At 39.0% G+C, this 67,500-nt stretch overlaps 2 protein-coding genes across 2 annotated transcripts; one reads left to right on the top strand and one right to left on the bottom strand.

Moving 5' to 3' along the window:
* Window positions 1-18,791: 18,791 nt before the first annotated feature.
* On the bottom strand, window positions 18,792-22,630 carry LOC311080804 (GTPase IMAP family member 8-like). Its single transcript, XM_084110941.1, has 2 exons — window positions 22,000-22,630; window positions 18,792-21,114 (listed from the first exon to the last, which is right to left on the bottom strand). The coding sequence occupies exons 1-2, from the start codon at window positions 22,589-22,591 to the stop codon at window positions 20,180-20,182; spliced, it is 1,527 nt and encodes a 508-aa protein (XP_083967067.1). The 5' UTR covers window positions 22,592-22,630; the 3' UTR covers window positions 18,792-20,179.
* Window positions 22,631-37,690: 15,060 nt separating this feature from the next.
* On the top strand, window positions 37,691-47,932 carry LOC311085026 (uncharacterized protein). The gene is made up of 2 exons (XM_084117410.1): window positions 37,691-37,751; window positions 46,049-47,932. The coding sequence occupies exons 1-2, from the start codon at window positions 37,746-37,748 to the stop codon at window positions 47,621-47,623; spliced, it is 1,581 nt and encodes a 526-aa protein (XP_083973536.1). The 5' UTR covers window positions 37,691-37,745; the 3' UTR covers window positions 47,624-47,932.
* The last annotated feature ends 19,568 nt before the right edge of the window (window positions 47,933-67,500 follow it).

The raw sequence follows: 67,500 nt of genomic DNA, 5'->3' as shown, positions 1-67,500 counted from the left end.
TAACAATTGGGGGCTCGTCCGGGAGTCTTGGCGCCCTGCTGCTCAGACCATCCTGTGCTCGGTGATTGGGGTGTGGTGTTGGGGTGTGAGTAAGGCCTAGTAGTGTTTGCACAGTAGTTGTTGTTCTGTCCTGTAGTTTGTTAGTATTTGTAGTTTGTGGTGTTCGTTGAGTACTGAATAGTGCAGGATTGTACTGGATGAGGTGTGAGCATGGCGGCTACTTCAGATGTGGCAGGCTTTATTGTGGAGCCCTCATTGGGTTCATTGGTTAACCTGCGTAAGGTTGATTTGTTAGCGCTAGCGGACTACTACAATATTACAGTTGAGAGGCAGGCTCGTAAAGCACATTTAGTAATGGTGATCAAAAGCCATTTATTGAGTCTGTCAAGGGCAGGAGTTATGGCTGTGGAGGACGTGGAAACCGAGGATGAGAGGGAGGACGAGGGCGCCGTAGAGAATCTCTCGCCTGCACGGTCGAAGGGCGGTGTGGGAGGTGGGGAAGCTCCGGTGCTTCGTACTCTGCCAAAGTACGACCCGTTGTCTCCTGTGTCCCCCGAGTCTGTAGAGGTCGCTCGGTTGAAGCTGAAAACGGCCCGTCTGGAAGCAGACCTAAAAGATAGGGAAGACAAAAGGAGGTATGAGATAGAAATTAGAAAAATAGAGGCAGACAAGGAAGCTCGAATTCACATTCGGCGAATGGAGCTTGAGGCTGGGGTGTCTTCTCATCCAGTTGGCAAGCCAGGTCATTTTGACGTGGGGAGGAACATTGCAGTGGTTCCCCCATTCCGTGAGTCTGAGGTAGATTCATACTTCTCTGCCTTTGAGCGGGTAGCTACTGCCCTACAGTGGCCAAAAGAGGTCTGGCCTCTACTCCTCCAATGTAAGCTAACTGGGAAGGCCCATGAGGTTGTGGCCTCTCTCTCTATAGAGGACAGTTTACATTATGATGTGGTTAAAGCTACCGTGCTGCGTGCCTATGAGCTAGTGCCAGAAGCTTATAGACAACGATTTAGAAATTATAAGAAAAGCGGTAGTAGAACATTTGTTGAGTTTGCCAGGGACAAAGAGTCCTTGTTTGACCGCTGGTGTGCAGCCAATAAAACATCTACTTATGAGGCTTTGAGAAATCAGATATTGTTGGAGGATTTTAAGAACAACCTACCTGAAAGAATCGTGTTGCATCTTAGTGAAAAGAAGGTGGCGACGTTGGGTCAGGCAGCGGTCCTGGCAGATGAATATGCCTTAACACATAAAACGGTGTTTACAGCATCCAGTCAGGGCAGGACATCTACTTCACCAGTGGCCGGTGCACGCTCTTCAGACCCTTCTACTGTTCCTAGGAAAGAGGAGAGGGAATGTTTTTATTGCCACCGAAAAGGCCATTTAATCTCAGATTGTTTCTTACTTAAGAACAAGCCTAAGTCACCTCCACCTGTCCGTAAGAGTGTTGGTTTAACTCAGTCTGTTTCTTACCAGGAAGCTAGAAGTGCTAGCGAGGTACTCACAAGGAAACCAGACCTGGTGTATGCTCCGTTTGTGTCTGTAGGGTGTGTTTCATGCACAGGGAAAACTGAAGACCAGAAGGCAATTAAAATCTTACGTGACACTGGAGCGGCTCAGTCAGTTATCCTTACAGATGTGTTGCCATGGTCTGATCAGACATACTGTGGTTCACATATACTTTTGTGTGGTATTGAAGCTAGCCCAATTTCTGTGCCTTTACACTGGGTTCACTTGCATTCTGATTTGGTTTCAGGTCGGTTCCGTGTTGGGGTGGTGCCTACGCTAGCAGTGGAAGGGGTAGCACTATTGCTAGGAAACGACATTGCTGGGGGTAAGGTGTCTCCAGTACTAGAAGTAACAGACAGACCACAATGTAATATCTCTGACATTGTCCTGGTTCAGAAGTATCCTCAAGTGTTCCCTGCATGTGTTTTAACAAGGGCACAGGCTCACATGCAGGGGGATACAGTGAATTTGTCTGATACTATTTTTGAACGGGTTGAAACTATAGATGTAGAGTCTAAACCAGAGGGGTTATCTTATGTGCAGGCTGAGAAAGGGGGATGCGGAGTCGCTCCCCAGTTAGGTGATGTGTTGTCATCCATCACATCAGAGAGGCTGATTGAGTGGCAAAAAGAGGATGTCAGCCTTAATAAATGCTTTGATTCTGTGGTCTCTCTTGAAAACGCAAAAGTAAAGGAGACTGCTTACCTTGTGGACGCTGGTGTTCTAATGCGTAAATGGACTGCGCATAAAACGGGTGAGGACTGGGATACAGTTTGGCAGGTAGTTGTTCCATCACCACTACGACAGCAAGTATTGTCACTGGCTCATAACCCTGCATGGTCCGGACATTTAGGGGTAACTAAAACGTACAACAGAGTCCTCCGACATTTCTTCTGGCCAGGAATAAAATCGGACATTGTGCAATACTGTAAAACCTGTCATGTATGCCAACTTGCAGGAAAAGTGAACCAACCTGTTCCTCGTGTGCCTCTTCACCCGATTCCTGTGATTGGAGAACCGTTTGAGCGGGTGATTATTGACTGTGTGGGTCCATTACCAAAAACCCGAACAGGTAACCAGTTTCTGCTTACCATTATGTGCAGCGCCACTCGGTACCCGGAGGCTATTCCTCTCCGGACAATTACAGCTAAGACAATTATTAAGAGTCTGATTAAGTTCTTTTCCACCTTTGGTCTTCCCAGAGTGATCCAGACGGATCAAGGAACTAATTTCATGTCCAAACTGTTTTCTTCTGCATTAAAAACATTGTCCATATCGCACCAGGTCTCCAGCCCTTACCACCCAGAGAGTCAAGGGGCTCTTGAACGCTGGCACCAGACGCTCAAGGCCATGCTGAGGAAGTATTGTATGGAAACAGGTGCTGATTGGGATGAGGGGGTGCCCTTTGTTTTGTTTGCTGTAAGGGAAACAGTGCAGGAATCGTTGGGGTTCAGCCCTGCTGACCTTGTGTTCGGACACACACCTAGGGGTCCGTTAAAAGTGTTAAAGGATCATGTTCTATCTGATGCTCCTAGTAGCACCCCTAAGAATGTGTTACACTTTGTAAGTCAGATGCGGGAGAGGCTGCATGCTGCCTGCATGCTAGCTCAGGAGTCTCTCTCTTCCTCTCAGTCACGTATGAAAAAACAGTATGATAAACAAGCAAAAGACCGTGCGTTTTTGCCCGGGGATCAAGTACTGGTTTTGTTACCAATCCCAGGTTCATCACTGTCTGCCAGTTTTTCTGGACCGTATGTTGTGGAGCGCAAAGTCAGTGATACTAATTACATTATCAAAACACCAGATCGCAGGCGCTCTTCTCGTTTGTGTCATGTCAACATGCTTAAAGCCTATCATGTGCGTAACACTTCCGACAACCCCTCTAGTGTTCCGGTTCAGTCTGCGGGATCCAGCATGGCGTTGGTGGTTCCTGTGCCTACTGTGGACCTAGAGGAGAACAATAATGATGGTTTGGAATTGCGTCACTCATTACAACAGTGTAAACGTCTTAGTAATTCAGAGATGTTACAAAACTTACCTTCATTAATGGAACATTTGGATGACCGTCAAAAAGATGATCTTGTGTCTCTAATACATTCTTTTCTTACTGTGTTCCAAGATGTACCTAAGAGCACGTCTGTTTTGGCGCACGACGTGGATGTAGGCAATACATCTCCTATTCGCCAACATCCCTATCGGGTAAACACAAAAAAACGTGAGTTAATGAAAGGTGAGGTTGACTACCTGTTAAAACATGACATGGCAAAACGTAGTCACAGTGCTTGGAGCTCCCCGTGTATTTTGGTTCCGAAACCAGACGGCACGTCCCGTTTATGTACAGACTACCGTCGAGTAAATGCAGTAACTGTGCCAGATTCCTATCCGCTGCCTAGGATAGAAGACTGTATTGACCGGATTGGTTCGGCTGTTTTTGTAAGTAAACTCGACTTGCTTAAAGGTTATTGGCAGGTGCCCCTAACCCCACGGGCTTCTGACATTTCGGCTTTTGTGACCCCCGATAACTTTGTACAGTATACAGTTATGCCATTTGGAATGTGCAATGCACCTGCTACATTTCAGCGTTTAGTTAACATTGTGTTTGATGACGTTCCCAACTGTACAGCTTACCTTGATGATGTAGTAATATACTCACCCACATGGGATGAACATCTTTCCACGTTGAGGTTGGTGTTCCAGCGTTTGGAAAACGCTTCGTTAACCCTCAACTTGGCTAAATGTGAATTTGGTAAAGCTACTGTAACATATCTGGGGAAACAGGTGGGTCGTGGGCAAGTGCGTCCCATTGCTAGCAAAGTGGATGCTATTGTTAACTATCCTGCCCCTAAAACACGCCGTCAGTTACGTCGATTTCTTGGAATGGTGGGTTACTACCGGACTTTTTGTAAAAACTTTTCAACTGTAGTAGCACCCCTAACCACCTTGCTCAGTCCTAAAGTACCTTTTAAATGGTCCGCAGAGTGCAGCTCTGCTTTCGAGTCAGCAAAAGCACTGCTTTGTAGCGCTCCTGTGTTAACAGCTCCTAACTTTGATAAACCTTTCAAGCTGGAGGTAGACGCCAGTATGGTGGGGGCTGGGGCGGTCCTTTTACAGGAAGATGAGGAAGGAATAGATCGGCCAATTAGTTTTTTTTCCAGGAAGTTCAATCCGTGCCAGTCACGGTACTCTACCATTGAACAAGAAACGCTTGCTTTATTGTTGGCCTTACAGTTCTTTGAGGTATATGTCGGTTCTAGTGTTGTGCCTGTAAGAGTATTCACAGATCATAATCCTCTTACATTCCTCAAAAGACACAAGCCTCATGCGGTGGGCTCTGATCCTACAGGGATACAATGTTTGTATCACTCATGTTAAAGGAACTTCCAATGTAGTTGCAGACGCGTTGTCCCGTGTTTACCAGGACTAATTGTGTGCAAAAGGTGGTTTGCACACCTTTTGGTGGGGGCGTGTTACATCCCCAGAGTTCTGGGTTCGTTTTATAGTCATTTTTTCTGGTATTGCTTGTGGTTTGTGTGTTTGTGTTTTTCTACCAGGTAAGATGGCTTCTGTGACTGTTCCTGCAGCTGATTGGTGGCTCAACGGCTGATTGGGACTTGGAACTCCGCCCACTCATCAGTGGCTGCAGCTGGCTGGGCTCTTTAAAAAGCTCAGTTTGGGATCAGTTCTTTCTCTCTGTTCCTGCTTTTGGTTTGGTTTGTACCCTGTGTATGTTTGGTTTTTCTGACATTTTTGTTTGAAACATTTGAGAATAGTTAAATTGTTTTTGTGTGTTAGTAAATCTAACTTGTGTTTCATTTTTTTTTTGGAACTTGTAGTAGCAGGACGGAGCACTTGTTGTTTGTGAATTTTTATAATTTGTATTAATTACCTTTTTTTTTCTCTATTGTTTATAGGGAGTTGGGGAGTAGATTTAGAGCTACCCCGGGGTATACATACATCACCCATAGGTATACTTCTCTGTCTAGAAACACCAGCTAGACCTGGGCGGACCACCAGCTGTAATTTTGGTTAGGGCGCCTTGATCGTGTGCCAGATAGAGATTGTATTTTTTTTTTTTTTATTTATTTTATTTTATTTTGGGGATTAGTATAGGTTAGGGGTGGGGTCCCTTTTGTTTATTTCTTTTTTTTGGTTCGTCCAGCCCTCCCCTTTTCCCAGGGAATTATTATTGTTTATTATTGTTTATTATTTACAATATTACCGTGGTTAAATAAAAGCTTTGTTTTTATACGGTATTTGGTGTTTGTGTCCTTTTCTCGTGCCGCGACTCCATACCTCCTTTGCTGGCATCGGTGGGCCTGAGCAGTGGGTTGTCCGGCTCTCCTCCCTTTGGGGGAGCTAGAATGTAACAGCTGCTTCTACGTTGTCACTCGTTGATCGCAACAACGTTTAGATATTTATCATGCCATGCCAAAGCTTCTCAGAACTTATAACACCTCCCATGATTCAATGAGAACTTCTAATTAAGAGATACGGCCACTTCCGGTTAAGAATTAGAGTGTCAATATCTCATGACCCACACATAACAGAGACATCAGAGTAGACTCGTTGGAAAGGTGAGAACCAAGGAGGTTTCCAAGGAGTCTACTCTGATGTCTCTGTTATGTGTTGGTCATGAGATATTGACACTCTAACTCTATATTCTATAATTCTAATTCGGCCAGATATCAATATCTTCAAACCACCTAAACCACTCAAAGCCAGGACCAGACCCCTCCAAAACCACTAAAACCTAACCCAAACCACCCAAAACCACTCAAAACCAGGACCAGACCCCTCCGAAACCACTAAAACCTAACCCAAACCACCCAAAACCACTCAAAACCTGGACCAGACCCCTCCAAAACCACTAAAACCTAACCCAAACCACCCAAAACCACTAAAACCTAACCCAAAACCACTCAGAACCTGGACCAGACCCCTCCAAAACCACTAAAACCTAACCCAAACCACCCAAAACCACTCAAAACCAGGACCAGACCCCTCCAAAACCACTAAAACCTAACCCAAACCACTCAAAACCAGGACCAGACCCCTCCAAAACCACTAAAACCTAACCCAAACCACCCAAAACCACTCAAAACCAGGACCAGACCCCTCCGAAACCACTAAAACCTAACCCAAACCACTCAAAACCAGGACCAGACCCCTCCAAAACCACTCAAACCTAGAATTTCAGGGTCCTACAACATTCCGTCTCCTTACGGGCGTTGCATTTGGATGGCTATAACAGGGTCATTTAGAAAATGAACTCGAAAGCCTTTAAATCCTAAATGAAAACTCAGAACTTCACAAAAATTGGTGAGCATATGTGAAATAACATTGTAAACAAGCATGCACAATTTTATGGAGATCAGACCATAGGTGGCGCTATAACTGTTAAAAAGCTTTGAAAACCATATATTTCCTATGTTAAATTGGCTGGAAATGGTCTTTTCCATGTATGATGTCAGTGGTTAAATGGTTGCCAAATAAAACTTAATGTCTTTTTATGCATTTGTGCTTAAAGGCCTTAAATGCTTGAACCCCGATAAATGCTGCTTGCAGCTTTAATTTAAAATTGGAATTTCTCTGAAATTAAAAAACTTTGGGAACTTTTGGGATACTGGAAGTACACAACTGCAGGAAATATATCACACTTTGCAAGTGATTTTTGGTTATTTTAAAAAAAAATTCAATCTTACATAATGTAGCTTTAAACACCTTACATTTTGATTCCCTGTTAACTGTAGTAACAAACTGTCAGAATAATATACCCATTTATTGACATTTAGCGAGAAACCTTATAATTTAGAAAATAAAATCGTATGTCAGAGGTTATGTCAACCTTCAACAATAAGGGTGTCCTCCCTTGAGATGTAGCCACATCCTCCAGTGTCTCATTGCATCAACCAAAACCATTGTATCATTTAAAGAAATAGTGCATCTTTAATTAACACAAAATATATACAATTAACACAAATTTAAAATGCTTGAACTTCTTTTACACACAAGCTCAAACAAGACCAAAACAATGGATTTGTACTGCCAAATTTACCAATGCTTTAACACTGTATGTCAGAACAGATAACACCATGTTCTAAACCTAACCTTACAGGCTAAAGTCAAGGTAAACAGCTGTTTATATTGTGAATTGAAACACAAATATATCCCCTGTATTTTATCCTATTGTTACTGAGAAACAGCTGATTGAATTATGCAATAATATAAATCACAGCTGATTCCCATCTAGGAAACACACTCAGGTGTTGAGGTTCTTTCAATCGCATGACCATATGGTATACTGTAACCGTACATTCTATAAAGCACTCTGAGATGGGTCTTTTTTTATTGAATTTCTGCAGCAAAAGACCTACAGTAAACCCAACAAAACAAAAATGTAGAGAGGCTTCAAAAGAAACTGCAGTGCAAAACACAATCTATGATCAATACAATATACTGTCTGTTGTATAAGGGCATACCTGACACGTATACAATAATGCAGTTTCTGTAATTCCATCTGATGTTAGTGTTTTTATGACATTGTGCTATGATTGACTAAATCTTCCTGTTGGACGGCTATGTTATTTGATTTTGAGACATGTTTGCAGTGTTTTGGTAGGCATAGTGTATTATTGTATTTAGAAAATTAGTGTTGGAGCTTAGTTTACAGTGTGTGAGTTTGAGCATGAAATGAACTGTTTTGCCAATTGTGTGTTGTAGGTGTGTTGGTGCGTTAAGAGTTTAGGAAATTTGTTAAAAGTATTGAAAAAAATTGTCATAGCGATTGTAAAAAACTGTACTTGTCTTTGAAGGCAGAAGTAAAAATTTCTGAGGGAATGATTCTTCTATGGCATCGATGTTAAAATCCCCTTTTAGTAGATTGAATGCAGGTAAGATGGGACACTTGTCATTTAGATACAGTACCTAGATGTTTCTTTCTTTTTATTACTTTTGTTAACTTTATGGTCCGACTTTAATATTTCATTTTGAATACAGTTGATATGTGTTATTTGCAAGGTATATACCAATAAACATTTTGCGATCTCATTCTCATTCTACTCTCAGTATCCTGGGCTTGACTGAGACCTGGATTCGTCCAGAAGACTCAGCAACCCCCGCTGCTCTCACTAGCAATTTCTCCTTCTCTCACTCCCCTCGCCAGTCTGGCAGGGGTGGGGGCACAGGGCTTCTCGTTTCTAATAATTGGAAATACTCAGCGCTCTCTTCTCTATGCAACAACAACTCATTTGAATATCATGCCATCACACTTACAACTCCCAATAAGATCCATATTGTAGTCATTTATCGCCCCCCAGGTCAGCTGGGTAACTTCGTAGAGGAGCTGGATGTGCTGCTGTCCTCTTTCCCTGAGGACGGCACCCCACTTCTAGTCTTCGGTGACTTCAACATTCATCTCGGAAAGCCACATGCAACAGACTTCATCTCTCTCCTAGCCTCTTTCGATCTCAAACGACTCATCACCACAGGTACTCACAAATCAGGCAACCAACTGGACCTGGTTTACACACGCAACTGCACCACAGACAACATTTTGGTGAGACCTCTCCATGTTTCAGATCATTTCCTCATTACTTTAAGTCTACAACTCTCTACCCCTGCACCACCAACCCCACCACCAGTCACCTTCAGGCGAAACCTGCGCTCACTTTCCCCCTCTCATCTTTCCTCTGCCGTGTCATCTTCTCTTCCCCCACCCTCACAATTCTCATCTCTGGATGTGAATACCGCAACGGATACCTTATGCTCTACTCTAACCTCTTCTCTAGACAATATCTGCCCTCTCTCCTCCAGGCCAGCACGCGCTACTCCCTCTAACCCCTGGTTATCTGAGGTTCTTTGTGAACACCGGACCGAACTCAGGGCAGCAGAGAGGAAATGGCGCAAATCAAAAGACGCATCTGACCTGAGTATGTATAAATCTCTCCTCTCTTCATTTTCTGTTGATGTTCATGCTGCAAAATCTTCATACTTCCACAACAAGATCAACAGCTCCTCCAACACACGATTACTATTCAAGACATTCAACTCTCTCCTCTGTCCACCTCCACCACCACCCGCCTCCTCTTTAACTGCTGACGATTTTGCGAACTTCTTCACCAACAAAACAACAACTATCAGCAGTCAGTTCTCAGCTCCACACACACAGAAACCCAGACTGACCCCTTCCACAGCCAATAACCCTCTGTCTCACCGCCTCTGAGTTTCAAGTGCACAAGTTAGTTTTGCACCTGATATATCGCGAAAAGAGTAGCAAAAGTCAAGGCGCGAAATTTGAAATTGCAGTGACAGATTTGAGAAGTTGCAAGTGCCTAATTGAGGTAGTACCGCGAATTTGAATGTAAGATTAAACGCAAAATATATATTACAAGTTTGTGTCTGTCGTTGTATTTCTGTGAATGGCATTTTACACATTTGTGTCAACTTGTCTGCAGCTTCAGAATACAGGTTTGTGACTATTGTTTGCCAGTGCAAATTTCAACATTCAACTTCAGATTTTTATTTTACAGGTTTTCACATTGGAGCTGTGAGTGTAAATGTTCATGTACAAGTACAAATATTTATTGTACAAGTTCTCAAATTCACATCTACGTGCTCTCGAGTTTTGCTACTATTTTACCTTCATAGCCTCCAGCGTAGACAACTACGCTTCAAGCACAAGACTGTCACGCGCTTCACATGTGTTCAGTCGACGTGCAGCGAGTGGGTCTGTTTACAAGAAGATTGCGATGTCACGCAGATGTGCTGTTCCTGGCTGTGGGCAAACAACATGTTTGAATAATATACGCTGCTGAAAGATCCAGACGTCAGGGGAAGATGGATGCAGTTTATTTTTCGCGGACGTCCCAGTCACGGCAGTGTTAATTTAAGCGTGTGTTCTCCACATTTCAAGGATGAGTGACAGTTGAGAACAATCGCAGTTTTATGCTGGCTTTGCCAGAAAACTTTTGTACAAGATAAGGCCGTGTGGACTATTCTGGGCTCAACAACGACGACGCAAACTGTAAGTAATGTAGGCTATTTAAAACTTACAACTTTTTTAAAACGTTAATTGCAGTTTAATTCATTATGAATAATCACCATGTTTTTACTTATTGTTTTCATGACCGTCATGTTCATGCCCCGTATGCTATTAAAAGATGTAGCAGCTAGGCTGTCAAACTGACAAAATAGTTTCACACTTTCTATGTGGACGGGCTGATGCATTCTTAGTTGTGTTGATGGTTCATTTCCTCTGATTCAGACTCAAACATCATTGCAATCGCCTCGCACGCATCACCCGTTACTATGGTAACGGTAAACAGCTCCGCAAAATCTGCATGTTTTGACAAGGGGGCATTAACAATTGATGCATAGACACTGACGTTAGCCAATCATAACAGTGGGCGTTAACACTGAACTCTTAAAGGGGAAACAGCCCCAAAACAGACTGTTTGAATCAGAGCATGAGAAACAGGGTGGGAAAAGGTCATAAATCACTCAATTTTAAACGTTTTTTGTCCAAAAAACTATAATAATACTATAATTGCACCTAAGGGAACATAATAAAAGAAAAGAAAAAACCACGTCATGACCCCTTTAAAATATACCCTCAACTGTTGTCAAGGCAACACTCCACCTGTGTTGTTGTGTCAAAACCCCCACAGAACAGAGGGGCGGGGTGAGCAAAGCTCATTATCATTTAAAGACACATGCACTTAAACTGCGTGCTGAAAACAGAGCTGTTTTTGACCAGGTAAAATTAGTGTTTTTTTTACAATACTAATGAGAATTTTGAATTAAAGGAGAACCCCAGTCAATTTTAACATTGAGCTAATTTTTTTGTAAATTTGGAGTGCCGTCAGTACAGAGGACAACGACAAAAATCGGTGTTGCCTACACCGTGTTATCCTCTTTTTAAAATTTGCACCCTGTTGACTTCAATGGGGCAAGTTTCGAGAGTCTCCACTGTAGCTTAGTTACCTATGATCACGCGCGTGAACTCGACAATTGATTACTGTGGACTTCGACCGAAAACAGGAAGTAAAGACAGGTATGAGCACTGGCTGAATTAACTTTTTAACATTTTTATTCATATCTTTCACATCTACTGCAGTCAGATTCACCGTGTTCACTCTGAAGGAATCACTCACATGGCTGTGCACTTGTAATGACACATCAAGGATGTTAAGAGGCTAAAAGCAGGTTTAAATATTGCCCCATTGAAGTCAACAGGGTGCAAATTTTAAAAAGAGGATAACACGGTGTGGGCAACACCGATTTTTGTCGTTGTTCTCTGTACTGACAGCACTCCAAATTTACAAAAAAATGAGCTTAATTGTAAAATTGACCGGAGTTCTCCTTTAATGTATATTACAAACTTTTAATTTAGACCCTAAATAATCATATTAACAACAAAAATGCCATTATATGACCACTTTAATATAAAAAAGGAATATTTTATTAGTATATGAAAATAAAACAATGACAGGTGTATTAATTGTTTTGGCATGTTATCAAGCTGCTGATGTTTATATTTAGCCTGACTTCGTCATACTCATATTCTAGGCAGAATGCGAGTCTGATACTGCTCCATAGGGCTTTGATTATGAGGAGTGTTTTAACCGAACCAGGAAAAAAAAAACTCTGCACTCAATTGGATAGACCTACAACCAATCAGAGCAACGCAGTAAGTGACAAATGCCTTGATTGCAGGTCTCTGTTCGTCTTTTAAAATGAATGCGCTATCGATTTCTTTTATAACAGACGCGATAGCGGAATCTAAACATCTCAATTCTCCAGCTGCAGTCATCTTTGTTGAAAACCAATTCAACCCAAGCAGATCATCTGTCCATCATCGATTAAAGCCCGCCCTGGCAATTTGATTGGCTCGGCCTTCTGGGAGCCGAGCATAATTACTCCTCAATGGGCCGAGTTCAGACCGAACTTCCCGACCAAAAAATGTTGTGGGCGGGGTTCGGGCTGGCACCCAGGCTAGTTTATATTCAGTTTGTAAGAGACTCATTTAACTTTTCAAAGTATTTAGAACTTTCTTTTTGTTTGAGTTTAAAGTTTAAAAGTCCAGTTTAAAAAAATATTTTCATCTAGGCAAACTTTTTTAACTGAAACTTGGCTGGGATTTCTATTTCTATTCTATAGCAAGCCAAGCGGTTGTTGAAAAAAATATTTCCCAGCATACTTTGCCATGACACTTGAAAGGGAGAGTAAATGTTAAGTCAAGTCACGTTTTTTTTTACAATACAGATAGTTTTAAAGCAGCTACATTGATTACAGGAAAATAATGCTTGTTTATTGAATAATTGATTGTTTCTGATGTACAGCAGATCTAAAAGAAAATGGTGTTTTAAATCTTATATAATTGCTATGCTTTGTTAATGTGATCAAAGCATTGTGTTATCAATTAACAAGTTAGCATATATTGAATTAGCTAGTTAAAGATAGCCAAGTTTTTCACTATTAAAAAGTTTTAAGTCAAGATTAATTTTAAGTGAAAATTATTTTAAGCTAGCATAATCAAATATTTCAAGCTAAAAGCAATTAAAATGTACAACATAAAAATCTGCCAGTTCTGCTTACTTAAACTGAATTTCTTAACTTTCTTTATTCTTTATTTTTCAAGGATAACCCCTTGAGATGCACCATCTCATTTTCGAGGGGGTCCTTTACATTACAAAGAAACCAGCAACAAAATGGAAAATCATAATTAAAGTAAATACTACACAAGACTATAGCAAACATTTAAATACAGTAACATTCATATACACGCACACACTAACAATGCTCCCACAAACCTAATCCCTTCACTTTTAGCCCATACCATAATCGAAGAAATCAATGAGCCATCTGCGAACATGCAAATACAAAAACAAGGTATAAATATGCTTACACACTTCACTATACGCATACAGGTACATAAATACAAACATGTACAATATAAACAAAAATAAAATTAAAATTAAAATGAAAAGAAAGAGAGATCAGAAACAGGAACACGGTGTTTGAAAATAAGTAAGAAGAGATGATTTGAAAACATATAAGGTAGTTATAGATCTGAGCGAGCAGGGAAGATTGTTCCAGTCTGATGGAGCTTTAAATTTGAACGCACGACGACCTACTTCTTTGCAAATTCTGGGTACATAAAAGAAGAGCTGATCCGTATGCCTTAAATTGTACTGTGTATTAAAAGAAATTAGGTAACATTTCAAATATGGAGGGAAATACAAATGAATACACTTAAAAATAAGTAGTAACCAGTGAAATTGCCTTCTTGACTTGGGAGCCAGCCAGCACAAAGACTCATACATTTGGCAGTGGTGAGTTCTATAAGGACATCTGAGCACAAATCTACAAAGACTATTATAAAGTACAGAGATAGGACGAAGATTTGAATCAGTAGTATTCCCGTATATAGTATCAGCATAATCAATTATTGGAAGTATCAATTGCGTAATTATTCTTTTTCGAACCTGTTGTGAAAAGCAATCAACAGAGCGATAAAGTGACTTCAATTGACCATATATTTTCTTGCAGATTGAATTAATATGAGGTTTGAAGGAAAGCTGAGTATCAAGCCAGAGACCAAGATATTTAAACTCTTCAACTTTTGTTAAAGCTGTTCCATCGAGAAAACTAATAGACAAGCTTTTAGATATAGGCAAGGAATTAGGTCGAGAGCAAAACAACATAGTGTAAGATTTGTTTTTGTTCAAGAGAAGTTTATTAGAAGAAAACCATTTTTGAACTAAGTTAAAATCAGATTGAAGAGAGTATTGAATTTGTGAGACTTCAGCACTGGATGAATATATTACAGTGTCATCTGCATATAAGTGAATTAAACTATCTGGACAGATTTGCGGTAGATCATTAATAAAGATGGAAAATAAGAGAGGACATAAGGATGAACCTTGTGGAACTCCTTTATCAATAATTTTGAAACCAGACTGGCTGCCTTGAAAAGTAACGCATTGACTTCTGTGATGAAGAAAATAATTAAAAAATAATAAAGAATCAGAAGAAAGACCAATAGCATATAATTTGTCTAAGAGAAGATAATGATCAACCATATCAAATGCTTTGGTAAGATCAATAAATATAGCACCTGTCAGCATATTACTGTCTGATGCTGACAGTATGTCATTTGTGAATTTTAAAAGAGCAGTGGTGGTTGAAAAATTTGATCGAAAACCAGATTGATGTGGAGATAATATGTTTTGGTCATTAAGATATTTAGAAAGTTGATTAAAGATTAATTTTTCAAAGATTTTTGTTACACTATTGATAATTGAAATAGGTCTGTAATTATTAATATCTGTGATATCACCTCCTTTATGAAGAGGAATTACTCTGGCACAATTCCATGATCGAGGTGTTTCGCAAGTTGCCAATGATAAATTAAATATATCAGCCAATGGAAATGATATAACATGAGAGGCAAGTTTAAAAAACTTGATCTCAAGACCATCTGGACCAGCACTGCATCCGGGGTTTATGCCATCAATAACCTGCTGAACATCATCTGGAGTAATAATATTAAAGCAAAATGATCTTTTGAACCTATTTTGAGTCAGAGAAACATCAGAGTGAGGAGGAAATGAAAGAGAACTGCCAACTGTAGAGAAGTGCTGGCTGAAGGCCTCTGCAATTAATAAAGGTTCACTAATAGTTTCATTATTTACTCTAATATGGGAAATAAGGTTTTTTATGGGTTTGTTGGTTATAGAATTAATTCTCTTCCAGAATTGCTTTGGGTTCTTAAAGTCAGTTGATAAACAATCCTTATAGTAATTTGCTTTAGCATTTCTAGTAATAGTTTTACATTTATTCCTTAGTTCTTTATAAGCATCCCAATCAGCAGAATCATTTGATATACAATATTTTTTCCATGCCTTGTCTCTTTGTTTAAATAAGTGTATGAGATCTCCTTTGATCCAAGGTAAGTGTCGACCCTTAACCTTGATTGATCTCCAAGGAGCATGTTTATCTATTATCTCAACAAATTCAGTATAAAAATAATTCCATGCATCTTCAACAGATGGAATTAACTGAAATCTCTCCCAATTTATATCTAGTATGTCTTGAATAAAGTGTTCAGGCTTAACGTTATTCCATTTCCTTACTCTAATTAATTTTGGAGGAAGATGAGGCAATTTGATTTTCCAAATGCAATAAACAATAGAGTGGTCACTGAGAGAATCCGGTAATACCCCAGATTTTAAGATTCTACCAGGATGAGAGACCAAAATCCAGTCAAGCAAAGAAGAGGAACTAGGACCAACTCTAGTGGGTTCAGTTATGAGTTGAGTTAAATTTATGCTGTTAAAAAGATTGCGATCTTTATGAGAGGAATTAGCTAGCCAATTCGAATTAAAATCACCTAATATGATTTTTTTCACTAGCACAATCTAAAGAATTAATAGTAGACAAGATACATTCAGTGGTTTCAGCAGGAGCATTAGGAGGTTTATATATATTTCCTATTATAAGTCATTTGTTTTCATGGAAAATAATTTTAACAAAGAGGCCTTCAAAATGCAGGGGATTCTCACTTGGCAATACAAGTTCTGCAGTCAATTTTGAGGATACATATATTAAGAGGCCCCCACCTCTTGAGCCCCTATCTTTCCTGAATAAAACATAATTGTCAAGTCTGACTTCATCATCAGAGATCTCACTGTTTAACCAGGTTTCGGAAAGAGTAATGATATGTGGATTATTATAAGCGAGCCAAGCTCTCAATAAATCCATTTTAGGAGGCAAACTCCTAATATTCAAGTGAATAACAAATAAACCCTTAGTGAAGTTCATTACTCATAAATATTAAAATTAATATACACATAATATGAAAGCAAAAAATGATCATAAAGCATCATTGCAGGTTATTGTATAGAGCAGTAGGGGGCATGTGAAGAGAAAGGCAGTAGGAGAGCAAACACACACACACACACACACACACAGACAGAGTATGCACATAAACCTGTAAGTGCACCGCTCAGTCTGCATAACCCATTAGCAAACATAATAATAATAATAATAATAATAATAATAAAAAAAATAAATAAATAAAATATATATATATATATATATATATATATATATATATATATATATATACATACATATACACATATATACACACATATATACATATACATATACACACATATATACACACACATACACATACACACAAACATATATATATATATATACATATACATATATATATATATATATATATATATATATACATATATATATATATATATATATATATATATATATATATATATATATATATATATATCGTCGCTGTCGGGCGGAAACCTCGTATGTCCAAATTTGGTCAATTTCATATTTTTCCACAAATCGATGCTATTGGTCAGTCCCCACGTGGTTCTGTTATTTTTACAAATTATTAACCAATCTAAAGTGTTGAAAATAGCTTGAGAGCAAATCTCGTAACTCCATTGGACACTTAAACTGTCTAAGAATCCTCATAACTCCACCTCTTCTTCACTCCGCTGCAGGAGTTTACGCGGCATAATCAGGCATTTTGTCTCCTCAGGATTGAAAGTGGCAACGATAAGAAATCCTCGTCTAGTAACACGTAAAGCAAGCCTTAACTTTGATTTTTATCTGTGTTAAACTATGAGTTATTGATATATTTTAAATGTCTACGTATATAGGCTTATTATTACTAGGCTTATTATACGTGTGCATTGTTTTAAAATGTATCTAATATAATACTTGAATTGAAATAAATGTTTTGGATACCAGCATTAAATTATTGTTTTTATTATTATTTTACTGACTCGAAGTTGGCACTGTGCATGTAAAATACCCCAAGTAGCAGGTTTTATTTATGGGAGAAAAAGGGTCTGTCTAACGTTAACGTTTCTGGTGCCAGTAGCAGCTAAGCCTATCATTGCATAACTCTGTCTGTTTTTTTAGACAATAACGAGTGAAAATAGTTAGGTTAGGTTAGATACATTTGAGTAAGCTTGTTTTGTTAAAAATCGATTGCTGTAATGCTTTGGTGCAGAAGGAAGCCCGTGAGCCACGGTAAGTTTGCGTGCAGATTAGGCAAATTTCCGCCTATTAGACAGCCTAGTTACCTCATCGTTTTTTGTTCTGCTTCATGTAGCTCTTAAACCTTTAAAATAGAGTTTAGGAAGATGTATGTAACCACAGTCGTTAGCTTTGGTTAACTATTGAAGCCTTTTCTCTTGTCAAAAGGCTCAACGCGACCGCCGACTTTGTTTGCGTGCAGATTAATTTCCGCCTATTTTAGACAGCCTAGTATTTTGGTATTGCGCACTCATATCTCTTAAACGTTTAAAATAGTTTAGGAAGATGTATGTAACCACAATCATTAGATTTGAATAGCTCTTAAAGCCTTATATCTTGTCAAAAGGCTCAATGCGACCGCAGACTCTGATGAACACTGCTGGCAGCAGCGACATCTGTGTCCATACCATTCTAATCAATGACAGCGTAACCTCGTATCTCCCTGCTCCCAAGTCATAAAGCTCGTATCTCCGATTAAACATGATTTTGGGGAAATGTTGTGTTAATGTTGGTATACAACAGTATATGATAGCAATATAAGTTATAATACCAACTTTAACGATACAATGTTTAATAACTCAAAAAATATGCAGTTTTTTTAATTTCCTGAAAAATAATGGTTTTGGAGATACGAGGATTCCGCCCGACAGCGACGATATATATACACACACACATATACATACATACACACACATACATATACACATATACATATATATGCATATATATACACATACACATACTTGCATAAATAAACGAGGTCACTTTCTGCAGGAATAGTTATATAGTATAACCATAACTGTATAAAAATCATCAAATGACATAACGTCAAACAATAATAATAATAATGATAAAAATAAAATAGTAGACTATAAATGCTACTTTATTTAATTTATTTAATAAATCAAAGTATCAATTGCATATATCAGACTTATAAATATCTATCCTTTCCCATTTAGGAGACGAAGACTAACCCATCTTTTAGTATTACGCCATTTGATTCATATTATATGGCAAACAATAGTAAAACAACACCAACCCCTTCTACTCCCAGCATTGATTTGTAAATAAGAAACAAAAAGACAGCGGTCACTCAAATAGCACTTATGCCAATAACAATACAAATAATAAATAATAAGTTCAATGCCAGTCCGACGAGGAAAGTACCCACTGGAAGAAGAAAGAGAAAAAAAAAAGAAATTTTTTTTTTTTTTTTTGAAAGAATTCATCAGCAAGCTGAGTATTGTGCTGCCATTAGCACTAGCCTTCATTTACTAACTTTAGGCTGTCATGTCAGAGTCAATGGAGGAGTTCATAAGAAAGAGTTCACCAAGGGATTCCTCAGCTTCCTCAGGAGTACGAAAGAAATGTGTCTTACCAGCAAAGGCAACTCTCAGTGTGCAAGGATAGATCAGTGCATACTTAATGTACCGATCACGAAGCTTTTTCTTAACCGCATCAAACCCTCGGCATCTCTGGACCAGAGCAGTGGAGAAGTCCGGATAAATGAAAACACGAGCTCCTTTGAACTGTAGGGACTCTTTCTTCTCCCTGGCTAGTTTCATTACTTTTAGCTTATCCTAGAAATAGTGAAACTTTACCAGGATCGGCCTGGGACCCTTGGCTCTGGAGATGTCCTGCATACCTGTACGATGACAGCGCTCAATCACCGGAGGAGAGGAGAAATTCGCTTCACCTAGAAGCTGTAGAATCAAGTGTCTCACGAAGCCAAGGATATCTCTGGCCTCTGCCCTCTCTGGAATGCCGATGAATCGTAGATTGGAGCGTCTGCTTCGGTTCTCTGCGTCCTCTGCCCATGATTTCAGCTCAGTGTTTTCCTTTTCAAGCACTTTTACCCGTTTGACCAGCTCTGTTATATCATCCTCATTTGAGCTGACTCTCTGCTCCAGCTCGATAACCTGCTCTCCAAACATTTGAAGCGATCCATCTATTTTGGCCAGGTTGGCTCCAAGTGAATCAATTTTGGCATCCAAGTGTGAAATCATCTCTAGCTTCATTTGCTGCATCATGTCCAAAATACTTTGGAGAGTAATTGTTTCATCACCCATTGAGAGGCCGGTTTCTTCCCACTCGCACAAAGAGAAGAATATGTTCCAATAACTTATTGGTTTGAAGCTGGAGATTGGTTTAGTTTGCTTATCTTGATATAACTCTAGTAGATCCTTGAAGAAAATCGTTTTGTAGTGGAAAAATTATGTCACAATGACCTCAATTAAGCAAAAACATTGGGCCAGCAGACTGAGCTTGCAGCACACACTCACACCACGGCGGCCATCTTGTTTAGGAAGCCATCTTGTTTAGGAAACCATTAAAAATGGATGAAACTGATTGTGCAGTGCAATTTTATATTGCAATATCACAACATATGGACTGTGACACATACGCTTCTATACACAACATATGCCAATAAAGAAGCATTAACTTTTGACTTTCACAGATGGTTTCAATATATCAACAAGAAAAAAAAATCAATGGTAAGGAATAAAAGTTTTGAGTTCAATTGAAGGAGTTTGTCAGTACTCTAGATGTCAAGTGCTCATTTATCTGGCCATTACTGAACCTCTCACTGAACTCCACACATCTTCTGTTTTGCTAGTTTACATGAAGCTCTGAATGCAAGTCTTGCTGCCTCTTTCTCTACAGGAGTCAATGAATATGTTAATGCATTAATAACAGCTATTATCATTGAATCAGTTAAAGACAGCTTAGCTTCATGCCGTGACTCCTCTACTAAACTCCAGTATATTTTCTGCCATTCTGTTTGAGTAACCTCTTCATGCTCCTGTTTGTATAGCTTCACTTTCTCATCTAACTTCTGCTTCTGAATCTCCTGAATGTGTTTCTCTGTTTCCCCAAACACATCACTGGTGAAGTGTGTTCCTCCATTCTTTTCTACCATCTTCTCTACTTTACTGATCAGATCTCTGAACTGTGGGAAACTGGCAGACTTATTATCTAAACAGAAGAACTGGTTTCCACAACTCTCTACAAGTTCTTTAAGACCTGGATTACCGTTCTGTAGAAACTGCTCAATGGTTTTCTTTTCCTCCTCTAACTCATCTTTGTGAGTAAAGAGGATTAAAGCGTATTTTTCCATCTGTTCTCCAAACACTTCTTTGAGCTGCTGTATTGTGTTTTTCTCCTCTTCAGTGAATCGATCCACTTTAATCACGATAATAAAAGCATGTGGTCCTGGAGAGGCATATGTAATGCATTTCACTATTTCAGTAATAACCTCCTCATTAGTGAGTTCAGTATCATAAAGTCCAGGAGTGTCGATCACTGAGATCTCTTTACCCATCCTCACTTTAGTTTCTGCCTGACACTGTTTCGTCTGAGAGTCCGAGCTGACGGAGGAGTCAAACACTTTTTTGCCGATGATGGTGTTTCCAGTGGCACTTTTCCCAGATCCAGTTTTTCCCAGCAGAACCAGTCTGATCTGGTCTTTCCTCTCAGGAATCTGATGCTCATCTTCAGCTGTTGAACTTTCTCCTGAAACTACAACACATCAATCACATCAATGTGCAATTTAATTAAATACAACCTTCTCTATCAGCTCTTCTCTTTTAAGATCAGTGATATTTACATATCAGGCATTAGCAGATGTTCTTCATAGGGTCATGAAATGCATTTTAAGTTGTTTTAAAATGTTTCCTGAGGTGCACTTTTCAAATTGTCATAATTTAGAAATAAAAGGCATTTTTCCTACCCTGATTTTAGCCTCTGATTTGAACGCTCTGTTTGAAGGGGCGTGTCTGTGTGAGACTGTAAACGCCCACTGCTGTGATTGGCTAACAGCTTTGCATATGAAATAATTATTACACCTGAAACCCTCCCAAAACATTTTAATCCTCCATTTCATGACCCCTTTAACTAACAGGAGCCCAACAAATATTGTTACATTTAATAAACAGGTTGACATAACCCAGGGGTGTCAAACTCATTTTCTACCTGGGCCACACCAGTGTTACTGAATATCTAAAACCAATTTTGTTACTCAGTATATTTAGAAATACCACAAATTCAAACTATTATTGTTTTTATTAAGAATGTGCAGCTCTGAAAGCAATACTTGTAATTATTACTGTTATTACAAGATGACAACACGTGAGGTTCTACTTTAGGCTGTTCACATTCTCAGAGTCGGATTTTGTGATTATATAATCTGTAGACAAACCACATTTCTTAAAGTACTTTTTATTCTCGCAGTGGATGCATCAGATTTCCTGACAGAAGTTAAGAAATTACTGTTGTGGCCTGTGCTACAAAACTGTCAACCTCTGCAGCACCAGTGCTATGTGCAAAAACAAAGATCATGTACAGCCCTGTGTGGCCCAAATTATAATGTATTATATAATCATTTACACCAACAGAACAACTTACAATTGATTTCAGTGTCCTTGCTGTTGCTCCTCTTCATCTGTTCCATGATATATTTCTCATCATTCTTCATCATCATTCCTTCAATCTTCTGCAGTAGTTCATGTGTCTGATCACCTGATTTACTCCTGTTATTGAAACAGTGAAAGTTTCCTCCACATTCAGTCTTCAGTCGCTGGAGATCCTCATGATCTTGTAGATATTTATCAATGGTCTGATCCAGATCCTCCAGTTCATCTCCACATGTGAACAGAATCATGATGTACTTCTGAACTGCAGGACCTAATAAACGCTTAATAAAATCCAGGATCTCTTCCTCGTTTCCCACAGGTTTCTCTAGAGGAACGGTGAGCAGAACTGCACTGAGTCCTGATGAACATCGAGAGACCAGCTGATCCTTCATCTTCTCCAGCTTCTCTTCATTCAGATCTGGATCCAGCAGATCTGGACAATCAATCACACACACCTGCTTCCCTCCGATCTGAGTTACTTCATCACACACTTCAGCTTCTTGCTGCTGCTGCTTAACTTTAAACTTTCTTTCTCCCAGTATAGTGTTTCCAGATGAGCTTTTCCCAGAACCCTTCCTGCCCATCAGAAGAACCCGGATCACTGGATCATATGGACCACAGGACATCTCTGAAAAAGACAGATAATATGGAGTATGAATATAAATATAATGTCAAGTGTATTGTCAATGTGTGATTTTTATGGCCCAAACTGACAGAATTTGCTGCGGCTTTTGTCAAAAAACGTTGTTTTGTTGTTGTTTTGCAGTGAAAACCCACCAATAATCATGATTTACTTGTGTAATTAGTATGACTGTGTGTTAAGCGTGTCTCGCAAACGCCCCGTCCCAGAGTCCTCTAATGATTATTAGTAGTAATGTTGTAATTTCTGTCTTCCTTAGTTTCCTATTGGTAGAGCTGGGGAAGTCAGGCTATAAAGCGGAAGGAGACGGGCTCTTGTCAGCCAGCTTGTTCAACGCCATTTCATCATGTTTAATTTTTATTCTTAGTTTGTAACTTTAGTTAGGAGCGAGGAGTCCCAGCTTGACTTTATTATTTGGGGTGTCTTTCTTTTTCCTCTGTTGCTGAGTTCCCCGTCTCTCATTTTTGGCTACTTTTGTGAGTCGTTTGTGTTGTAATAAATACTTTATTTTGAACACGCTAGTCGTTGTCCATCTCTTATGTTATGTGTCCCTTGACTCCTAGACATTTATATTAGGGACCGTAACAAGTGTCACAGAGTCAGTCACATCCTCAGCAGCAGACATCTCCGCTACACCCACTCGTTTCCAATCACCAGAATTCTGATCAGCAACACCAGCACCAGCTCATCAAGGACTCACCATATAAACAGTCACTTCTCAGTTCAGCTTTGTCTGGTCTTGTTGTTCCTACTACCCAAACTATTCACCCAACTACCTACCTGTCACAATCCCATCTTTAATCCTCTTCAGTCTTCACCCATCCAGTAGCAAACACTGATCATGTGAACAACAGTTCTTATATTTGTAGGTGCAGACAAATGTAAACATATCATTTAACTCAGTCACTCACCTGCTTACATCACTTGTTTCCTGCTCTTACCTGGAATAAACAACCTTTGTGGAAGTTACCTTTGTGTTGCACTCTTCTTTTTGGATTCAAGCGATGTCAGTAATCCACCACTGGGTTCCATTTGCTGAACTGGTTCAAGCTCTCCATCAATCATTTCAACCACCCGTCACTACTTTTTCACCCTCTGCATCTGCCAGTCCCATGGCCCAACCGGCGACTTACTCAGGCGAGGCGGAGGAATGCAGTGGGTTTCTGTTGCAATGCTCGCTGTTCTTTGAGATGCAGCCCCAACTCTTCCACAATGATCGAGCGAAAATTGCGTATATCCGTTGTCCATCCTGGAACAGAAGGCCTTAGAGGAGTACATCAAGGAGGCTCATGAGCAAGAAATCATCCGTCCATCAACTTCCCCTGTAGCTTCGAGCTTCTTCTTCAAGGGAAAGAAGGACGGAGGCTTGTGGCCCTGCATTTATTACCACACCTCAACTCACAGACCATTAAGTACCGTTACCCTCTTCCTCTGGTCCCAGCGGCCCTGTAGCAGTTACATGGAGCTCGCATCTTCACCAAGTTGGACCTGCAGAGCGCATATAACCTGGGAATTATATGGGAATTATAATCTGAAGAATGGGAAAACCGCCTTTGACACACCATCTGGCCAATATGAATACGTTGTGATGCCATACGGGCTTGTCCAACTCACCCTCCGTATTCCAGGGATTCATGAACGAGGTGTTCTGGGAGTTCCTCCACCACTTCTCCACGTCTACACATTGACAACATACTAATCCACTCCTGGAACCTGGCTGAACATCGCCATCACGTGACACAGGTACTTCAGAAACCTCCTGAGTACCATCTATACCTGCAGCTCGAGAAGTGCGAGTTACACCATGACACCATTCACTTCCTCGACTTTGTCATCAGCAAGTGTGGTATACAAATGGACCAGAGGAAGGTACAAGCAGTTAAGAACTGGCCACAACCATCATCTGTCAAAGACCTTCAGTGCTTCCTGGGATTTTCAAACTTCTATAAGAGATTTATAACCAACTTTTTGCAAGATCAGAACATCACTGTTTCGCATCGGGCCAAAGTCTTTGTCCTGGAATCTCGATACCAACAATGCCTTCAATCAGTTGAAAGAAGCCTTTTGCACAGCTCCTACCTGCACACATCGCAATCCTGAAGTCCCCTTCGTCGTAGAGGTTGATGCTTCCATCACAGGGGTAGGAGCTGTTTTGTCTCAGTGGCAGCGTGAGGCTCCTATCCTCCATCCATGTGCCTTTTATTCTAAGAAACTGTCACCCGGCAGAGCACAACTACGATATTGACAATTAATCTGGCTTTGGAGGGATGGAGACACTGGCTGAAGGGAGCGAAACATCAGTTTGAGGTAATCACAGACCACAGGAATCTAAAGAAGAGCTGTGACACCCCAATACCATCCGGGACAGAAGGTCTGGCTCTCCACCAGGGGCATCAAGCTTCGACTGCCCCGTTGCAAGCTGAGTCCCCACTGTGTCGGTCCTTTCACCTTCCAGAGGCAGATCAATGAAGTCACCTACAGGTTATCTCGCCTTCATTACATGTATCACTAATCAAACCATTCACTAACCCTCTGGTTCCTTCTTCCACAGGGTTTGGTGCTGATGACGTACCTCCTCCTCCTCCAGTGGATGCAGATGAAGAGCACATCTATGAAGGGGCGGCCGCATGGAATACCTCGTTGATTGGAAGGGTTACGGCTCAGAGGAAAGGTATTGGGTCACCTGTGATAACATTCTGGACCCATCACTGTTAATCGAGTTCCACACCAACCATCTCAACCATCCAGCACCAAGAGGAAGAGGCTGTCTCCGTCGTTATCCACCGCGGTAATTTGGGAGCTGCCCATGGAGAGGGAATATTGTCACAGAGTCAGTCACATCTTCAGCACCAGACATCTCTGCTCCACCCACTCGTTCCCAATCACCAGAATTCTGATCAGCAACACATGCAACAGGTGTCTGGTCTTCTTGTTCCTACCGAATCAAATCAAAATTTATTTATAAAGCACATTAAAAACACAGAGTGTACAAAAGTGATGTACAATTTCAAAGGAATTAAATAAACACAATAAAATACAAAGAATGAAATGATAAAATAAAACAAGAGAAAGAGATAAAATAATATAAATGCATCTAAACCCAACCAATAGTCCTTACAAAGTAGCAAAGACCGCAGCTGAGAAAGCGCAATCTCCTTTGCCTTTTAAGTGTGACCGAGGAATTTCCAGGAGCAGTTGGTCTTGGGATCTCAGAGATCTAAGTTTATAAGCTCAGAAATATATTTTGGTGCCAGTCCATGAAGGGCTTTAAAAGTATGCAGAAGCACCTTGTACTTTATCCTAAATTAAACTGGTAGCCAGTGTAAAGTGGCCAGAATAGGGGATATATGATCCCTCTTTCTTGTGTTTGTCAGCAACCTTGATGCCGCATTTTGTACCCGCTGAAGACGTGACACTGAAGACTGGTTTACACCCAGGTACAAAGTATTGCAGTTATCAAGATGTGAAGAAATAAAAGCATGGATTACTTCCTCCAGATCACTGTAAAATAAGACAGATTTGAGTTTAGCAATATTTCAGTTGGAAGAAACTATTCTTCAAAACTGAATTGATTTGTCTGTTAAACTCTGTGTCAAACATAAAACCCAAGTTTTTAACATAAGGGTGCTCATTGGATGACAAAGGGCCTATACTTATTGCTATATTTTTTGCACCGCTACTAGGGCCAAATACTGTATAAAAATTTCTGTCTTTTTCTCATTTAACTGAAGAAAGTTATTATTCATCCAGCATTTTACATCTTTTAGACCAGGGTCCCTCAAACTTGGTCCTGGAGGGCCACTGTCCTGCACAGTTTAGAACCAACCCTGATCAAACACACCTAGCTATGAGTTTCTGGTGATCCTGAAGACATTAATTAGCTTGCTCAGGTGTGTTTGATCAGTGATTAGCTTGCTCAGGTGTGTTTGATCAGTGTTGGAGCTAAACCCTGCAGGACAGCGGCCCTCCCGGACCGAGTTTGAGGAACCATGTTTTAGACATTCAAAGAATGATTTAACGCACATATAATTTCCAGAATTTACAGGTAAATACATCTGTGTGTCATCAGCATAAAAGTGATGTGAAATACTATGTTTTTAAAAAATAAAACCAAGAGGAAGTATATATAACGAAATTAACACTGGTCCCAGAATGTAACTTTGAGGGACCCCACAGGTGATAGAAGCTATTGATGACGCAAAGTTTCCCATTTTAACAGAAAAGGTTCTAGAGGCAAACCATCTCAGGGCAGTTCCTTGGATGCCCATGTGCTGCCTTAAATGTTCAGTTAGGGTGGTGTGGTCAGTCGTATCAAATGCTGGGCTAAGATCCAGCAGGACTAAGGCTATATTGCTACCAGAGTTATTTTTTAATAAAAAGGTCATTAGATACCCTGAGAAGAGCTAATTCTGTTCTATGATCTGATCTAAAACCAGATTAAAATGTATCAAAACCCTGTTACACAAAAGGCAAGCATATTATAAGCATATCATATATAATCGCTTATTATACGAGAATAGTCAATAAAATGAATAAAATAAACACATAATGATAAAAAAAATAAATAAATAAGAGCTATAAAGCAACCAGAGTGACCACATCCCGACAGGTAACCAGGCGCCATCTTAATCCATCTTGTTCCTCTCTGAACTTCTCACCCGACTACCTACCTGTTCCCTTACCTGTTACGATCCCATCTTTAATACTCTTCAGCCATCCTGTTTATGTCACGGTGTGGGTGTTGTGTCTTGTGTGGACTTTAGTTATTTCCTGTTCTGTGTCATGTTTTGTAGTCCTTTGTAGTTTTTCTAGTTTATTAGTATCCCCAGGTGTCTCTGATTTACCACGCCCCCTTGTTATCTTGTCTAGCTCGTTTGTCCCTGATTATTTAAACCCTGTGTTTCAGCCTTGTCTTTGTGAGTTTTTGTATGTCTTACAGTTTGCTGTAGCACTTTGATGTTGTATGTTGGCTGTTCCTGTTACCGTTCCCGAGTCTCTGTCTGAGTTTGTTTATCTTTTTAGTTACTTTAATAAATTCTGCTGCACTTGGATTCTGCTTCTGCATCTGCTTCAGCCGCATCGTCACAGTTTACATTTGTCTGCACCTACAAATATTAGAACTGTTGTTCACATGATTAGTGTTTGCTACTTAGCATTTAACTCAGTCACTCACCTGCTTACATCACTTGTTTCCTGCTCTTACTTGGAATAAACAACCTTTGTGGACGTTACCGTGTGAGTATCATAACCTGTGTTTATAATTACTGGAACCGCACACATTGAAAACTATGTGCTTATATAAATATTCTGGTGAAATCATTGTGAGGACTAGCAAATATTTGCCCTTTTATTTATTACATTAAGTATTATATATAGAGTACAACGGGGTAAACGGCGCCTTTGATTTTATTTTCCTCTAAACCACTAGATGCACATCTATCACATTTCATAAACATCTGCTTTTCAAGATGCATGTGCAAATTCAGCTGATCCTTGAAGCGAACGCGGGCAGCAGCACAAATTTGATTCTGAACTACTTTAATCAAATATTTTATGTTTTTTTCAAATGTTGAAGAATCAATGAAATTATTGACTGTATTTTGAGACATGCAGTATCAACCTCACATTTGGAACAGCTTGTTTACATTTATGGCTTTGATTTTGTTACAGGTTTAGAGTAAAACGTGTTTTTGAAAATATATATTTAATACAAAACTTTTGGCAATACAGTGTAGGTCTTGTTAATGATTTTCAGTTTTGTTCAAGGTAATTAAAGCAACAGTTATCAAATAAAGGAAGAATATGGAAAAGTATGGTATTTGGGGTAAAAGGCACAATAATTAACATAATAATAATAATAATAATTCATTACATTTATATAGCGCTTTTTTTGAGACCTCAAAGCGATTCACATAGATGGGGGAATATCCTCAACCACCACCAATGTGCAGCATCCACTTGGATGATGCGACGGCAGCCATATTGCGCCAGAACGCCCACCACACACAAATGAACATGATAATAAACAGCTGCTGACTTTACCATTTGTTGACATGACATAGATTCAGATGTGATGTCATATTTAAATATATGATATTAATCATATAATATAATGAAATATACTTTATTGTTACTACTGTAATTCTACATTAAATAATTATGGGAACTCATTCAATGCTTTTAGAATGCTTACTTTTTTAAATAATTTTGTTTCTGTTTTTTTTTTTAATTAACATATTTTAAATACAGTATATTTATTTAAATAAATCAAAATAAACAGAAAATAGTGCAAACTTTGCTTAAATTGTTATTGTTTTGAACAAGTATTAACTTAGACATTATTAAAAACATTATTTTAGCAAAAGTATTTGTATCAATACTGTCTTTTGCACAAAGTAAAAGGCCCCCCTCATACATTATAAGTATGACACTTTTATGATTTATTTTCACACAAAATCTGTTGCGCCATCAATGTTCAATAAAAATCATGCACTTTGGGGGGAGCGAAAAGCTATTTCTTTCTTAAGGTGTGCTTTGCCCTTTGGACCTATATAAATTTAACACTTGTCATCAAACAAGTCTAAAGGCCAAAGCCTATATAAAAAATAAAATATATAAAAACTTTCTGGCGCATTTTGGATTGCTCTTGCTCGAAAAAAATGGATGATTTTGAGAAATCAGTAGGAAATATTAAATTAGGAGTAATTTGCGTTAATAAATCCTGGATTGAGTCTCTTACCATGAGGAGTTTCAGGCCCCGTCGCCATCTTTCCAACGCAGAAAGATCACAGCGCAGAAATATACTTCCTAAAACAACAACAAATACATTCAAAACATAAAAACAACCTCGATATATGTTTGTTTATAATCTCAATATAATGTTTAATGACTTATCAATGAATCAACACGTCAGTATAACACTCGTTGCAGGACATGTAAACTCACCAGGAGTCGAGCTGCTGTCCAAGTTTGTCTTGATTTTCTTTGACTTTCGTTTGGTCGTTATCTTCCCCAGCTCGCAGTTATGGGCGTGCTCAGGGGCGTTGCTGGACATAAAGCTCTACTGGGGCACAGGTCCTCCATTGTTTGTCTGAGATAGCAGCAGTATAAGGAGGCCGTAGCTTACAGATAGGTCAACTAAATATAAATTTCATATCTGAAAGAATGATTCATTGTTATCACAAACGATCACAGACAGTAGTACAGAACACAACAATGTGTGTATTTTCTGTGCTGTACAGTGCTGCAGGCAGGGGCGTTTGTTTCAGAAACACCAGGCTGGGTAGTCGGGTAACTGAGGGGGGTTCGAGGACATGCTCCCCCAAGAAAATGTGGATCTCTCAGACCTACATATGTGTATTTTAAGGTGTTTGAAGGCCAAAAAATAGAATAACACAATAGCTTTAAAAGCATGTTATGGGCAGCAGTAGCATAAATGATTTATCAAGCAGAGAACAGATTCTTAAACATTAAATGTTGCAATGAATGATCCACACTACAAAATGTTAATGTGTATTGTCAACATTCAAAACTATTTTAACTCTACACACTCTACACACAAACATAAAATGATAAGCCCACATACATACCAAACTACACACAGATATGAATTATGTAAAACACTACTATCTTGTGTCTTTTGCTTGTTCAGTGGAGTGTATAGGAGTTTGTCACACGTACATGTATGTGTACACATACACTGTATATATTATACAGTATGTTTGATGAATGTTACAGTTATTGAACTGAACTGATTATTAACTGAATATTGACACTATTGGCTTGTTGGCCAAGCTGCTTCTTAGGCGAGTTTTTAATTTGTTACTATTGTAAAGCTGCTGTGAAACGATATATTGTAGCTCATATATGCATGTATACGGATCTGTACTGTATGTGTAGTATGCACACATAAATATATATAATGGTATATGAAAAGAATTAAAAATAATTGCACACTTTAGAACGTTCGTCAACCAATCAGATACAAGCATTCAACGGCCCTGTAGTATATATATATAGATATACGATCATTGGGTGTAGGTCATCAGTAAATGAGTGTGGCATGTAAAGAACTGTGTTTCATATATAGGCTAATGCGAGACTAGTGCACTGTTTTTCTGTATTGAAGTCTTTGCCTATAGTAAAGTGCAATTCCATTTCTTGGCAGAGGTTTTTCATATGGGTTTTTCTGAGGCTTGATGCTTTTGTATCTGATGTCTGATGATGTAAAAATTCAAACTCATCATCTCTCCTTTCTGCTTCCCTATCCCTGCTTCTTCGTGCAAAAAAATCTGATGTACATCTACAGAAGCCAATAATGAATAAAAATAAGATTATGTGTATTATTTACAAACATTTGTTTCGTCATGTTTTCATAGCCTACCTCAATAGCGTGCCAACACCTGACCGGACTTTGGTGTGCTCAAATGTGCGCGCGCTGCGGTTGCTAGGAAACAGACACGCGCGGACATGGATTTCGTTTGCGGTTGAACTGCGTTGCTTTTACAAGCGTTGATTGTTTTATTACTGCTTTGCAAATAGATAATTTCTATTACCCTATCCCTATGATATAATTTCTATTAAATACTGACAAATAAAATAAATAGTTAAACTCAAACTTCCAGTAAAAGGGGTCTAGCAACGCCCCTGCCGCGTGCTGATAGATTAATAATGCTGGGACTTCCAGTGCGTGTAGCCTATTACTCTTAAATCACACAAAAGATATTCTGAGGAATGTCTCAGTGATTTTTGTCCACACAGGGAAAGTTCAGTGTTGTGTGCACAGAAGAAACTCACAGAACGGCATGAGGACGAGGACATGATTCCGGCTATATTTTATTCAATATAGTGAATTGAACGTAATGAAATTTAGTGCAGACTTTATTTCTGTCATACATCTACACATGTTCTTAATTAAACTTAACAGAAGTTTAGATGGTAATGTTTTATGGAATGGTTTGTTTCCGGACACCATTATGGTGATCCGTGTTTGCTTTAGTTGGGCTCTTGACCCTTTCCTTATTAACATTTGTTTTTCTCTGTCTGCTCCAACTCTGTGTTTATAAAGCACATTTGTTGCTGCAAGAGAAACTATGACCTGGGCTGTGTTTCCCGAAAGTATCGTAAGCCTAATTTGATCGTACAGACCATTTGTTGCAGTTGATCTACGATCAAGTTAGGCTTAAGATGCTTTTTGGAAATGCAGCCCTGGTTATGTTTCGATGATGAAATTACTAGTGACCTGATTCACTGATCTCACCAAGCATTATTAACTGATTATTCTAATACTTTGTTAATTTTTCACTACAGTAGTTAATTTCAACAATGCTTTAATAATCTGAAGGTTTTAAAATCACACACAGCCATCAAGAATCTACATATGAATCTCAACAATGGTAACAATCAAACAAATGCTTCATGTTGCAGTGCATGATGGGAGCCACCAATCAAAATGCATCAATGGCTGACATCATGCACTGCAGCATGAATAAATTATGCAGCTGAATTGTCCTGTAATTTTCATTGTTTTTTCCTGTTTGCTTTTATTTTGTTATAGTTTTACTATGACTTTAGTTTTGTGATGTTCAGAGTTGATCTGTTTGTCACTAGTTTGTTTATTGTCACCATTGTTGAGATTCATATGCTGATTCTTGATGTCTGTGTGTTTAAAAACAATAACCTCTGTGCACAAAGTACTTTCAAAATTGTTCATATTGCTATTGGATCTCAAACTGTAAAATCTCAGGACTATAAAATGAGATTCAAGCATATAGTAAAAGATTTAGACTCTGAATGACATCAGTGAATCAGGTCACTACACGCTAATAATGTCATCATCAAAACATATTGTGAGCAGATCATGTTTTCTCTTGCAGTAACAAATGTGCTTTATAAACACAACGTTGGAACAGTCAGAGAAAAACGATCGTCCAAAAATTAAAAGGGTCAAGAGCCCAACTAAAGCAAACACTGACCACCATAATGGCGACTCGACACGAAAAGATCCATAAAACATTACCATCTAAACTTCTGTTGAATCTCAAGCAGATGTATGACAGAAATAAAGTCAAACTGGTGAAATTAAGTGCAATAATGTGTAATGGCTCGAAGTCAGTTGTAGTTCTTGTGTTTCTCTTTTTCAGTTTTTTTTTCTTTTTCCTTCAATGATTCTGCTTATTAACATTAGGTGTCACCACTAATGGCCAACCATCACTTAATTAATCACTTAATTATCTAATTAACCTCAACACTACTTCAGTGTTAATTTTAACACCCTGTAGTGTGGACACATATGTACACTGAGGAGTGTTAATTTAACACTGGGGATTTTGCTGTGTATGAACAGTATAATAGAAACACTAAAAATATGTCTTCTAGATCAGGGATGGGCAACATCTGTCCTGGAGGGCCGTTGTCCTGCAGAGTTTCACTCATAGGACGGTTTTGCATGTTAAAATATTTAATGGTTTGATTTGAGAATGTGAGACAATTTGATTTAATCTTCCCTGTTTCTGAGAAGATCTCAGTGACCGGCAGCCGTCGACTGATCAGCCCTGCAAACCTGCTGGTGGACCGTGGAAACATGCACTCATCCCAGATAAACGCAGCTTATACTGTAAATAGTTGTAAAAAGTACTGTAAGTAAAAATGTATGGCCTAGAACAATTTATTTTGTAGTAAATGTACAAATTAATTGACGTGACAAAAATAAATGTACAGAATAATTTCTTTATTACATTTACAAGTTAGCCTATAATTTGCGTTACAGAAATAAACAATGCACAGAAATAATTTTTGTTTCATTTACAAATTATAACTTACATAAAAATAATGTATACAATTTTTTATTGTACAGAAATGCCCCACACAGCACTTGTGTCCTCTCAGACAGGACCAGAGGTGGGAAATTCACAACTCTGGAAAAGACGTACGGATCAGATGCTGGACTGTCCTCCTGAAATGTCCTCAATCAGTGGACTTTCCATCGCAGACTCCAGATAAAGCTGGACAGGGATGGTCTTCGCCGGTCAGTGAAACAGTGTGTGTGCTTCAGACCACGGTGAAACAAGCTCTCGGACGACACCTTCCCAAAGTGTTAGGAGTTTTCCTGTCCGGGTCCACAGACCACATAACAGGCTACATTTATACAACGCTTAAAGTTTGGGTAGTTCAAAAAGAAAGAAAAAATATGGCAAATGTCATGATTTGTGTTAAATACCTCATAACTGAGTTTACATTCATCTGGAGTGACACCGACTAATAGTGTTCAGTTACATTAGAAAGTGACCCCGTTATTGCCATGCTTTAAGTTGAGCTCCTTGTGTTTCTATAAGTTTGGATACCGGTATATGAAAATGTCAGTAAGAGGGGAGAAACTGAGATGTTTTTGGGTAATTCAGTCTGGCCTGTCACCACTGGAGGGCGCTCCAGGTCACGTGTTGTTTGGCTGATGCTGACAAAGTAATAAAACGAAGAACAAGTTGTTTTCCCTATACTATACTCACTGTGTTGTGTCTGTTCCTACAATAAAATATAAATAATCAGTATTATATGATGCAGACATAATGATAGCCTATATATTTTAGCCGTTTTCTTGACTATTATAAAGCATTTGATTGTTTAGAATATGATGTTATGATGTTAGACGAGGCAGAAACACAGTCCTGATCCTCGGACTCTCGTTCCCAAAACCAGCAATCATATTTTACTGATGGTCTTTATAGAGTTCATTTAGAGAAACTTTTCATTCTTCTCTAAAACTTTTTGTGAATGCCGCTGCATTTTGCCTAGACCTTATTTCACATGTAGTTTTAATAGGCTATTTATAACCCAAATGCAGCCTGTTGGGTCATTTTTTTTTTATTTTTTTTTTATATTCTTATTGGTAAATGTGACATTTATTATAACGGGTTTATGTGAAGATTGTTTTAAGTTCACGTAATTATAAGTTGCTATATTTTTAAAAGCCTAATAAATGATAAAATGTAGCTTTTAATTATACTTTAATCTAGATCAATAATCATTTAAACATGCTATTCTGAGAGTTATTATTTTATGGCCTAGCCTATAGTGTTCACTTTTTTTGGTCACTTCCCTTTGTTTCTTTCATATACTGTATTAATCAGTTCTGTGATTCCTCTTTAAACTGTCGTGTTACAGGCCAACATGAACATCAACTTACAGTGAGTTTCGCAAGATCAGCGACTTCGTTTCCTCGGACTTCCGCATTTGCTCTCGTTCATTTAAAAAATTGCCGCACCAGCAGCTGATTGGCTGATGTTGGCTGATGTTGGCCGATGTCGCTGCTCATTGGCTCTCGCGTGCTTCCTCATATGACTTCCTCATCTCCTTCCTTTCGTTTGAAATGACAGGCGCGCGTTCACGAGTGACTCAAGATTTACGTTTTCCACGAACAACTTGAATTCTACACTCAACTTCACACGGCTAAAGTTGAGGAACATATGAAGCTGGAGTTTGTGAGGGTGAACACAGATGGAGGAGCAGGTCAGTGTGTGTGTGTTCAGGAAGTGTTCAAGAACGAGACAGGGGTAGCTGCAGCTTGGAGTAATGGGCGTGTCAAGAGGTAGGGGCGTGGCAAGAGGTTTCTCATTGGTCAAAGGAGTTTCGTCCTGGATAGAGTCAGAGCCATAGAGAGAAAGTTGCGACACAGCAATGGTGGTTCGTGGAGCCTCTCAATATTTCCCGAAAGCAGCAGCAGCGCGGTAGAACAGACAGTTTGTGATGCACTTTTAAAAGGTAAGACATTTAAAGAATAACATTGTATATTATCAGTACATCTGAATCAAATTAACTTGTGTATTAAAGCATGCTAGTTTACTATTGCTCTCTAAATTAGTAGTTTTAGGGGACGTTATCAGATAAAAGAAAGGTCACTGGATCAAGTTAGTAGTGCATAACAAACCACGAACAGCCTATTAATGGTTAAAACTGTTCTATTAATGCATTTTTATCCTTTGTTGTGTAATAAGAGGTAAAGGCTTCTAAACAGGTGTTAAATATAAAATTGGGGAGTGTGATAGGGAAGTGATAAAATGAGTATCCATTTCATTTCTCATTAAATGTGCAATAACAAAAAAAAAATCATTATTTTAGATTGCATATTTGAGTAACAAAAACGTATGGGTGGAGTTTTTTAGGCACTGTGTTCCTGTAAGCTACCTGTCTATATTATGTTTCAGCTCAGCTGATTTTTGGATTGATGGGAAAGGGAAATGGAAGTTTATTCGTGAGATTAAAAACAATGCTTAAAAGCAGCAAGCCATTTACAAAAACAAATCACACTATACTAAATGGGAAATAATACTAAATAAATACCACAACATGTAATATATGCTACTATAATTTGTCCCGTTTTTGTCTCCTTTCTCTTTCAACACAAGAAGCACAAAGGGGATCTAGTGGATCCTGAAGACTCCCTGCACTGATGCTGTACCTTCACCTTCAGTTTAAGCTCCTTGGATTTTACAAGACTTTCCTTGCTCCTTATTTTTAATAAACATTAAACTTCCCAGTGTTGGTCTTTGTGAAAAAGTTCAGATGCACCCAAGTATGATTAGTGCACAATATAGCATAAAATCTTTAGTTCTTCTATTTAGACTGCTCCTGCTGACTCGAGCATATTTACTCCTCTGTGTCGGACACTACAAGAACAACATAGAGGAAATGACAGACAACATGCTTGACGTGCAGTTTATTAGACATTTATAGACATTATTAGACATTTATAAAATCCCATTGTGCTAAATCAATGCTATATATATATATATATATATATAATGTGAATATGTGTGTGTGTGTAATTGACAAATACACCTTCAAAAGTTGTTTTTTAAAAATCTCAAAATCTTTTCAAAACTGATGTTTTATTAGTTTTTATTTATTTTATTTGTTTTATTTATTTATATTTTTGAGTCATGAACTTTGACTTTTTGAAATTTAAACAATTTTCAGTTGTAAACATTTCTAAGTGTTTTAATTCAACTGATATGGAAAGTGTACCAACCTACCCATACTTGAAAGCAGTTTTTACCAGTATTAGAGAGATCTACAACTCTTTTCACTCATCATTAAGGCTCCTCTGAACGATGAATTATATCATGTATACTGTAATTACCATAATAAAATAACCATGTTTGCAGTTGTGCCAACCTGACATGCAAATTTCTGGACAAAAGTTTTTCAATTATCTCAACAGCTTTAAAACTACTGAAATGTATTAACTTTGTTTATATGAAAGGTTCAAATGACGCCATAGAATTTAATTTTTAATTTTTTATGCTTAAGACACCATTTGAGTTTTTAGACTGTTCATTTGTGCGGACAGTTGCTACTATAGTATGAATCAGTGAAGGAATGAGTTTTGACTTAGAACACAAGCCTTTGATGACAAATTCAATTGACGTTTCAAAACAAATTAATTGTAAAGACAACTGAATAAATGTTTTTTGGATAAAATGGTGTTTGTTTTGCTTAATTGATTAATGTCACTTAAAAGAAGTTTATTAAACCGTTTTTACTTCATTTTATAATTATATGGTGAGTGTTTGATCAAACACGTATATATGTATGCCTTACAGCAAAAACATTTGCTGTACCATTATTATAAAAAATAACATTACTATTAGTTTGTATGTACTTTAAATGAAAGTACAAAACTAGTATGACTTTAATAGTGTCAGGAGACATTTTTATCTTTAAAATAATAATTTAATTTGTTTTTTAATGATTTTTAAAAAGTCGCGGTGGTGATGACGTCATGTAACCCGCGCCATAAATTTGAGAATGTATTCTCAATATCATTATTGCTATTTTCACAGTGAAAGAAATGTATTTGGTCTTGTATAATTGTTTGTTGGCCAAAAGTGATTAAGTATATGGCTCGCTTTTATGCGGATCAGGAAGCTTTCGCGTCCAATTGTAAAGACCTCACGGCACGCCCCGTTCCTCCTGGCACGCCCCATTCCTTTCCGACCTCGTGGAACGCCCATTGCTCCAGCCTGCAGTTACCTCTAGCCTACTTACTAACCGTGGGAATGTGTCGTGCATCATGAGAAGGAATAACAGCAGAGACTCTCTTGATGATTGTAAGTTGTTTTGTTGTTGTAAAACTCCGTGTGTTCGCAGTTACCGCTTGGATAGTGTTGTTAACTAAATAATTCAGGCAAACGACCTAGAGATATGAATGAAACTAAATCATACAGCAAAAATCTCTAAACTGGCATTCAGATTCGACAAATGGTCAGTTTTCTTGTCCTTAATGAACATTAAGAAAACGTGCATGCGTTATTTTATTATTATTATTTTTTTAAGAAAGCGTTTTATTTATTATCTTTGCGGTGTAGTTGTTCGCCATCCATCCAATGGCTGAAAAGAAAGGAGTAAACACGGTCACTATGGTTGTTTTAATTCACAGCCCTTCTAAAAATATGAAAGTTGAATATATTTTATTAATGTATTACTGATTGGCAGATCTTATTTCATGCTGTTTTATATTTTATTTGTTCATTATTTATTTTGTTGGATTTTAGTTGGACTTGGTCAGAGCTGTTTCAAAACTAGTTATCGACATGATGCCGCTGCCTTTGGGCTCAGTGATGTTGAGTTTAAATTACATATAAAATAAAGGCATGTTATGTATTGTGATGCAATTGTGTAATAAAGGGACTTAAGAACAAAGTATTTTTATCAGCTGAAAGGCATTTCTAGCATTTCGAGATTAAAGTCGAAACATTACGAGAATACAGTCTTCCGTAGAAGTTGCGTGTGTGCGCGTTCATAACGGTGCGCGTGTTTCCGCGGGCACGGTGCGCGTCCACTGGCGCAGAGCGCGTGTTTCCGCGGGCGCGCTGCGTGCGTGTTTGTGTGTATGCAATGCGCTTGTGAAGTCGACCTGCCTCGGACATGGATCTACACAAAATAGTAGTAGTAATATCTGGGCCTTTCAACAAAAGGAAATTCTACACTAATCTTGCATTTCCATGGCGTTGCCTATAGACGAGCACACAGACTCCGCCGGAGTTCACAATCTGGTCCAAACTGTGTCAGTGTTTCTGACGTGTTTTCGTGCTCGTCTATAGGCAACACCATCTGGGTCATCTTAACAGTAACCGCACCGTCTCCCTCTTCACCGTAAATACGTTATGGACACATTTTAAGTGCATCATTCTGTATCCAGTCATTTGGCCGGATCCCGTGATTTCCTCAGATATAAAAACCACTGGCACTGGTGGTTGTGGAGACATTCCTGATATGAATGTGAAGCGCTTTGAGTGTAGGCCTACAGTATGAAAGCGGTGTATTTTATAACGGCCTATAATGATAGCCTAATGCCATGTTGGTAGATTGGCACCTGTAGAGTTTCCTTTTGTTGAAAGCCCAGATAACAGTGAAACGCGCGCGCCGTCATGATGCTGTGCGGCAATGTGAAACCACGGCAAGCGCGCACGCGGAAGTCCTCGACGGAAGACTGTATTCTCGAAATGTTTCGACCTATTCTTGAAATGTTTCGACTTTAACCTCGAAATGCTTTTTTTTTTTTTTTGCTTTGCGGTTCAGGGCTTCCGTACACACCTGTCTATTACAATTATGTGGTTTTGTTTTGTTGTGTAGATTTTAACACATGTTAAATAAAAAAATAAAAAAAAATGCAGGATTCGCATGTTAATAGTCTTACTCTCGCGCACAGATCGTTCTCAGGCACAGACTGGTTCAATGTGAATCGGTACCGACGTAATTCAGTCGGTGCCATAAAAAAAAGTAAAGGAGTAAGTAAGAGTAAGGAGTTTGTAAAAGTAAGGTGTTTGGTACCCAACCCAGATCAGCATTAAAGAAAGTTACCTCAACCTTTAAATAACAGATATAAGACTAAAATAATAATAATTGTATGATGTATTATATATGTCGTAAGAAATTTAGTTTAGCTATGGTTAAATAAATGTTCAGTGATATCTTCCCAATTTTGCCGCATTTATTTCTCTATATAGTGTTGATATGGTAAAATAACTATAAGTTTTGTCATGCTGGAATGTGTGGAAGTATTTAAAACAAGTGTGTTAAAACTTTCACAATTAGCAGGAACAATAAATGAATCAACTCGCTAACAGTCGCATCATTTTATCATCTCATCCATGTTGTTGTTAAATCATATAAATCTGAAATCGCCTGAGATGTGTCGAGCCAGCTTTAACTGTAGTCAAGTCATCTTCATTTATACAGCGCTTTAACAATCTATAGAGTGTTTCACAGCAGCTTTACAGTGATAACAGGAGATTACAGTAACAGAGATTGTTTAGGCTTTACAGCAGATCTATCGTTGGTGAATTTAGAGTATTTCTAAATGAGCGTGCACGAGGTTAGTCATTTGCATAAAACACGCCCACGCCATCTCCATATAAGGGCTTTCCGCACGCGCTCTCCTTACAGTGGTTGTCGATATACTGACCACATCTAAACAATAAACTCCAGTTTCACAATCTAGGGTCAGGGTATTAGAAAATAATATATTGGGTTTGAGCTGAGCCTGAAACAGAGGCACTCGGAATACAGTTATTGTCCAGATAAAGTTAGTTTTGTTTGATTCACTTCCGTCGCAACGATCATTTGCTATTAATTATTACTATAGGCTATATAATTATTCACATTATGACATTAACATTAGCTGCCAGGAAATAAAGAAATAAAAAGTAAAAATAGATAAATTGCATCAAGTCCAGTGCTTTCAAAGCATAGTATGTTTTAAGTGTTTTTTTTTATTTATTGCGAATGCTTTTGTTTGTTCCAAAAGATTTACATATAATTTAAAGTCATTTTTATGTATATTGTATTTCCTAATAAAATAAATAACTGTATAATGTTGTTCTTTACATTCTAAGTGGTCCTAAAAAAGCACATCAAATTCACACATTTCTGTCATACACTTCAGTTTTCTACTAATAAATCTTTCCGAAATAATCTTAAGTAGTGAAAAACAAATGCAAAATAGTTAGTTTTTTTTTTTTTTTCTGGTGCACAAAATATGAAATCTTAAGCTTTTTTTTTTTCAAAACAAGCTATAGTTCTGTGTAAGACACTTACTTAATTTTATTTTTAACACAAAACGTATTTGTCCGGTAATTCGTTTTAGATTGAGACGTGACTTCCAAACACGATACACATTTATCTCACAGTCACACACACGCAAAAAAAAATCTTTATTCCATTACAAACGGAGTCACTCAAAACAGTTAACAAGTTAAATGGCCACAATGGGTCTCTTTCACTAATAACTGCGTGGATTATTTCGTATTTGTACACAGGACAGTATCCACCTAATTCACAACACGTTCGCACACATGAATTTGTTATTATCATCGTTGGTGAATTTAGAGTATTTCTAAATGAGCGGGCACGAGGTTAGTCATTTGCATAAAACACGCCCATCTCCATATAAGTGCTTTCCGCACACGCTCTCCTTACAGTGGTTGTCGATATACTGACCACATTTAAACAATAAACTCCAGTTTCACAATCTAGGGTCAGGGTATTAGAAAATAATATATTGGGTTTGAGCTGAGCCAGAAACAGAGGCACTCGGTGCTTTTTATAGCCCATATCACAACAGTTAAGTGTTTTCAACCACATAATTATATTAGGTCTCAGACATTAAAGGAGTTAAATAATTATAGGATTAGAAGGAAATTAAGAGAATAAAATGAGTTTTAAGTCGTTATGAAGAAATTAATTTTAACTATTTGCTTATATGGGTGGTGATGGCGCAGTGGATAAGACACATGCCTTTGGTGTGACACCAATGTGTCCCTGAGCAAGACACTTAACCCTAGTTGCTCCAGAGGCGTGCGACCTCTGACATGTATAGCAATTGTAAGTCGCTTTGGATAAAAGCGTCAGCTAAATGAATAAATGTAAAATATATATTTTATTTTAAAATATGCACACATTCACTCTTATTGGTAATGTAAAAATGCAAAACGTTTTTTGTCTTGTCACATCCCGTTATGAATTGCATGAATTGTAAATTATAGTATATTTTCCCATTTAAAATGGCAAAATGTATTAATAAAGTTGAGTAGTTTGCATTGCTAGATTATATTTTTCTATTGTAAAACAGTTGTCAAATATAACGTTTAACTACTTTACCAACCATGCACTCTTTCACTGTTAAAACACTCGTCTTCTGTGAACAGTAAGCCCCGCCTTCTTTGATTTGATTGGCCATCTCAATCATTTGACATTGACGAGCGCTGTTAGAACGCTGTAGCTAAAAATGTAACTTTTGAAACTTGATGTCATCTTAACAAGAAATAGAGCGGTGCATTATGAATATTAGTGAGGACAATTTAGCCATTTGTAATTATTGTCTATAATGGTTACGGCCCTGAACAACACCACAATTTCCTGCTAATGCTACAGCAGTCATTGGACATTCGAGTGCTATAGAGAGCATTTTATTTGACAACATTTTGATGGTACGATGTGGCACCAATGTGGCATTGTTTGTCCATTTTTCCTGAAAGAGAAAGACTGTTCGTTTTCAATGTGTATGCTAAAATTAAATTTGAAGATGGCCTTGAAGTCGGCATGAACTCAAAATGGACCCTATTTACTTTGTTAGCGCAAGTTATATAGTCTTGCGGTGAACAATTAATCCATGCAAGCTAATGCACAGAAAAAAAATTGTTTGCCGTGGTAATCTTTAAAATCAAGTAGGCTACTGTAAAAAACAAAAGTTTTTTTATTCAGATTCCACACTGCCTGCGAGCTGCAATAATAATCCTTTCAATTATAATTTGACGAAGTGTTTTATTCATATCAGATGCTTATTGTGTATAAACCAATAAAGTTTACTCTTTTTTTCTCCCAGTTCAAAGGGCTTACTTTTATGGATTTCGGGAAAAAATTAATGAATTTACGCGATGTAGGCCTAAATCCGACAGATCCTCTGAATTACGGCGCAAACTCGTGGCGCGTTAGGCTATATCAATCAGCGTCATGCCCATTCAAAGTGAGGGGGCACGTGCCCCCTCAGATCTTTCCTCGCTGATATTTTTTTTTGTCACAACTTTATTCCTATTATGCTCCATAATATACCAGAGCCTATAACGACTCAAATGTATTCTTCTGGATGTGTAATAAATCGGTCAGCATCAGCCCGCCCCTTTTTCCTAATATGGTGTCTGTGTATATCAACGCTACGCGCGTGCTCTAGAATCTTTGCTGTGTATGTTCAAGCAACTCACTCGTCTCGCACGTTGGGCTGGCAATGTTTTACAGATGGTCTTGAAGTGGTAAGTGGGCAAAGCAACAAATCGGCATTGAATTAGTTATCGGATGATATTAAAAGGTAGTGGGATTATTTGTGGTTGACCTGGAAATTTTAACTTGATCAAAAAGTTATGGATTTGATATTAGCTGCGAATTCAGAGCATTAACTTAAGTTGTGTCAGTGTAACGTTATCGATAGCTAGCCTAGTCTAACCGTAAACTAGTTGGCTAACGTTACTGCCATACAAAGCCATAGTAACGTTATCTGATCGGTTTTGAAACATCTGTTCCTTATTTAAAATATAATAATGAGCAGTGTAACTACAGTATTTCAATGATTCTACTAAAGTAATGTTACATATTGCATTTGATTTGATTACTTTTTTACATTTCTGTCAAATATTAACCATTTTCAAATAAACGGGGTAGTGTTAACCTTATTCAGCACTGATATCTGTCAAACTTCTTTCAAAGTCCTTCATCACATATTAATATTAAAATAACTTAATTTCAGAGCACCACAAAGTCAGACCTCAGCACCTTTATGTACCTTTAATGTAAGATCGTTCTTAGGTCACATACCAATTTAAAATCATAACATAAAAACTGCAATGGTACTGTTTTTAAAATCATGTGTAGTAGGCCTAAGTGTACAGTAAGTGTGTGTGTAAACATGCTTTAATGAAGTAGACTTCAAAAGCTTTTGAATTTGAGCTTACAGTTCTTTCATCAACCTGTCTTTTACATAAACTTACAAAATAGATACTTTAACTTAGTCCTCAGATAGAGGAGGGTTGCTGCTAGCTCCGTTAAGGTATTTTTGTCCCTCCCAAACTGCATTGAAATGGTATGTTTAGCAGCCAGAATTTAAAAAATTTCAGGGGGAGAAACCCTGACCCCTCCTAACATGATCCATATCACCCGTCAGAAAACAATTGCAACGTCTCAGATTGTGCCCCCCCAGAATTTTGGCTTGCATGACGCCCCTGTTTATCAATGATAATTAAATGTGTTTTAACACCTTCACTTTTATTGACAATCAACATATATCATACAATCCATTATAGTTAGCAAGTTTGTGATTATTTTGAATAAAAGGGGAAAACTAAATAAACGCGAGGCTACATGTGTGTGTGTGACTGCAAGGGAATAATTGTTCTAAATACAGAGCCCCTAAAATATAGATGCTTTTAAAACCCTTATGCTAACATATAAGGTACTGCATGGCCCCTCAGTATCTGTCTGCGCCTTTAACTTTATACACACCAAGCGCAGAGATGGGCACAAATACATCAAAAAGTTTTTAATTACAAATACTTACTCATCAAATGTATTTATATACAATACAAAATACTGCGGTGAAAAAAGCATTTAATTAAAATACAAGGAATTTGTATTTTGAAAATACAAAAATACAAACAAAAATTACAATAATTTGAAGTGCGAGACTATGTGGCGTTAGCTACACGTAAGAGTATATCATAAGATGTGCTTTTATGCTACATGTTGCGCATACTGTCATAAAAAGATCTTTACTCCTGCCACTGGGTGGCGAATTCCAAGAGTTTGAATGTGGTGTGCAAAGACGGCTTTACTTTAATTTAAGACATGACCGACTGTATTTACGCAAATATTCCCAGGTGGTCATTTTGACATGATTTTGTGTGTATCTGGCAGTTCCCGCCAAACAGCAGTTAATCAACCAATCAGATTTCAGCGACACACTCACAAACACGTAGGCCTACACATTGTTTCCATATTACCATATAATGATTCTTATTACATGGCTTGGCTGAATTCCAATGTAGAATGCTGCGAGACCGCTGCGAACTATAACCAGGCGGGAAGGAAGTCGACCGGAAGTTGAAGCCGGCCGCGTGCCACCATCTTGTAGCAGGACTTCACCTGCAGTTAGCATCCCATTGACTCCCATTCATTTTGGCGTCACTTTGACAGCGAATAACTTTACATCTGAGGCGTTTGAAGACTCCATTTGTCCATTATTTATTTCTAAAGAAACACGACAATGTATAAAATGCTCCATTACCTTGTAGCTTATGTTATGGCCCAGTAGAAGCAGTTTTTGTAAAAGTAGGCTAACGATTGCGTCATAACCACGCGACTCTCTGTCGCACAGTAGAGAGATTACCGTATGGACGGGAGGAGAAGCTCGCGGACAATCGGGGGACGTGGAGGCAAAATGACAATATAATTAATCAGAATACCTAGCAAAAGTTGCTCCCGCTCCTAGCTCATGGACAGCTCCTACTCACACTCTCCGTCTCTGCAAGATTCGGAAGGGAATGATTCAGATTTCTCTTGGCACAGCTACTAGAAGACAGACGGGTTGCTCACGTGGTCCGTGTAACGCTTTGCTCGGTTTGAGTCTGCGCGTCAGGAAAGGAAGTGCTAAGAAATCGCTAAAAATGGGCTTCACTTGTCTCAATTGAGATCCAATGAGATGGCTCTGTCCACTTCTTATACTGTCTATGACTATAACAGACCGTTGCCATGCAAAACAGCGCGTTGCTATGGACGCGGAACGGACTATTTTCTTTGGCGGAAGCAATACAATCGTTTTTAAAACAATAAACTCCTTTTTAAATCAATAATTTGTGTCAAATTATTTATTTATTTTGTAGGTAGCCATGTAATAAGCGGGATAATGTATAGAGAGGCGGTTGTTATAGCGAATAACAAGCCCTTCAGGCTGTCAAGACCCCGACGCGAACTCGTTCAGCCTGTCGGGCTTGTTATTCACTATAACTGTAATGATTCCGGTCTTGTGTTTCCCTCGTCTTGTGTGGTCTTTAGTTATTTCCTGTTCTGTGTCAGGTTTTGTAGTCCTTTGTAGTTTTTCTAGTTTATTAGTATCCCCAGGTGTTTTCTCTTAGTCACGCCCCCCTTGTTATCTTGTTTAGCTGGTTAGTCACTGTATTTATACCCTGTGTCTTGGTTCAGTGTTTGTGGGTTCTTGTTATTTGTGATGTTGTTTTAGTCTGGTTGTTCTGTTCCCTAGTTTTGTTCCTTTATCTGAGTCTGTCTTGTTCCTAGTTTAATTAATAAATCTGTTGCTTTTGGATCCTGCTTCCTCCATTGATTCAACCCTGCATCGTCACAGAAGAACCCACCAAACAACGAGGATCCAGCAACAATGATCTCCAGGAATCCTGTAGGACGGATTATGTGTCTCCGTCAGGGAGACCGGATCATTGAGGAATACGTACAGGAGTTTATCAATCTGGCAAATGTTACCCCTATTGACCCTATGTGCCTCATGATCTTTTTTAGAGGGGGACTATCAGAGCCACTTGGGTCAACCATGCCACTGCACTCTCCCCACGGCACTTTAGAACTTTATATTAACTTGGCCCTGCAGCTGAGTGATTCGGGATATGCTGTGGGGATCACGGAAGAGAAACATGGTACTCCCACATTAGCTCTCATTCCAGAGACTGTTCACGTCGCTTCTGCTGATCCAGAGACTGTTCACGTCGCTTCTGCTGATCCAGAGACTGTTCACGTCGCTTCTGCTGATCCAGAGACTGTTCACGTCGCTTCTGCTGATCCAGAGACTGTTCACGTCGCTTCTGCTGATCCAGAGACTAAACACGTCACTTTTGCTGATCCAGAGACTGTTCACGTCACTTCCGATGATCCAGAGCTTCACGCCAGTCCAGCCAAGCCTGCACTTCACGCCAGCCCAGAGTCTCCTTCGCCGCTGGTCCCGCCCAGCTCTGAGTCCTCTTCACCGCTGGTCCAGCCCAGCTCAGAGTCCTCTTCACCGCTGGTCCCGCCCAGCTCAGAGTCTCCTTCACCGCTGGTCCCGCCCAGTTCAGAGTCTCCTTCACCGCTGGTTCCGTCCAGTTCAGAGCTCTCTTCGCCGCTGGTCCTGCCCAGCTCAGAGCCCTCTTCGCCGCTGGTCCTGCCCAGCTCAGAGCCCTCTTCGCCGCTGGTCCTGCCCAGCTCAGAGCCCTCTTCGCCGCTGGTCCTGCCCAGCTCAAAGCCCTCTTCATCGCTGGTCCAGGACTCTTTACCGGGGAGCCTCCCTAAGAAAATTTTGGGGGGGGGCAATACACCTCCGGACCAGCCCGATCCGCCAGGACCGCCAGAGGGGTGGTCTCCTGTTCCGCCCTGGCCGCCTGAAGGGTCGTCTTCGCCGTGGCCGCCTGAAGGGTCGTCTCCGCCCTGGCCGCCTGAAGGGTCGTCTCCGCCGTGGCCGCCAGAAGGGTCGTCTCCGCCGTGGCCGCCAGAAGGGTCGTCTCCGCCGTGGCCGCCAGAAGGGTCGTCTCCGCCGTGGCCGCCAGAAGGGTCGTCTCCGCCGTGGCCGCCAGAAGGGTCGTCTCCGCCGTGGCCGCCAGAAGGGTCGTCTCCGCCGTGGCCGCCAGAAGGGTCGTCTCCGCCGTGGCCGCCCGAAGGGTCGTCTCCGCCGTGGCCGCCCGAAGGGTCGTCTCCGCCCGGGTTGCCTGCACAGCCTGCTCCGCCCTGGTTGCCTGCACAGCCTGCTCCGCCCTGGTCGCCTGCACAGCCTGCTCCACCCTGGTCTCTCGTCCTGTCGCAGTCTCCAGGCCCTCTTCCGTTCCATGGGCCTGGCCCTCCATCCCGCCCCCAGTTCCGCCTCCGATCCACCACCCTCCTGGACTATTGTTTTTTGAGGAGTGTCTGGAATCCACTCCTTAAGTGGGGGGCTATGTAATGATTCCTGTCTTGTGTTTCCCTCGTCTTGTGTGGTCTTTAGTTATTTCCTGTTCTGTGTCAGGTTTTGTAGTCCTTTGTAGTTTTTCTAGTTTATTAGTATCCCCAGGTGTTTTCTCTTAGTCACGCCCCCCTTGTTATCTTGTTTAGCTGGTTAGTCACTGTATTTATACCCTGTGTCTTGGTTCAGTGTTTGTGGGTTCTTGTTATTTGTGATGTTGTTTTAGTCTGGTTGTTCTGTTCCCTAGTTTTGTTCCTTTATCTGAGTCTGTCTTGTTCCTAGTTTAATTAATAAATCTGTTGCTTTTGGATCCTGCTTCCTCCATTGATTCAACCCTGCATCGTCACAATAACGACCGCCTCTCTATACATTATCCCTTACATATCATCCGCCCGCGCGACCCGCCCACAATTAATCAGAATGTTATGTTTTATTATTTGACCCGCCCGAGGGTGCGACTGTGACCGCGCTTCACTGGACAGCGCTATAGCAAGTCAATTCACAAGTTGTAGCTATTTGCAGGGTTTCACCAATCTTCTGGTGGTGTATATTTTACTAGAGACTTAAAGCAGTTTGACTGAACACAAAAGCAGCTTCTTTACTTAACTGCATCTGAGCTTGTTCACAATGAGCGAGCTTGACCTATATATATATATATATATATCAGCTCTGGAGAAAACAGTCAAAGTTTTCACCTATCCACCTTATCCCTGATGAGTTTACTGCGTTTTGAATTATGGGACTTCCGGTTAGGGGAACTTCCATTCAAAAAGACTAATAAAGCTGATCCTTTAGTTTGACTCAGTGAGCTATCAGTTTTCTTTCATGTTTTTTTTTAAAGAATAACATGAGAATAAGGTAGGCTACACCTGGTATTTTAACGTGACATGTTGTGGCAAATTCAAAGTTCTTTTTGGTTCAGGTCTCAAAGCAGTTATTAAGTTTAATTACATGGCTTGGCTGAATTCCAATGTAGACTGCGGTCTGTTATTTCTTGATAACAGACCTTTGCCATGAAAAACAGCGGGTTGCGTCGGTTTCCAGTTCAGCCAGTCGGGGTTATTATTCGCTATAACACCCGCCTCGCTATACATTATCCCTTAGCAAATTCGAAGTCCTTGGTTTAGGTCACAAAGAAGTTTCTCAGAGTCGAGGTTCCAGGTCAGAAGAATTAACTTCATTGACAAGCAACAAAGTGAGAAGCCAGTTGGCCAGACATCTGAGGTTACAATGGCCAGTGTTCATGTCTTATACTTTTTCTTATCGCTAGGTGCCCAATGGGCTTTGTCACTCCTTGTAGCCTTGCCACCATTAGATACATTTCCCCCTAGACCTTCTTCTATTGGTGGAACATCTCAAAAACATCTTACATCACATGTGTTTTACTTCCAGTGCATCCCAACACCTGCATTTACAGACGGGTACTTTTCCATTCTCTTATCCTTGTGATCTCTTTTCTGCTTGGCATTACAGCATTCAGACTTTCACATGAGACAAAGGGAAATTCTTCAACATGTTATAACAAGAATATCAATGGCAAGAGCTCTTTTCAGTCGCTGCTTTCTTTTCCTCATAATTATTAGGGCCCAAGCCCTGAAAGGGCGGAGGTGTTACCGTCCTCAGATCTAGGGGAATCTGGGCAGGTACAAAGCCACAGGCTGGATAGCACTGTGGGTTGGAAAGTAGTGGAGATACAAAAATTATGTCTTTCTCAAGCGCTGGATGTTTATTTCTGAGCTGAGTCAAATATCTCAATAATAATACGATGAGGTCATAAACCGTAACTGAACCATTACATGGACCATATAATATAGAAATGGTCTATAACTATACTGAATACAATAAACAAATCAATATGTAAAGCATTGGTATATATCAGATAAAATACAAAACCCATTAATAACATACTGTGAAATAGATACCAGTCTTACTGTACAATACATGAAATATACATCAACAAATGACACTATAAATTGTATTATATCTTGAAACAATTGTTTACAGTCAATACAAAAAGACAAAAGAACGGAACCTTCACTGACGGTGACAGGCTAACTTCAACTAGTTCGCTAGCTATAGCTGCTATCCAATACAGTATAAACACATAATAATAATAACCTTTCTACACAGAACATGACAACATACATCATCTAGACAACCGTACTGGTGATATACTCTTTCGATACTTTTTAACAGAGATTGGAAAGGTTTACAAATATACCTGTGGGTTGGAAAGTAGTGGAGATACAAAAATTATGTCTTTCTCAAGCGCTGGATGTTTATTTCTGAGCGCTTGAGCGACCGTCTCCACGGCAACCCAACTGAAGCAGTGCAAGGGCTATTTTTTTAAAAGTAAACAAATAGAAGAAGGGTTTTTTTCAATTAAACTAATATATGTGGTCATTTTCTCTACCCATTACAGAGGCCCTATTGTTTTCGTAAGGATTATTAGGGCCCAAGCCCTGAAAGGGCGGAGGCCCTATTGTTTTCGTAAGGATTATTATTATTATTATTATTATTTTTTTTTTTTCATTATTTTTTTTGTTGCCTTTTTGCCACTTTTGGGGCCCTTAACATGCTCAAAAACTCTTGAAACTTTGCACACAGGTCAGAACCCGCGGCCATCAGGGCCGGGCTGAAGCTGGTACCCGGGCGTGGCAGGGGGGCTCGACAGCGCCCCCTGGAATGGGGTCCGAAATCTTGGTCCATATATCAAACACGCTTGCATGTAATAATATGAAACTCAGTACACATATAGATCTCATCGGGCCGCACAACTTTCGTGCTCTAAGTTTTACAAAAGCCCAACAGGAAGTTGGTTATTATACATTGTTTGGAAAACGCATACAATGGAATGTGAAATACTCCTAGGGAAGTCATCCGATCGCCGCCAAACTCGGTCGGCATGAAGTCAAGACATTGAGGATGAATTCTTGCGAACAGATTTTTGATATCTCGAACGGTTTGGCCGTGGCGAGGAAACGAATTTATGGCGAATAATGGGACACAGGAAGTGTGTTATAACTTCTGCATACATTAACTGATCTTGATGAAACTTCAGCAGTGTGTTCGTTGTAAGAGGCCGATCACATGGATGTGACTATTGTGAGTCAAAGTTATAGCGCCACCAACTGGCAACAGGAAGTGTGTCATTTTCAAAATGCTTTGAAATCACTTTCTTATTTTTACCCGATTTGCTTAAAACTTTATGTGTATAATGTAGACACACGGCAGATGTAGACCTGTGAAAGGATTATTGATATCTTAGATACTGTTGCCGTGGCAACGCATCAAACTTTAATATTCTTTTCGGATGCTTTTGAGACTCTTCACATGCTTGAAAATGCATGAAACTCGACAGACACATCACATTTATTATACAGTAGACATGTGCAAAGTTTCAGAAACGGGTGTGGTGGAATGGCTCAGTAGCGCCACCTTTAGTCAAAAATGGGGGCTTAGTTTTTCCTAGAATCACAAAACTTGGTAGGTGTATTGTTCTCATCAAGCAGGACACCTTTCTAATTTACAGTCATAACCTCAGACCCACAGGAAGTCAGATATTTTGGTTTGAATGTGGATTTTCTGGAGAATTTTCTCTCTCTCTCTGTGTGTCTGTGTGTGTGTGTGGGGGGGGGGGGGGGGGATTTGTCTATTCCATTTAATCTTTGTTTTTCAAGGTTTCAGGGGCTTTTGGGGCCCTTAACGTGCTCAAAAACTCTTGAAACTTTCCACACAGGTCAGAACCCACGGTCATCAGAGCCGGGCTGAAGCTGGTACCCGGGCGTGGCAGGGGGGCTCAACAGCGCCCCCTTGGACACGGTCTGAAAACTTGGTCCATATATCAAGCACGCTTGCATGAATTAATATGAAACTCGGTACACATATAGATCTCATCGGGCCGAACAACTTCCGCACTCTAAGTTATTGGCTCCGCCCAACAGGAAGTCGGCTATTATGGGTTGTTTGAAAAACGCATGCTGTGGAATTTAATGTACTCATCCTAGAGAATTCATCCAATCGCCTCCAAACTCGGTCAGCATGAAGTCAAGACATTGAGGATGATAAATTCCGGACAGATTTTTGATATCTCGAACGGTTTGGCCGTGGCGAGGAAACAATGGCGAGAAAAGAGAAACACGAAGTAATATAACTTCTGCATACGTTAACTGATCTTGATGAAACTTCAGCAGTGTGTTCTTGGTAAGAGGCCGATCAGATGGATGTAACTATTGTGAGTCAAAGTTATAGCGCCACCAACTGGCATATATATATATATATATATATATATATATATATATATATATATATATATATATATATATAAATATAGCTGCGAGCAGCGATGGAGGGCCCAAGCCGGTGACACCGCCACCGGCTTGGGCCCGCAATCGCTGCTCGCAGCTATATTTTATTTATTTTTTCTCTTTCTTCATTATTTTTTTTTTTGCCACTTTTGGGGCCCTTAACATGCTCAAAAACTCTTGAAATTTTGCACACATGTCAGAACCTGCGGCCATCAGGGCCGGAATGAAGCTGGTACCCGGGCGTGGCAGGGGGGCTCGACAGCGCCCCCTGGAATGGTGTCCGAAAACTTGGTCCATAAATCAAACACGCTTGCATGTAATAATATGAAACTCGGTACACTTATAGATCTCATCGGGCCGAACAACTTTCGTGCTCTAAGTTTTACGCCAGCCCAACATTGAAACTTCAGCAGTGTGTTCATGGTAAGAGGCCGATCAGATGGATGTAACTATTGTGAGTCAAAGTTATAGCACCACCAACTGGCAGCAGGAAGTGTTTCACTTTCAAAATGCTTTTGACAAAAGTGAGGGGGTTAATTTTATGTACAGTCACAAAAATCAGTACACATATTGGTTTCATCGAGCCGTACAATTTTCTAATTTTCAGTAATTAGCTCAGAGCAACAGGAAGTCAGATATTTTGGTTTGAATCTGGATTTCTTTGCAAAATCAGCAAAATCAGAGTGGGGAATTTTTACCCACTCCTCTTAAGTGGTTTATTTTATTCCCACCAAACTTTTTCAACATGATGAAAATACATTAAAGATGCTAAATTGTAAACAGATAATAAATATCTCAAACAGTTTATTGATATCTTAGATACTGTTGCCGTGGCAACGCATCAAACTTTAATATTCTTTTTGGATGCATTTGAGTCTTTTATATTTTTTATATATATAAAAGTGTATATATATATATATATATATATATATATATATATGTATATATATATATAAATATAGCTGCGAGCAGCGATGAAGGGCCAAAGCCAGCGGCACCGCCTGCCTAGTTTAGGTAACTAAAGGCTCCGGGGTTGCGGTGTCACCGGCTTGGGCCCGTAATCGCTGCTCGCAGCTATATTTATATATATTTTTCTTTGTTCCTTTTGCATTCTGCTGTAATAGTATGAAAAATGATGACATATATATATACTGCACAAGGTCTGGCAAGCTTCCGAGCGAGGGAAACCTGCCGAAGCGTTGTGCGTATGGATTGTGCAAATCTGACACCCGGTATCCTAAAGGTTTGGACGGGGTGGTGGATTTTGTTCCCTTCCCGAAACCTAAAACCGAAGGTGCTGCTGCTTGCGCTGGGACCTACAGTATAGGCTTTAGCTTCAACTTTGATGAAATTATTCTCTAATCAGTTGCATATTATGTCGTGGATATATCCCTCGAATGTCCCTTTTGTCTGGCTCTCTCAGATATTTCACCTGTTCGCCAAAAATAACTAATTATCTCCTTGGTAATGTCTGAAACCGGTGCATACTATGATACTGTAATAGACGTGCAAGCGCAAAAGCTTGACAGGCATAGCAACAGTAACTAAGGAGGGCGGGGCTTAGCGAAGGGGCAATTTAATTTACGATTTATTCCATTAATAATTCAATGGAATGCACAATCTCTCGTTTTTCTCCTTAAATCTCCACATCTCTTTCCAGGTTTGTTTTCACAGGTGAATACAATTTATTATCTGTCAAAATGACTGAAATCACTTTGAAATAGTATCACGCAATGCTGTATATTTTTGATGAAATATAACTTCTTAACACGATTATATTTTTTCGCGGAGGACTATTATATTAGAATGTTAGAAAATCTAATATTCAAGCTGTTTTCTCATTTTTCTACTTTAAATATTAAATTAAAAACGACTGAACGAATGATGCACACATTCTCTTGAGCCACTCCAGCTCTGTGATTGGCCAAAATGATCCGTTAAGAGCTTTTACTGTTATTTAGGAGAACTCTAGTGCTAAGATGATGCTGTCATATCAAATTTAATGCATTTATTTAGGCTAACTATTAGGTAGAAATATCAGTTGTGTAGCAGTTAAATTGACAGGTTTATCTTTAATCTTAGGCTAATTAACATGATCACAATTTCTTCAGTTGTCATGTCAAAACATGCCTTAAATCTCTTACATTGACGGTCAACAGGATCATATCGAGTGTGAACATACTCATATCGAGTTTCATTTAGATTCTGAAAGTATTTTCTTATGAGTCAACCCTCTTCAAGCAGCTCGAGCGTCGCCCTCTCCAGCGTGCACGCGCTTTGTAATAACGCGCGTCTGAAACGCGTCACTGTCAGACGGAATAACACTGATCATCACACACTCAAGCTGTTTATATCGAAGATCATTTTATGCATTAATACTGACGAAATTGCAACCATGTTAATTAGTGTGTAGATTAAATAGCAAACTAGCGATAAACCTGTCGATTTAACTGCTTATGGCTTATATATTAAATGCATTTAGGTTGATGCAGTGATATTAAATAATATGCCTATTTTAGACTTCAATAAATCCAGTTGATTTATGTTCACATTTGTTTTTAGTGCAGGATCATTTGACAATTATTGTTTTCTAATAAAGATATTAACCTTGTTTTCTAATAAAGATATATTTTCTTCTGAATGAAATGTGTGCCAAAGTACAATTGAAATACAAACACAAATGTACAACATTGTTATCATTTTTAAATCATGTAAATACATGCATAAAGTAGCCCAAATAACTGTTGTGTGACAGAACGGGTTAGATGAGAGTCCAGATTCCTGAAAGATCTGGAGCCTCGAGTATTAAACTCTCCGTAGATTTCATCCTAAAAGTGTTCGCGCGCAGAACAGCTATAGATTAATCTCACACACACGACATCTATAGATTAATCTCACACACACGACATCTATAGATTAATCTCACACACACGACAGTTTCAGATTTACAAACCCACGAGTGCGAACATTAACTATTTTCTCAGGACTAGAGTTTAGAAAGATGAATTTCCTGCGCAACAGGTTTACAGTGCAGTGCGCAATGCACGTAAAAACATGTTTGGCGTATATGGCACGATGAGATCGTCTTATCGCGCGCATAATTTAAAACATTAAAACACTGCAGTTTTCAACACCAGCGCATCGACTATATCTAAATTCAGAAGGTTTGTTTAACTTCTGGACGATGGCTTTATGTAGTTTGACTGCTTGACTCCATTAATGAGTGTCATATTTAATCTAAATCAAATTCTTCTGTTTCCTTCTTCGCTCTCTCCAGTTAAAGAGTGTATATTAATGTGCGCACAGATTAATGCCAAATGTTGTTGTTTTTTACTCGTAGTTTTACTTTTTTAAACTCTGAGTGCATTAACTGATATCTGATGAGAAATAATCTCAGTGATTGATCATGGAGATGCAGGAGTGAGTGTGAGCCTCGAGAAAATATGTAATTCAGTGAGTAAAATAATTAATAATGCTATAATAGCCTATATTATTTAAAAAAAATATATATATTTTTTTTTTTTGAGAAAGCTAATGTGTTTGAGCACTGAACTCATGTCTGTTTAAAAATAAACAGTATATTTTCTGAGTATCGAGAAGAATAAGATAACTGAAGTCTGATGAAGAATGCACGATGGCGAGATGTTTAATAATGTGTTTTATGATGAAGTGATGATCTACTTTCAGGAGATGAGGGTGAGAGATGAGCATGTTGTGTTCGTGACCACTTACATGATGTGTTTATGACATCTGAGAAGGCACAGTGGCGGGAAATCATCAACTGCCAGTTTTTGTGGTTAGTTATTTTTAACTATAACACACACTTTTTTTATATAAAGAAAAAAAAGGTAGCTAAGCAAAAAAAAAAAAAAAAAAGAGTTATTTTACAGTCTTGGATAACAACATTATTTTTATGCAGGGTCAGATTTAAAAACTAAACTAAACTAAAACTGCTCAGGGCCGCATGTAAAGCCACTCTTTGTCTTAAGTCTGTCAAAATTCTAAGAATTACATAATTTTGCTCTTATTCCTAAACTTGAGAATAAGTGTGATTCATAAAGGTTCCTCAGTGACAAGACTAGGTCTCCGCTCCTCAATAGTTTAAGAGAGCTGGAGAGGTCTCCTATAACAAGATGAACATTTTTGTTGTTAAATGACGATAAATTAAAGTTTGATCATCAAAGTGCTTTTTGTAACTGACCTTTAAGAACTTTTATAGCAATGAAAGTAATAATAGCATTTCTGTCGAGTGTAAGAGGTGATATGACTTGAGCTCCTCAGTCCACAGTCAGCAGACTCTGAAACAGCGCCATTACACACACACACACACACACACACACACAAAGTCACCTTTATTTCTACAGCGCTTTTTCCATCACAGTGTCTCAAAGCAGCAAATATCAGCAAAGTAATGCAACAAAGTTAGTTTTGTCTGCAGCTCTAGAAGAGAATATTGTCATTATTAGCATTAATGCTTATGTGAGTTCAGCATTGATTCATTTTCATTGTAAAAATCATTAGTTATTATCTATTTAGTTCATTTATCTATACAGCGGCATGGAGAAAATAGTGCTGTCCTCGTCCAGCTCGGTTCAGTTTTCAGACAGTGCTGTCAATGCAGGAGATCAATAATACTGATGAATATTAACTGACAAAAAGGCAAACTACAGCTAGAGGTTTTAGAAGAAGCTGTGTTTTAGTCATATCAGAGGGACATTGTGTATGAAACTATAAAGTTTACTCTATTTTTCTCCCAGTTCAAAGGGCTTTACTTTTATGGATTTCGGGAAAAATGGATGAATTTACGCGATGTAAATCCGACAGATCCTCTGAATTACGGCGCAAACTCGTGGCGCGTTATATCAATGATAATTAAATGTGTTTAAACGACAGAACACCTTCACTTCCACATATTTGCCAGTCTAAATATATCATACAAAAACAATTCATTATTCTAGTTAGCAAGTTTGTGAATATTTATATAACAAGTGTGTGACTGATGACGCGTCGCCGAGGAAATAATTCTGAACTGATCTAAAATCAGTGTTCGAATTGAGGGGACCCCCCATAAGGCCCAAAAAAAATATTTTTTGTTTTTGCATTAAAACTAAAATAATAGAAACATAATTTATATATAACCTATATATATAGGTTATATATATATATATATATATATATATATATATATATATATATAATCAAAGTATTGCGCTTCCGCTCCCATTAGAAAGTAATTCAAATTAGATTTGCGTCTGAAAAGACGCTCAAGTGCGCCACACGCTGTTTTCTGAAGGAATTTACAGACTGTTGAATTGTATTGTTAATAAAACAAACAAACCACATCCATCCCCCGCACTTTTGAAAAGCTTGCTACGCCCCTGATGACTTGACTTGACATTAATGAGAAATTGAACAGGTGTTCCTAATAATCCTTTAGGTGAGTGTATATGGATTATAGCCTATACAATTAATGCAGCATAGCCTACTTCAATATAATTAGTCAAGTCACCTTTATTTTTATATTGGTTTTTACAATACAGATAGTTTCAAAGCAGCTTTTTTAGCCGCTCTGGAGAAAAGTAAGTTTTCACCTATCCACCTTATTCCTGATGAGTTTACTGCGTTTTGAATTATGGGAGGCACTTCCGTTCAAAAAGACTGAAACGAATCATTTCAAATAAAGCTGATCCGTCAGTTTGACTCAGTGAGCTATCTGTTTTCTTTCATGTTTTATTTAAGAATAACATTATAATAACGTAACACTTGGTATTTTAACGTGACAAGAATATGCTATGGCAAGAGCTCTTTTCAGCTCTTTTCCTCATGATTATCTTATTTTTTATTTTATTTTTGCAATCCGCTGTTAAAAAAATACAACATATATGCTGCACATCTGTGGTCTGTTCTCCAGATTTAATTTACGATATGCCATTAATAATTCACTGGAATGCACGTAGAAACTCTCTCTTTTCTCCCCAAATCCTCACGTCTCTCTCCAGGTTTTAAATGTCCTTTTGATGTTCGGTGGTTGAAGGATGAGAATAATGTAATCTCATTGAACACAGTTTAAAAAAAATATAGCCTATTATTGCGAGCTCTTTCACTGATTTTTTTACAGTTTAACGGAAGTTACACCCATAATTCGCGCAAAGCCTCGTCATGGGGCGTATGAATAAGGTGGATAGTCGTATTAGGATGAAATATAACTTCTTTACACAATTATAAGGCCGTACGAAGAAAGATATTCCTATATTTATTCGTAAATTAAAAATACATTTTATTGCGATTTGTATTAGAATTATTAGAATATTTATTATAACATTTATTAGAATATTAGAGTACTACGGAGCCCGGGAAGTCACCTGTAGGAAAAAAAAAAAAAAAAAAAATCCGTGGCGACGGTTTGGCAATCCGTCCGCTCAGTTTATAAACCGTACTCACGAATTCTCAAACTGTTCCCTCGGTTTAACAAATCGTGCCCACGGATTAATAAACCGTACCCACGAGTTTCTAATCCGCGCTCTCAGCTTTGTAAACCGTGCCTTCAGTTTTTGTAATCTGTACCCACAAATTCATAAACCGTGCCCACGCTTTCGTAATCCGTTCCCACGGGTTTGTAAACTGTACTCACGGATTTGTGACTCGCCCTCATTTTAGAAGAACACGTTGTTAACGAATCCTATTGTATAGTGTTTTATTGAATATTAAGGGGAATACATCAAATTGACATACGTCTGAATGCTTACAGTGATTCTCAATTGTAGCGGGTATGGGGTGGAATATATGATTTAATATGAATGACGTGCATCAAAATCTTTTGTTTATTTGTGATATAATCTTAGCACTTTATTATTATTTTCTAACCTGTATTATGACTGATATTTGACGAATTGCTTTGTTCATTTTTTTGTAAGTTTTGGACAAAAGCGTCTTTTAAATATATAGCCAAAAATGTAATAATAATAATAATTATTATTATTATTATTATTTAAGTTATATATGTGTAACCCTTTTCTTAACGGTTAATTTTTACGTTTCCCAAATAAGATAAAACCTGGATTCCCGGCAGTTGAATGGTGAATTTGGCCGGTATTTTCCTTTGAATAAAAAATTAACGTAAAGTATTTTTCCCTATACCAATTACACAATACTTTTACTAAAATAATAAATTGAACAATTCTTATTTATAGTTTCCTAGAAATCAGTACCTTTTTTAAATGAGTTAACTTGCCAAACTCCAAAGAAATACCAGAATGCAAATGTTAAGGGAAAAAAACTAACAAATATTTATTTATTTTACATTAATCTAATAACCCCCTTTAAAAGGAAAACAAAACAAAACAAGGAAACACCTTTTTTTATATAAAGACAGATAAACACTTATACCCAATGGTATGTAAATTACTTATTCTTTTTGTAAATAAAATATACAAAATCAACTGTTCAGTCTCAGAACTGTTCCTTGTCTCTCTTATGTTTGTTTTTACACTTGCATTTTTACCTTTTTCCTTTTCTACTTTAAAACACTGTCCTCAATCAGCAACACACAAGTGGACAAATTCAGAACCCTGTTAGATATAGGCTAAACACTTTTCTACTGAGACATGTAGAGCAATAAGGAAAATAAAACAATATTTCTTTCAAAAACAATTAAACACTTGAAAAAAAAAACCCGATTCACAACATACGGTTTTTCAGTATGCAAATTAGTTATGAGTCAATGACGCAGTCAAAAATACACGAGTCAGTGACGCAGTCAAAAATACGGTTGTTCGTTATCGTTGGGGCCCAGTTCGTTGGTGCACATTTACGGCTGACGAATTCAATGTACTCCTGCACATTCAACAGATCCGAAAATGAGTTCACTTACGATACGAACAGTTTCACACAAGCAGTCCCGATAGCGATGAATGCAGTTGATCCACGTCCCACGACGACAAGCTACACAATCTTTCCAGTCCTGGAAGAGTTTTGAAGTCCACCACGAACGTTCAATAACTTCGACACAGTTATTGACCATGAATTTGAACGTCACTAGCTGTTAAGCCCTCATTACGCACGTCTTGACTCAGCACTATGAAAATCACGAAGAAGATAACAGAAACAAAAAAAAAAACACTTCAACTAGCAAAACAAAAAAATAAACCACACGTCGATTCTTTACACTTTGGGCCTTATATTACACAGAATATATTAAGTCTCCAAAATGACGCACTTCTAACCAGCAGTCAAATTACCGTCTTCTCATGCCATGTGCGATGCTCCTCCCCCTTCACGTAACTAACGTTATGACGCAAAGTAATCATGCTCAATCACTGGCCAGCAACAGTACATTTACATTCAATCCATTCAATTACATTCAAAGTTATATCACACTGAAATAATATTGAAAACAAAAAAATGAAAAGCACATTTTAATACACCAAAATACCCCAAACAAAAGGCATATTTATTTTAGGGGTCCCTACACATGAACTATAAACGAGTTAACTTAGTAATACAGTAATATGTTTGTCATCAAATAATTTATCAATGTTTTATTATTATAGGCTATAACCTAACCTTTTACAGTTTTGGATAAAATAGGCCTACATTTTTTGCATAATTTTTGCTTAAAAATAAAGCATTCATAAATTATTTTATGATAAACATATTACTGTCTAGTGAACTCATTTATAGTTATTAGGCTAACTCAAATAATAATAATAATTATTATTATTATTATAATTATTCATATTATTACATTTTAGGCTACATATTTTGTCCAAAACTTACAAAAAAATTAACAAAGCAATTCGTCAAATATCAGTCATAATACAAGTTAGAAAATAATAATAAAGTGCTAAGATTATATCACAAATAAACAAAAGATTTTGATGCACGTCATTCATATTAAATCGTATATTCCACCCCATACCCGCTACAATTGAGAATCACTGTAAGCATTCAGACGTATGTCAATTTGATGTATTCCACTTAATATTCAATAAAACAATATACAATAGGATTCGTTAACAACGTGTTCTTCTAAAATGAGGGCGAGTCACAAATCCGTGAGTACAGTTTACAAACCCGTGGGAACGGATTACGAAAGCGTGGGCACGGTTTATGAATTTGTGGGTACAGATTACAAAAACTGAAGGCACGGTTTACAAATCTGAGAGCGCGGATTAGAAACTCGTGGGTACGGTTTATGAATTTGTGGGTACAGATTACAAAAACTGAAGGCACGGTTTACAAATCTGAGAGCACGGATTAGATACTCGTGGGTACGGTTTATTAATCCGTGGGCACGTTTTGTTAAACCGAGGGAACAGTTTGAGAATTCGTGAGTACGGTTTATAAACTGAGCGGACGGATTGCCAAACCGTCGCCACGGATTGTTTTTTTTTTTTTTCTCCCATTCTCATTTTTTTTACTTTCAATACTTTAAAAAAAAAAAAAAAAAACGACTGAACGAATGATACACATTGTATTGAGCCACTCCAGCTCTGTGATTGGCCAAAATGATCCGTTAAGAGCTACTGTTATTTAGGAGAACTCTAGTGCTAAGATAATGCTTTCATATTTAATGCATTAATATAGGCTAATTCTATAACTATTAGGTAGAAATATCAATTGTGTAGCAGTTAAATTGACAGGTTTATCTTTAATCTACATAATTAACATGCCTTAAATCTCTTATATTGACGGTCAACAGGCTCATATCGAGTGTGCTCATGTGTGAACATTCTCATATCGATTTTCATTTACATTCTGAAAGTCTTTTCTTATGAGTCAGTCAACCCTCCAAGCAGATTCATAAACTTATCTTCGACATAAACAGCTCGAGCGTCGTCCTCTCCCGCGTGCACGCGCTCTGTAATAACGCGCGTCCGTAACGCGTCACTATCAGAAGGAATAATAACACTGATCACGCGCTCAAGCTGTTCGCCGTTTATATCGAAGTCTATTTTATGCATTAATACTGACGAGATTGCAAACATGTTAATTAGTGTGTAGATTAAATAGCAGACTGGAACATGTCGATTTAACTGCTACACAATTTATATTTTACCTGTTATAGCCTATATATTAATGCATAGGTTGATTCAGTGATATTAAATAGCCTATTTTAGACTTAGTTAGTTAGTTAGTTAAAGTTTATTTCGGTCAACTTCAAAAGAAAAAAATAAAGAAAAACAATTTACAAGCAAACATAGAAACAAACATTAAATTACAATGTAAACAATATTTAAAAGAGAGAGAGAGAAAAAAAAAGTTGATCGACCGAAAAGGTGTCGGCTGAAGCTTATGCTTATTGCGCCGATCCTTTTTGCATAACATTTATTTTACACACAACACCAAGTCCCTAAGTCATCATGCATGCAATGACTAAAAGAAAAGCAGATTCATAAACTTATGAATAAATCCGGTTCATTTTTTTTAGTGCTGGATCATATGGCAATTATTTTCTAATAAAGATATTAAACTTTAGAGTGTAGACGTACATTGTTTATTTTCTTCAGAATGAAATGTGCGCAAAAGTTCAAACACGAATACAATGTAGCCTACAATATATTTATAATTTTAAAATAATGTAAATACATGCATAAAGTAGCCCAAATAACTCTTTTGTGAGCCTTTAAGCGTATCTTTTCATAAGTTTATTAGCATAATGATAAAGGCAGCAGTAAACTTTAGTTAATCTGGGTAGACTTGAATTTCTTGTGTTTGAAGCCCTAAATATTTCCAAAATGCCTGAAAACATGTTAATGTCCTTTAAATATATTATAATGATGATCTTTTACAGTGTGATTGCTGATGATCGAGATCGCCGGTGTCTCACGGAGGATCAGGACAGAGGAGATCGAGAGAGGACAGAGGAGATCGAGAGAGGACAGAGGAGATCGAGAGAGGACAGAGGAGATCGAGAGAGGACAGAGGAGATCGAGAGAGGACAGAGGAGATCGAGAGAGGACAGAGGAGATCGAGAGAGGACAGTGGAGATCGAGAGAGGACAGTGGAGATCGAGAGAGGACAGAGGAGATCGAGAGAGGACAGAGGAGACAGAGGAGATCGAGAGAGGACAGAGGAGATCGAGAGAGAGGACAGAGGAGATCGAGAGAGAGGACAGAGGAGATCGAGAGAGGACAGTGGAGATCGAGAGAGGACAGAGGAGATCGAGAGAGAGGACAGAGGAGATCGAGAGAGAGGACAGAGGAGATCGAGAGAGGACAGTGGAGATCGAGAGAGGACAGAGGAGATCGAGAGAGAGGACAGAGGAGATCGAGAGAGAGGACAGAGGAGATCGAGAGAGGACAGTGGAGATCGAGAGAGGACAGAGGAGATCGAGAGAGGACAGAGGAGATCGAGAGAGGACAGAGGAGATCGAGAGAGGACAGAGGAGATCGAGAGAGGACAGAGGAGATCGAGAGAGGACAGAGGAGACAGAGGAGATCGAGAGAGGACAGAGGAGATCGAGAGAGGACAGTGGAGATCGAGAGAGAGGACAGAGGAGATCGAGAGAGAGGACAGAGGAGATCGAGAGAGGACAGAGGAGATCGAGAGAGAGGACAGAGGAGATCGAGAGAGAGGACAGAGGAGATCGAGAGAGGACAGAGGAGATCGAGAGAGGACAGAGGAGATCGAGAGAGGACAGTGGAGATCGAGAGAGGACAGAGGAGATCGAGAGAGGACAGAGGAGATCGAGAGAGGACAGTGGAGATCGAGAGAGGACAGAGGAGATCGAGAGAGGACAGAGGAGATCGAGAGAGGACAGTGGAGATCGAGAGAGGACAGTGGAGATCGAGAGAGGACAGAGGAGATCGAGAGAGGACAGAGGAGATCGAGAGAGGACAGAGGAGATCGAGAGAGGACAGTGGAGATCGAGAGAGGACAGAGGAGATCGAGAGAGGACAGAGGAGATCGAGAGAGGACAGTGGAGATCGAGAGAGGACAGTGGAGATCGAGAGAGGACAGTGGAGATCGAGAGAGGACAGAGGAGATCGAGAGAGGACAGAGGAGATCGAGAGAGGACAGAGGAGAGGACAGAGGAGATCGAGAGAGGACAGAGGAGAGGACAGAGGAGATCGAGAGAGGACAGAGGAGACAGAGGAGATCGAGAGAGGACAGAGGAGATCGAGAGAGGACAGAGGAGATCGAGAGAGGACAGTGGAGATCGAGAGAGGACAGAGGAGATCGAGAGAGGACAGAGGAGATCGAGAGAGGACAGGGGAGATCGAGAGAGGACAGAGGAGAGGACAGAGGAGATCGAGAGAGGACAGTGGAGATCGAGAGAGGACAGTGGAGATCGAGATAGGACAGAGGAGATCGAGAGAGGACAGAGGAGATCGAGAGAGGACAGAGGAGATCGAGAGAGGACAGAGGAGAGGACAGAGGAGATCGAGAGAGGACAGAGGAGATCGAGAGAGGACAGAGGAGATCGAGAGAGGACAGTGGAGATCGAGAGAGGACAGAGGAGATCGAGGAGATCGAGAGAGGACAGGGGAGATCGATAGAGGACAGAGGATATCGAGAGAGGACAGAGGAGATCGAGAGAGGACAGTGGAGATCGAGAGAGGACAGTGGAGATCGAGAGAGGACAGAGGAGATCGAGAGAGGACAGTGGAGATCGAGAGAGGACAGTGGAGATCGAGATAGGAGATCGAGAGAGGACAGAGGAGATTGAGAGAGGACAGAGGAGATCGAGAGAGGACAGAGGAGATCGAGAGAGGACAGAGGAGATCGAGAGAGGACAGAGGAGATCGAGAGAGAGGACAGTGGAGATCGAGAGAGGACAGAGGAGATCGAGAGAGGACAGAGGAGATCGAGAGAGGACAGTGGAGATCGAGAGAGGACAGTGGAGATCGAGATAGGAGATCGAGAGAGGACAGAGGAGATCGAGAGAGGACAGAGGAGATCGAGAGAGGACAGAGGAGATCGAGAGAGGACAGAGGAGATCGAGAGAGGACAGAGGAGATCGAGAGAGGACAGAGGAGATCGAGAGAGAGGACAGAGGAGATCGAGAGAGGACAGTGGAGATCGAGAGAGAGGACAGAGGAGATCGAGAGAGGACAGAGGAGATCGAGAGAGGACAGTGGAGATCGAGAGAGGACAGGCCTGCGCTTGATCTGTGTGTTATGTTGTGTGTGTGACAGCAGTTTGCGTTTTGTGTTTTCTTCATTTATTGTATTAAAGTCTTTGACTGTTCGCCGGTTCCCGCCTCCTTCCCATTACATTTAACATTATTACAATGAAGTATGCATGTGATAAACAATCTAATGTCTATATAAACTTGATTTATTTATTTTTTTAAAGAAGATTGACTTGACCAGTAAATATCCTTGTACACCAGACACTGTTATTTTCACTTTGTTTTAAACAAGGCATGTGTATTTCAATGTTTAATAATACAAGTTTGTTGTAAATGTCATTGTATTAAATGTTTAGATCACTGGGATTACAGTTTGTCCGCAAGGGTCTGTGTGAAGTGTGTTAATGTGTGTGTTTAAATAAGTGTTTTGCTCACCATATGTCATAATGGCACGACTTCTCATTTCTGAATAAAATTCAAAGAATCAGTTGTTTATTTTTATTCAAAATGAAACTACTATCATGATCAATATATTATATTTGCAGTAAATGTGCAAATTACTAAATGTTCTATTATTTTAGCTGCTAAATAAATGTAATTAAAATGTGTCATTAAAATTACGTTTGATTGTGATGATGAAATGAAACGATGCATTGTAAGAAATGGCCCGTGCCTTTCCCCGTAGGCTACAGATATTTATCCGCAGACTTGCTGTACATGTGTGTGTGTGTGTGTGTGTGTGTGTGTGTGTGTGTAAATGAGTCATTTAACCATCTGATTACTGGCCTTTAAACTACAGTGACAGGAACTCTTAAATGCATTTGTAACTTTTATTATGTATGCATTACAAGTCACTTGGTCTATTCTTGCATGCAGTGTCACATGCTATAGCCTACATAGTCTACCTCATATGAATACTTTATACACCTAAACCTCATTTGTAAAAAACGAATGGCCAGTTTTTTAGGGGACGTCCCATACAGTATGTAATAACCACGGAAACTATAATAAAGCTAATTCAAAATCAAAATATGAATGACCTGCTAAAATAACACCGCGGGTATCCGCACGAGTCACGTGACCGAAAACTATGAGCTATGAAAATGTAAAATAAAATAATAAAACTTAAATCAGAGGAATACTGATCTCCTGTTTCATTAATAAAGTTTGATTTGCTACATATTCCTGCTGAACAGCAACACACTGTAAACACACCTTCTTCAACACTTGTAATAGACACACGCAGCTGTCACTCAAGGCTCATCCCTCCTCCTCTTCCTTCACTGGTGCAACAGGATAGAGTTTCTTCATTCATCCAGCAAACGAGCCGCTAAAGGTAAGAAATGTGTTGCATAGATATATTACATGTGTAAATGCAGTTTGACCGTGAACCGTTTTTGGCAGGTTCATAAGCCATATTGCCAAAAAAAAAAAAGATTAGGTAGGCCTATTCTTGCAGAAGAACAAGGGAAGCTTAAGTGTGAACAACATGTGCGACTCTTTTGAACATGTAGCCTAACTTACGCGACTCTGAAGTAAATCAGCGATCGTTGTTTCTGATGCTCGAGATTGAACTCAAATGCTGTTTTTTTTTTTTTTTTTTTTTTTTACATGTCTTTCATCAGCATCCGAATCTTCCTCGTTTCCCGCGGGTCCTTAAAATACTTGGATGTCTTTCACTTTCAAAGCTTAAAGCCGTAAATAAAAGTCTGAAATATCTTTTTTAAACAGTTTTAATCGTAATATCCATCATCGGTCTCATCACTTATAAATTCAGCTCAATATAGGCTATATATAGCGAAATATTTTTGTTTTTTACATCACGAAAATCTGGCAAGAAAGTACATTTACTAATTATAATATTATTAAAACGTTTCTAAACTGAAGCACGCAGAGCAATAATCCGCTGTGTGTCTGTCCAGCCGCAGTAACGACGCGATAACGCCTCGCTATGACGGCTTTTCGCAGCATCTCGTTTTGAGGTGCTACTGGCTTTTTCAGGGAACAGGGTTACAGTCAAGTAACCCGGATCGTTTCCACACCCGGGATCGGCAGGTGATGGAAAACACAGTGTTTTGCAGCAAACAAACTGGGTCAGAGACTGCAGATTCACCCAAAAAGCCTCGATATCCGTCTAAAAATCTCTGTGAAGAGATTGTATGTGAACTCGTTTAGTGGAAAACAAGTTTTCCGGTAGAGTAGGCCTAGGCTAATCCACATTCAGGCTCGTGCACGAGCTGTGACGTCATTCGTCGGGAGTAAATGTCTCGCTTGCAGGAGTCGCTAGAAAAAGATTTACACGTTCTAAAATGTAATGAAATACTTGTAATTTCAATGTTTTAAATAGTTATGAAAATAAATATTTCTTCAGAAAACACAAGTCTATTTTTAGAATGGGTGTCAATGGTGAAACATGTTTATTTGCCGTTGGTTTGTAAAATATAGCAGTAAAAAGCACTTCTGAATGTGAATATCTTTTTTCGTGTTTCTTGTTA

The sequence above is a fragment of the Abramis brama genome, assembly GCF_963993115.1.
Source record: "Abramis brama genome assembly, chromosome: 1".
Classification (NCBI taxonomy): domain Eukaryota; kingdom Metazoa; phylum Chordata; class Actinopteri; order Cypriniformes; family Leuciscidae; genus Abramis; species Abramis brama.
This window is presented reverse-complemented; position numbering and strand designations above follow the sequence as displayed.

Bases quoted from the DNA above. Each gene is read 5' to 3' on its own strand.
- LOC311080804 (XM_084110941.1), bottom strand. From the start codon at position 22,591: ATGGGCAGGAAGGGTTCTGGGAAAAGCTCATCTGGAAACACTATACTG. The intron at 21,115-21,999 runs GTAAGTTGTTCT...GATGTGTTGTAG, and splicing joins CAAGGACACTGAAATCAATT to TTTCAGGAGAAAGTTCAACA.